The following is a 72089-nucleotide window of genomic DNA, read 5'->3' as shown; positions in this document are numbered from 1 at the left end:
GGGGAAGAGGGAAAGATACGAAAAAGAGGGAAGAGAATAATGCCAATATACAATTGAAGATTGAAAAGTAGCATGTATCAAGAAAAGAAAATTACATAATAAATAGAAAAACTACAACTAGAACTCTAATACAAATTGGGTATATAGCAAAAAGCAGAGAAAATTACAGCTTACGGAGGTTTAACATTTTCAGAACAAGTTAGAATTGCATATGTATTAGCAAGAAAACTGAAATAATTAGTTAGTGACATCCAATATAAGTTCCTATTAACCTGCGGTCTACACACAAAAGAAAAAACAACATATAACCTATGATAATGACAAACATTATTCCACCATTCAACAGAGATATATCAGTAGAACATTTCCAATTTATAGTAATTTGCTGAAAAGCTAGCACCAGCATAAGATCAAATGAACCCTTGCCATGAAACTTTAATGTAACTCTCCTTGATAAACTAGCTAGAAAAATGCAAAGAGGTAGACATAGGACAATGCAACTTAACATTTTTGAAAGTTTAGACCATATTGTTTCCCAAAAAAGTAGAAGTTGGCGGACAGAAAAAAGATGTATTATATCTCCATTAGAATGACCACATGACCAACAGGTCTTATTAGTTCGTTTTGCGAAATTAGCTATAGAGGTTGGAGTATGGCATAAACTACGATACAAAAAGAAAAGGTCTGAGTGGTCGAAGCAGTCAGGTTGGAGTATGGCGTAATCTTTGATACAAAAAGAAAAGGGTCTGAGTGGTCGAAGCAGTCCTCGAAACTTTAAATATTCTGGACCAAATTTTATTCCATAATTTAATAGACCAATCACATCCCAAGTCAATTTCCCATGTACGTTTTATCTTAGTTTTGGCATGAGAAAGGTTGAACTCAAAAATGTTTCTCTAAATAGGGGCAGATTTAGGAACAACTATAAGCCATTTTAGAAGCGAATCGGCAGGCTTTGGAGTGATAGAAGTTGATGTAAAGGAGTAAAGAATATCTAAAATAAGCTCCATAAGAATAAAACAGTTGTACTAAAATGACCACAGACATTTAAAGATAACTGAAATTGAGGAAAAGAACAAGGGTGTAAATCAACAAATAAGTCCTAAACCCTATAATTCCCTTCTATCTCCAAACTGGCAATAAATAGGCCTATAATTGGTAGAAATAAAATGAATAAACTAAAGTGGCAAATGCAAACAAGAGTCATGAGATAAAATCGGAGAATGAAAGTGAGGTTTCAACAAAGAGCATGTGTAGTTTAAGATGTAAACCTGTTTTTTGAGGAAAAAGCTAGGATTTCTTTAGGGGTGCAAGATGAAAGAAGGGAAAGCTCAACATCACCCCACAAACGCCAAAAAGAAGAAGAAAGAGGGAGAAGCCACTTAGAAGCCTGTTTTAAACAAAATGCTTTATGATGTGACACAAAATCTTGAAAATGTGCACAACCATCAGCCTTGAATTTTTTGAGATGGGAAACAGAAATTCTAGATCTTTTGCCGTTCCAGAGAAAATTAGAGAGTCCATTTTTTTGCAATATATAGTTGGAATGCGTATTGGGATCATAGATATAATATATAGTAAAATAAGAGTAATGATCCTTTTAATTGAACCTAGGTGGCCCCACCATGACAATAAAAGGGGATTCCAGGTAGATAGAAGCTTATCAATTCAATGTAAACCTTCTTTCATGTTAAGATTGACTGTATCTGCAATAGAGGTATTAAACAACATACCCAAATATTTATTATTGGACTTATTCCACTGAAAACCTGTGGTTTCAAAAGCATCCTTAACACAACACTTTGCAATGGAAAATACCTCAGTTTTATCAAAATTAATTTTATATCCCAAAACAGCAGAAAAAGCTGACATTTCATGAAGAAGGGCAGGAATGGAAGAATCTGGATTGGAAAGAAAAAGAAGATTATCATCTGCATAAGCAGATCATTTTAAATGCTTATCTCCATGATGAAAACTTGATATAGGAGTGTTCTTGTGCATGCAGTATAAAAAATGTTCAAGAGCTAAAATTAATAAAAGCGGTGATAAAGAACATGCTTGGTGAACCCACTGTTGTAATGGAAAAGAATGAGAAAGACCGCCATTAACTAACACAGGAGCACTTGGGACTGAATAAAGCAAAGAAATCAATGAAATGATATTTGGACCAAAAGCATGTCAAACAAGGGATTTGAATAAAAAAGATTAGTTCACCCTATCAAATGCTTTTTCAGCGTCCATAGACACTGCAGCTAAACGATACGGAAACAAAGGAGCTTTATTTAACACCTTAAAGAAAAGCCTTGCGTTATTCGAAGTCAAGTGACACTTGACAAACCCACATTTTTCCTTGCGTATAAATTTGAGTAAAATATGTTCAAGATGCAAAGCACATACTTTGGCAAACATTATGTAGTCAACGTTTACAAGGGAGATAGGATGATACTTTTTACACTAAAGAGGTTCTGGTGATGATGATTGACGGAGCATCTGAATCAATCAAACACTCACACCCAGTCAACAGATCTGGGCAAAATCCATCACCGTTCTTTAGCCCACTCTGCCACCCAAATTCAGACATGGCCATATGCAAATCAGTCTGACCCTGTGCCTCATGGGAACAGTCCAGCCCGAACTGCCAAGCCATGCCTTCCCTGGACCGAAAACAAGCTTCCTAGGACCGGTTTTTGGCATTACAGCCGTCTTCAGCCAGGCTTGTTTGAATCCAGTGGCAAAGTGAGCAAGGGACTCACTTCTGAGCATACCATGCCAACTTATGGCGAAAAAAGTGGTACAAAAGGGGGTGGTGATGGACGGAGCATCTGAACAAATCAAACACTCACAACCAGTCAACAGATCTGGGTTCAATCCATCACCGTTCTTTGGCCCACTCTGCCACCCCAGTTCAGACATGGCCATATGCAAATCAGTCTGACCCTGTACCCCATGGGAACAGTCCAGCCCAAACTGCCAAGCCATGACTTCCTTGGACCGGACACAAGCTTTCTAGTACCGGTTTCTGGCATTACAACCTTCTTCAGCCAGGCTTGCTTTAATTCAGTGGCAAAGTGAGCAAGGGACTCACTTCTGAGCATACCCTGCCAACTTATGGTGAACAGAGCGGTACAAAAGGGGGTGGTGATGGACTGAGCATGTGAACCAATCAAACACTCAAACTCAGTCAACAGGTCTGGGTTCAATCCATCACCCTTCTTTAGCCCACTCTGCCACCCCAGTTCAGACATGGCCATATGCAAATCAGTCTGAACCTGTGCCTCATGGGAACAGTCCAGCCCGAACTGCCAAGCCATGCCTTCCCTGAACCGGAAACAAGCTTCCTAGGACCAGTTTCCTGCATTACAGCCATCTTCAGCCAGGCTTGTTTGAATCCAGTGGCAAAGTGCGCAAGGTACTCACGTCTGAGCATACCCTGCCAACTTATGGCGAACAAAGCGGTACATAAAGGGGGTGGTGATGGACGGAGCATCTGAACCAATCAAACACTCACACCCAGTCAACAGATCTGGGTTCAATCCATCACTGTTCTTTAGCCCACTCCTCCACCCCAGTTCAGACATGGCCATATGCAAATCAGTCTGACCCTGTGTCTCATGGGAACAGTCCAGCCCAAACTGCCAAGCCATGACTTCCTTGGACCGGACACAAGCTTTCTAGTACCGGTTTCTGGCATTACAACCTTCTTCAGCCAGGCTTGCTTTAATTCAGTGGCAAAGTGAGCAAGGGACTCACTTCTGAGCATACCCTGCCAACTTATGGCGAACAGAGCGGTACAAAAGGGGGTGGTGATGGACTGAGCATGTGAACCAATCAAACACTCAAACCCAGTCAACAGGTCTGGGTTCAATCCATCACCGTTCTTTAGCCCACTCTGCCACCCCAGTTCAGACATGGCCATATGCAAATCAGTCTGAACCTGTGCCTCATGGGAACAGTCCAGCCCGAACTGCCAAGCCATGCCTTCCCTGGACCGGAAACAAGCTTCCTAGGACCAATTTCCTGCATTACAGCCATCTTCAGCCAGGCTTATTTGAATCCAGTGGCAAAGTGAGCAAGGGACTCACGTCTGAGCATACCCTGCCAACTCATGGCGAACAAAGCGGTACAAACGGGGGTGGTGATGGACAGAGCATCTGAACCAATCAAACACTCACCCCCAGTCAACAGATCTGGGTTCAATCCATCACTGTTCTTTAGCCCACTCTGTCACCCCAGTTCAGACATGGCCATATGCAAATCAGTCTGACCCTGTGCCTCATGGGAACAGTCCAGCCTGAACTGCCAAGCTATGCCTTCCCTGGACCCGACACACGCTTCCTAGGACCGGTTTCTGGCATTACAGCCGTCTTCAGCCAGGCTTGCTTGAATCCAGTGGCAAAGTGAGCAAGGGACTCACTTCTGAACATACCCTGCCAACTTATGGCGAACAAAGCGGTACAAAAGGGGGTGGTGATGGACGGAGCATCTGAACCACTCAAACACTCACACCCAATCAACAGATCAGGGTTCAATCCATCACCGTTCTTTAGCCCACTCTGCCACCCCAGTTCAGACATGGCCATATGCAAATCAGTCTGAACCTGTGCCTCATGGGAACAGTCCAGCCCGAACTGCCAAGCCATGCCTTCCCTGGACCGGAAACAAGCTTCCTAGGACCGGTTTCCTGCATTACAACCATCTTTAGCCAGGCTTATTTGAATCCAGTGGCAAAATGAGCAAGGGACTCACGTCTGAGCATACCCTGCCAACTTATGGCGAACAAAGCGGTACAAAAGGGGGTGGTGATGGACGGAGCATCTGAACCAATCAAACACTCACCCCCAGTCAACAGATCTGGGTTCAATCCATCACCGTTCTTTAGCCCACTCTGCCACCCCAGTTCAGACATGGCCATATGCAAATCAGTCTTACCCTGTGCCTCATGGGAACAGTCCAGCCTGAACTGCCAAGCCATGCCTTCCCTGGACCCGAAACAAGCGTCCTAGGACCGGTTTCTGGCATTACAGCCGTCTTCAGCCAGGCTTGCTTGAATCCAGTGGCAAAGTGAGCAAGGGACTCACTTCTGAGCATACCCTGCCAACTTATGGCGAACAAAGCGGTACAAAAGGGGGTGGTGATGGACGGAGCATCTGAACCACTCAAACACTCACACCCAATCAACAGATCTGGGTTCAATCCATCACCGTTCTTTGGCCCACTCTGCCATCCCAGTTCAGACATGGCCATATGCAAATCAGTCTGCCCTGTGCCTCATGGGAACAGTCCAGCTCGAACTGCCAAGCCATGCCTTCCCTGGACTGGAAACAAGCTTCCTAGGACCGGTTTTTGGCATTACAGCTGTCTTCAGCCGGGCTTGCTTGAATCCAGTGGCAAAGTGAGCAAGGGACTCACGTCTGAGCATACCCTGCCAACTTATGGCGAACAAAGCGGTGCAAAGGGGGGTGGTGATGGACGGAGCATCTGAATCAATCAAACACTCACACCCAGTCAATAGATCTGTGCAAAATCCATCACCGTTCTTTAGCCCACTCTGCCACCCCAGTTCAGACATGGCCATATGCAAATCAGTCTGACCCTGTGCCTCATGGGAACAGTCCAGCTCGAACTGCCAAGCCATGCCTTCCCTGGACCGGAAACAAGATTCCTAGAACCGGTTTCTGGCATTGCAGCCGTCTTCAGCCAGGCTTGCTTGAATCCAGTGGCAAAGTGAGCAAGGGACTCACTTCTGAGCATACCCTGCCAACTTATGGCGAACAAAGCGGTACAAAAGGGGTTGGTGATGGACGGAGCATCTGAACCACTCAAACACTCACACCCAATCAACAGATCTGGGTTCAATCCATCACCGTTCTTTAGCCCACTCTGCCATCCCAGTTCAGACATGGCCGTATGCAAATCAGTCTGCCCTGTGCCTCATGGGAACAGTCCAGCTCGAACTGCCAAGCCATGCCTTCCCTGGACTTGAAACAAGCTTCCTAGGACCGGTTTTTGGCATTACAGCTGTCTTCAGCCAGGCTTGCTTGAATCCAGTGGCAAAGTGAGCAAGGGACTCACGTCTGAGCATACCCTGCCAACTTATGACGAACAAAGCGGTACAAAGGGGGGTGGTGATGGACGGAGCATCTGAATCAATCAAACACTCACACCCAGTCAACAGATCTGGGCAAAATCCATCACCGTTCTTTAGCCCACTCTGCCACCCAAATTCAGACATGGCCATATGCAAATCAGTCTGACCCTGTGCCTCATGGGAACAGTCCAGCCCGAACTGCCAAGCCATGCCTTCCCTGGACCGAAAACAAGCTTCCTAGGACCGGTTTTTGGCATTACAGCCGTCTTCAGCCAGGCTTGTTTGAATCCAGTGGCAAAGTGAGCAAGGGACTCACTTCTGAGCATACCATGCCAACTTATGGCGAAAAAAGTGGTACAAAAGGGGGTGGTGATGGACGGAGCATCTGAACAAATCAAACACTCACAACCAGTCAACAGATCTGGGTTCAATCCATCACCGTTCTTTAGCCCACTCTGCCACCCCAGTTCAGACATGGCCATATGCAAATCAGTCTGACCCTGTACCCCATGGGAACAGTCCAGCCCAAACTGCCAAGCCATGACTTCCTTGCACCGGACACAAGCTTTCTAGTACCGGTTTCTGGCATTACAACCTTCTTCAGCCAGGCTTGCTTTAATTCAGTGGCAAAGTGAGCAAGGGACTCACTTCTGAGCATACCCTGCCAACTTATGGTGAACAGAGCGGTACAAAAGGGGGTGGTGATGGACTGAGCATGTGAACCAATCAAACACTCAAACCCAGTCAACAGGTCTGGGTTCAATCCATCACCCTTCTTTAGCCCACTCTGCCACCCCAGTTCAGACATGGCCATATGCAAATCAGTCTGAACCTGTGCCTCATGGGAACAGTCCAGCCCGAACTGCCAAGCCATGCCTTCCCTGGACCGGAAACAAGCTTCCTAGGACCAGTTTCCTGCATTACAGCCATCTTCAGCCAGGCTTGTTTGAATCCAGTGGCAAAGTGCGCAAGGTACTCACGTCTGAGCATACCCTGCCAACTTATGGCGAACAAAGCGGTACAAAAGGGGGTGGTGATGGACGGAGCATCTGAACCAATCAAACACTCACACCCAGTCAACAGATCTGGGTTCAATCCATCACTGTTCTTTAGCCCACTCCTCCACCCCAGTTCAGACATGGCCATATGCAAATCAGTCTGACCCTGTGCCTCATGGGAACAGTCCAGCCTGAACTGCCAAGCTATGCCTTCCCTGGACCCGATACAAGCTTCCTAGGACCGGTTTCTGGCATTACAGCCGTCTTCAGCCAGGCTTGCTTGAATCCAGTGGCAAAGTGAGCAAGGGACTCACTTCTGAGCATACACTGCCAACTTATGGCGAACAAAGCGGTACAAAAGGGGGTGGTGATGGACGGAGCATCTGAACCACTCAAACACTCACACCCAATCAACATATCAGGGTTCAATCCATCACCGTTCTTTAGCCCACTCTGCCACCCCAGTTCAGACATGGCCATATGCAAATCAGTCTGAACCTGTGCCTCATGGGAACACTCCAGCCCAAACTGCCAAGCCATGCCTTCCCTGGACCGGAAACAAGCTTCCTAGGAGCGGTTTCCTGCATTACAGCCATCTTCAGCAAGGCTTATTTGAATCCAGTGGCAAAGTGAGCAAGGGACTCACGTCTGAGCATACCCTGCCAACTCATGGCGAACAAAGCGGAACAAAAGGGGGTGGTGATGGACGGAGCATCTGAACCAATCGAACACTCACCCCCAGTCAACAGATCTGGGTTCAATCCATCACCGTTCTTTAGCCCACTCTGCCACCCCAGTTCAGACATGGCCATATGCAAATCAGTCTTACCCTGTGCCTCATGGGAACAGTCCAGCCTGAACTGCCAAGCCATGCCTTCCCTGGACCCGAAACAAGCTTCCTAGGACCGGTTTCTGGCATTACAGCCGTCTTCAGCCAGGCTTGCTTGAATCCAGTGGCAAAGTGAGCAAGGGACTCACTTCTGAGCATACCCTGCCAACTTATGGCGAACAAAGCGGTACAAAAGGGGGTGGTGATGGACGGAGCATCTGAACCACTCAAACACTCACACCCAATCAACAGATCTGGGTTCAATCCATCACCGTTCTTTGGCCCACTCTGCCATCCCAGTTCAGACATGGCCATATGCAAATCAGTCTGCCCTGTGCCTCATGGGAACAGTCCAGCTCGAACTGCCAAGCCATGCCTTCCCTGGACTGGAAACAAGCTTCCTAGGACCGGTTTTTGGCATTACAGCTGTCTTCAGCCGGGCTTGCTTGAATCCAGTGGCAAAGTGAGCAAGGGACTCACGTCTGAGCATACCCTGCCAACTTATGGCGAACAAATCGGTGCAAAGGGGGGTGGTGATGGACGGAGCATCTGAATCAATCAAACACTCACACACAGTCAACAGATCTGGGCAAAATCCATCACCGTTCTTTAGCCCACTCTGCCACCCCAGTTCAGACATGGCCATATGCAAATCAGTCTGACCCTGTGCCTCATGGGAACAGTCCAGCTCGAACTGCCAAGCCATGCCTTCCCTGGACCGGAAACAAGATTCCTAGAACCGGTTTCTGGCATTACAGCCGTCTTCAGCCAGGCTTGCTTGAATCCAGTGGCAAAGTGAGCAAGGGACTCACTTCTGAGCATACCCTGCTAACTTATGGCGAACAAAGCGGTACAAAAGGGGGTGGTGATGGACGGAGCATCTGAACCACTCAAACACTCACACCCAATCAACAGATCAGGGTTCAATCCATCACCGTTCTTTAGCCCACTCTGCCACCCCAGTTCAGACATGGCCAAATGCTAATCAGTCTTACCCTGTGCCTCATGGGAACAGTCCAGCCTGAACTGCCAAGCCATGCCTTCCCTGGACCCGAAACAAGCTTCCTAGGACCGGTTTCTGGCATTACAGCCGTCTTCAGCCAGGCTTGCTTGAATCCAGTGGCAAAGTGAGCAAGGGACTCACTTCTGGGCATACCCTGCCAACTTATGGCTAACAAAGCGGTACAAAAGGGGGTGGTGATGGACGGAGCATCTGAACCACTCAAAACTCACACCCAATCAACAGATCTGGGTTCAATCCATCACCGTTCTTTAGCCCACTCTGCCATCCCAGTTCAGACATGGCCGTATGCAAATCAGTCTGCCCTGTGCCTCATGGGAACAGTCCAGCTCGAACTGCCAAGCCATGCCTTCCCTGGACTGGAAACAAGCTTCCTAGGACCGGTTTTTGGCATTACAGCTGTCTTCAGCCAGGCTTGCTTGAATCCAGTGGCAAAGTGAGCAAGGGACTCACGTCTGAGCATACCCTGCCAACTTATGACGAACAAAGCGGTACAAAGGGGGGTGGTGATGGACGGAGCATCTGAATCAATCAAACACTCACACCCATTCAACATATCTGGGCAAAATCCATCACCGTTCTTTAGCCCACTCTGCCACCCAAATTCAGACATGGCCATATGCAAATCAGTCTGACCCTGTGCCTCATGGGAACAGTCCAGCCCGAACTGCCAAGCCATGCCTTCCCTGGACCGGAAACAAGCTTCCTAGGACCGGTTTCTGGCATTACAGCCGTCTTCAGCCAGGCTTGCTTGAATCCAGTGGCAAAGAGAGCAAGGGACTCACGTCTGAGCATACCCTGCCAACTTATGGCGAACAAAGCGGTTCAAAAGGGGGTGGTGATGGACGGAGCATCTGAACATATAAAACACTCACACCCAGTCAACAGATCTGGGTTCAATCCATCACCGTTCTTTAGCCCACTCTGCCACCCCAGTTCAGACATGGCCATATGCAAATCAGTCTGACCTTGTGCCTCATGGGAACAGTCCAGCCCGAACTGCCAAGCCATGCCTTCCTTGGAAAGGAAACAAGCTTCCTAGGACCGGTTTCTGGCATTACAGCGGTCTTCAGCCAGGCTTGCTTGAATCCAGTGTCAAAGTGAGCAAGGGACTCACGTCTAAGCATACACTGCCAACTTATGGCGAACAAAGCGGGTGGTGATGGACGGAGCATCTGAACCAATCAAACACTCACACCCAGTCAACAGATCTGGGTTCAATCCATCACAGTTCTTTAGCCCACTCTGCCACCCCAGTTCAGACATGGCCATATGCAAATCAGTCTGACCCTGTGCCTCATGGGAACAGTCCAGCCCGATCTGCCAAACCATGCCTTCCCTGGACCGGAAACAAGCTTCCTAGGACCAGTTTCTGGCATTACAGCCATCTTCAGCCAGGCTTGCTTGAATCCAGTGGCACAGTGAGCAAGAGACTCACGTCTGAGCATACCCTGCCAACTTATGGTGAACAAAACAAATATCTTGACCCTCTAGACGTGCTTAGGGGGTCCAAAAATGATTTTTTTGTTGTTGAAAAAACTGAGAAATGTGCCCAGGGTGCATGGATCCACCGTAAAAAAAATAAAAACGAAGCGCAGGCTCCTTTGTTTGTTTAAAAATTAGCTGCCTGCGGTGGCCAAATCCCTGGGTCTAAAATATTAAATTTGATGGGGGTCCAGAGGGGCTCTGTAGCCCGGGGACCACCTCCCTCTGTGTTACAAAATAAATGTGTGGGGGGGCTCAAAGGTACTTCCCCAGTAAAATTCTTGGGTATGTGGGCTTAAAGGCCCTCTCCAGCCCCAACGACCGCTACTCTTCGGGGCTTTCAAAAAAATGGGTGGGGGGCTCAAAAGTCCCTCTAAGCTCCTGGGATCTCCACCCTGCGGGGCTTTTTAGATTGTGGGAGGAGGGTCGCGTTGCCCCCATTCTGGAGCAGTCGAGGGCCCTGGGGAACACCACTCCCCATGTTCGGCTCCTGTCGTGTCTTGGGGTGCCTAACCCCGGGACACTGCTGTTTGGTATGGCAGGGCGGGAGTCAAGGTTCCCGCTCTGTTATAGCAAACTTGAGGGCATATTAACAAGGGCCATTTGGCCGCATTTTTTGAAAAACTAAACAAAAATGTGGTGAAAATTATATCGCCCTGTTTTTTCTGTTTAGGCGTATATACAACGTTGGGGACCGTAGGTGGAGCCCCAATGTCTCTATGGTCCTAGCCAGCTCCATGCATTCTTTTGAAGCCACCATTACTTTTCCACACGGGGACCTGCCAATATGCAGCTCCCCGCGGGGAAAAGCAATCTGCTTTGCATTTTGAAAGAGTGAGGAGGTTTCCCTGTTCTCTCTTTCAAAATCCAAACCAAGTTTGCTATGGCAGGATAGGAGCTTCGTCTCACACCCTGCCATAGCAAACAGCAGTGTAGAAAAGTTTTTCCGGTAAGACAACAAAGGATTTTCAAGTCCATTATCGCTGTTTTAGCAGCAGTTTACTGTCGCTAAAGCAGCGATAATTTTACCGCCGTCCTTGTAAATATGCCCCTAAGTTTTGGAATGTCGACAATCCCGTCTCCCATTTAAATAGCCACAAAGTATTTAGTGAAGTGCACACTGTGAAATGTAAAGCAGCAGTGTCTGATTGGGATTGATAAAGAATTGCCCATTGTTGAGTACAGAGTAGGCAAATTGTACATGGGGTTTTATGACGCCAGTGGCTATTGCTCGCGCCCTCTCTTGAGGTTAATTAGAAGAGTTGTGTACTTCTTTCGCTACTACTGTACACAGTGTTCTGTCGTCTCTGTTTGCTTTCTCCTCTGTCATGTAGAGGACTTTGGGTGAATATGACGGTTTCTGTACAGCCAGCACCTTTGAACCCTACCCCTAAACTGCTTACTGCCTGTTACCATAGTAACAGTTAATGGAATACTCAATTGAGCACACAGATCACAAGTTCAGCACGCAATGTTGCTAATCCAAACAGCAAGTTTGCTTGACTTGTAAATATTTCCATAGGAACCGTTAATCGCAGCTACAGCCTCTGGTAAAGAGCTGGTAAAGAGTTAGCCCCGGTATTACACTTCTAGTTATAAACATCATTCTTTTCTTAGTAAAACTTTTTGCCTCATCAGTTATTCTAATTAAGGGGTATAATTTTAAGGGTTTCCTTGTAAATATGCCTCCAAGTACTGTGGTAATGTCACATGTGAATTGGGCGTGGAAGGGTACAGAGACGTTTTGTAGTCTAGGAGATGGCCCCCTTCGCGAGAATTATTTACTAATTGTTTGAGGAGTTTGAGGCAACTTAAGTCCGGGAATTGTCATACTCAGGATCTTTATTTTAATATGCAGGGTGTGCCTCTGCAATCTCTGAAGCCTCAGTGATGCTAGGCAGTACCTTATTTGTTTTGTAATCACACGGACAGTACTTATGGTGTTATAAAGTGATACACTCATAGAACTCTTGTAGTTGTACAGTTACTCATGATTTATATGCCTAAGAGTTACTTACATTATTTTTTGTAGGTGCACTGTAATGTTAAATAGTTTTGATTTTAAAATCTTCTCTAAGCAGATGATTATCACACTATATAATAGTCAAATGTTGTCAGAAAAAGAAGACGTATACACTCAGTTATTAATATTATTATTATTTTTTTTAATTATCCTTTATTAAAACAGAAATAAATAAATAGAAATGTAACTTTAATAGAACAGTATAATAAACAAAACGTGAGATGGTCTCCAGTGGTAGCAGCGTAGGTAACCTGCAAAACAAAAATGAAACATAAATCCTTAAAATTAGATCGATGTGATTGAATGAGGTGAGCGATTACATAATTACGGAAGGCAAGATCGCTTTTTCTCACTTGCACACTCAGGGTAGTGCACCCCACCCCTCCCGCAGAATCACCCTCAACAGTCTGTAGGGCAGCGCTGCTCGTAGGCTTAGGCCTATCCCATGGTATAGATGATGTTTAAAATGAGACAGAGATGTGACTAAATGAGGTCAAAGATCACAAATTAGCATAACACTTGGCAATATTGCTTATTCGCACGTATGCAGTGTGCCTGATGCATCCCACCCCTCTCGTAGGCTCGTGTTGAAGATGTGTCTGTAGGTAAGTGCCTGCTGGCTGAGATCTACAGTATGATACAGCAGGTCTTTAAAATGATTCAGAGATGAGAGAGAAGGAGATGAGAGATCATGTCATTATGCAGGACAATATCGTTTGTTCGCACTGCATTTAATTGGAGGCCTTGTGCACCTAGGTCTCTCTGCTTACCTTTTGCAAACACTGCATTTAGCAGAGGTCACAACTTGAATTCTGCTTTGGATCTATACTGCAGACAGTATTAAATTTAGCCTTGATTTATTTATCTGCAGTGTGGACAGCAGGGTTCATAACTTGAAAAGAGAAAGATAAACGGTGTGAGAGAGAGGAAAAGAGAGAAAGACATTGAAAGTGTGAGAGAGAGAAAGTAATAGAATGAGCAGGAGAGGTAGTGTTGATACTGGAGAAAATCTTTGCAGCTCACCTTTTTGCCACCGGTGTGTGTCCAACCACGTGCCGGGTTATAGTGCACCCTCAAGTTTAGTGATCTGAAAGATAGTATTCAATTAGTAATTGCAGAGTACATACAACCGCACACGTATATTTCTGCGATACGCCTTTGCACACCCAGGCTACTGTATTGCATCAACTCCCTCTGCAAGGAGGTGTCTGTGCGCTCTTTTACTCCATGGGTGCTATACCCCATGCACTCCCAATGCATAGCGATGAGTTCTCATTACTGCACACCCAGACTGCTGCACCTCATCCACTCCCAGTGTCCGGAGGTGAGTGCCCTTTCCTGCACACCCAGACTGTTGCAACCTATCCACTCCCACTGCCCAGAGGTGATTGTACATTCCTATGCACTCAAGTTGCTGAACACTATCCACTCTCTCCGCCCACATGTGACTTCTCGTTGCTTTGGAAACAAGCTTCTCTGCTCAGCTTGTGCCACCGGCGTGTTTCAAAGAGGGTCCATCATGTGTCGAAGCAACCTTCTTAGGCGTTGTTACGATAGTCGCGCATCATCGTAGATTCCTCAAACATTGAGCTTTGGAGGTGTTGGGGTTGACGCCAATTTGTGAAACACAACTGGTTAGATAAAAAGGAAGATAAGATTGTGCGTCATTTCTTCATCAAAGGAGAGAGGAAGAGAGAGAGTGAGAGAGTGACTCTGAAAAGAATATTCGCAGCTCACCTTTCTGTCACCGGTGTGTCTTCCACCAAGTGCCGGGACAAAGTTCACCCTGAAGCTCCACATCTAAAAGATAGTAAAAGAAAGATGTTATGTATGTATAGGCATTTATATAGCGCACTACTTACCCGTAGGGTCCCAAGGCGCTTCGACCGCTGCGAAACCCTTCCTGGCTTCCCTGAGAGATGGTCCCTTAATGGGTATCTCCAGGGTGAGACCAGGCATCCTCGGCGGTCTGGTGGGGCCGTTAGTGAAGATGAGGCAAGCTAATGCCCAGAGTTGCCGAGTGTGATCTCTGATCAGAGTGGGCACCGAGGCGAGAGAATTATCGAGTCCGCTGACCCTGGTCCAGAAACCTGCCGCGCCGGGAATCGAACCCTGGTCCCGGGCCGTCCTCTGCTCTCGGGTCTGCCGCCTCTAACCAGTGAGCCACAGTACTTCATGATTGGTTATACTGTTATGATTGGTGATTGCCACTATCTTAATGTGGAGTAGAATAACATTTCCCTTTATGGTTCCAACTTGTTTAATGGGCTTTGATATATGAACAATTAGTAGAGTAGTAATGTTATCCATCCGTTTATAGAAAACAAGTGGTCCGCGCAGACATACACGTGGTTTGAATCATCACGCCTGTGTCTGGGCACAATAATTGAAACTCATGTGCTAGTGGAGTCTATTACGGGCAGCAAGCGTGTAATAGATACCAATAGTCCATGGACGGAGCAATGCGCCCGACTCTGGGCAATTGCGTGCAGTCTTTTAGAATAAGTCGCACGCAAAGGCCAATAGTTTAGCACGGAAGGAAACAGACATGCACAAGCATGTGCGATTTGTAGGTTAGGTTAATATCCCTGTTTTTACATAGAGAATGTCTCGTACCGCGTGAGCAGTGCTGTGCACTCCAACGAAGGCACGAGCTGTACTGCGCACAGTGGCGCAAGTCCTAAAAGAATTGAGAAAGGAAAGGTTGTCAAAATAAGATGGTAAATTTAAGTGTACATAGTATAAAAAAATAAAGACTCGTCTATTTCGCTACGCATGTCGGCCCGACGGACATTTTACCGACTATAAAAATGTTCCTGCTATTGGAAAAAAAATACAAATGCAATAGGGTAGGGTACGTAGGACTGCGTACGCCTAAATCGCTGCTTCGCTTATTTGTATCCAGTCTGCAGTATCGCATCTACTCCCTCCGGTGCGCACCCAGGCCTCACTGCTCACCTTTTTGCGGACAGAGCACCTTCTACATCATGCAGTCCCGCTCTGCCACTAAGAAGTCTCACATTTGGTGCTGAGTCTTGATATAGCTTTGGCAAAGGACATACTCATGCACACATCATCATCGCAGGTTCCTCACCCGCTCAGTCCTTGTGGTAACACTAATTCAGTGACGAAAGAGGCCACGCATGTGGTGGTGGGCCCCCCTGTTCTGAAGTTCGGGCCTACATGAGGCGTCCGAACCACCAGGACGGGCCATCACAGTGCTTGCGATGGGAGAAATTCTAAAATGGCGTAGAGCATGTCCGCCCTGTCTTTTTTATTGGTAGGGTCACGTGTGTTGTGACAACTGTGCTGGATGGGTGTGGTGTGGGTATATACCAGTCATGAGGGAGTGTTTGTGCTATTCTGACAACTAGACCTGGAACTAGCAAATCACTACAATGCAAATCTGGGCCATGTAGCGTTGTTATGTTTTCCTGTAAGCGTAAGCGGAGTGGGCTGGCCTGACGTATGCCAGTGCTGCGGGAGGCTGTGAACAATGTCTCCGGAGCTATGGGTGTGGCTCCATCATGAGCAACATGAGAAATCAATTTATTCCGGTGTCTGTGTTGTAGTGATGCCTTTACCCGGGTCTTAAACGCAAATGTGTCATCATGTCTGTGAAGTCCCACAACATGGCCAACATGGAAGGTACAGGGAATCACTGACCCTACATTCATCCATAGTTCCACACATAAAAGATGGTGGACATGACGCATTTCTGAGAATATGATGTTTGTTGTACATTCAATGAAGTGTTGTAGCTGTATTAATACAGGGCTATGAAAGCTTTAGGTTGCAGTTTTTGGCACATGAAGGGCATCTTATATATAAATGTATGTGGTCATTCATTTATACTGTCGAACTTGGTGCTGGAAATCAGTGTTCGAGCCTCAGAGTCGTGTCCACAACCTGTTACTGTAGACAAATCATGTAATCTACGCGTGCCTGAAAATGTACTGTAAATACGGTGCTCATGTAAATCGCTGACATAGTTTTGGGTCGACTTCGCGCTATATAAATATGCTACAAAAAAAAACTTGAGCAATAGCACACACTTATAAATTTACTATACACTTTGCTTGCAGTATTTAATGATTGAGTTTCTATGTTCGTATTTGTAGAATGAGCGAGAGAAAGTTATATAACCGAAGTTTTTGTTACTGCCAGAGGTAAGATGATTGCATACGCTGTTTACACCACACTATAATGTGGTAGGGCCAGGGAGCAGCATTTTACAAACATAATGAATACACAGACACAGATAGATAGCTGAAGTGGGTACTGGGGAAAATGCGCTCAACTCCATTTTATTACGTTGTGGTTGGTAACAAGTACAATAGTAATTATCATATCATACACAGATATTCCATCATAAACGGTTTATAACTTCGGCTGTACAAAGGTAGGAGGAGTACATGTGAAATAATACACAGAAGATAATATCGTAAAGGGTTCATGAGTTGTGGTGCACTGAGGCAGGGGTGGTTTGTGTGGAGCTAGCGATGATGTGTGGTCCTGGCAGACCGCACTGGTAAGAATGTCTTTTGACTACTGAAATTTGCCTTAATAAGGCCACATGGTGATTATTTATGGTGTACTAAGTAAGGGGTACGTCTGGTGCTCATCGTGTGCTCACCCTGCGATGATGCGTGGTCCGAACGGGCTGCACTGGAAGCATTGTCTATTGCCAACTGGACCGCATCATCTGTAATCATGATTCAAATAAAATACAAAACATGTATAGAATACGTTGTTGAAACATGTAGGTTTCAGGGACATTATAGTTCAAATTGTGACCTGTGCTGTCTGCAGTGTAGACTACCATTCAGTGTTCCTTTGCACTTGCAGGGTGAATTTTGTTATTCAACTTAACCTATAACTGATACTAAAGGGATATTGTGTAGGTTTGAGGGACGTTATACATAGTTTGGTACTGCACTCTGCAAATAATGAATCAAGAGTCTATTTAATTGTGAACTCTGATGACCTCAGTGTAGGCAGGAGGCAGCGGTTAGCAATAGCCCACGGCCAGGTGGCATTGAGTAGAGCTGCACAGTATTGGTAAGTTAGCGTGTCTGCAGCCAGCGATGATAAGTGTTGCACTGAGTTAGTGGCACCTGAAGCATCAATGTTCTGCGGAGCCTGCGATGATGCGTTGTCTGGCCAAGCCGCACTGGTAGCAATGTCTTTTGCCTCCTGAATCCTGCCTTAATGATTTATGGTGCACTGAGTTAGTAGTACCTTTGGCGCTTAGCGTGTATGTACCCTGCGATGATGCATGGTTGGGGGGGCACAGTGATTGTACTAATGTCTTTTGTCTATTGAATTCTGCATCAATTCGATTTAAAAGTGATAGTATGCCTCATTGCTGACATAAAACTGTTCACTCTTCTTTGCGATGATTTATGGTGCACTGAGTTAGTAGTGTCTTTGGCGCTGAGCTTGTACATACCCTGCGATAATGCGTGGTCCAGGGGGGCCGCATTTGGACCAATGTCTTTTGTCTGTTGAATTCTGCCTGAATACGGCCACATGGCGTTATCTTATGGTGCACTGAGTTAGTAGTACCTTTAGCACTGAGTGTGTATGTAACCTGCGATGATGCGTGCTCCGGGGGGGGCGCTCTGGTAGAAATGTTTTTTGCCTAGTGAATTCTGTCTTAATAAGGCCACATGGAGATGATCTGTGGTGCAGTGAGTTAGTGGTACCTGAAGAACTCAGCGTGTGCGTACCCTGTGATGATCGGTGGTTCGGGCGGGTCGCGCTGATACAATGTCTCTTGCCTACTGGAATGCGTCATGTGCAATCGCCATTCCACCTGAATCTTGAGCCCTCACATTGTAGATCGAAGGCAGTAGCCAGCACAGACATTGATGAATGTTTTTTGTTGCATCCTTTAACAAAATCTGAGGACATAGAGTAGAATTGTCTCTGCCTTAAATAAAGCATGGCTGAATTTCATGCTGTCCGTAGTGTAGATCCAAAGCTGAATTCAAGTTGTAAGCCCTGCTGTCCGCAGTGTAGCTTGAAGGCAGTAGTCAACACACACATCGAGGAATGCTTTTTGTAACATCCTTTAACAAAATCTGAGGACATAGAGTACAGTTGTCTCTGCCTTAAATAAAGCAAGGCTGAATTTCATGCTGTCCGTAGTGTAGATCCAAAAGTGAATTCAAGTTGTTAACCCTACTGTCCGCAGTGTACATTGAAGGCAGTAGTCAGCACAGATATCGACGAATGGTTTTTGTCACTTATCTTAACAAACTCTGAAGACATACAGTACAATTGTCTCTGCAATAAATATATCAAGGCTGAATTCCCTAATGTCCGAAGTGTAGATTCAAAGCTGAATTCAAGTTGTGAACCCTGCTGTCCGCAGCATAGATCGAAGGCAGTAGTCGACACAGACATCGAGGAATGCTTTTTGTCACATCCTTTAACAAAATCTGAGGACATCAAGTACAATTGTCTCTGCATTAAATAAATCAAGGCTAGATTAAATGTTGTCTGTAGTGTATATCCAAATCTGAATTCAAGTTGTGAACCCTGCTGTCCGCAGTGTAGATCGAAGGCAATATTCGATACAGACATAAGTCTGCGGTGCTGTGGTGCTGAGTTCGCAATGGGCCTGTATCAAGAAGGCACATAGTCATGGTGGCAGCCACATGGCAGGGTAATAACCTCCACTGTGGCAGAGTCTTTTGTCTTTGCACAAGTGAACCACGCCCAAGGTGTAGCCTATGTATTTATATTCTTACGCTGGAGTTGCTTACGTTGGACCAGCCCACTCCACTTCTGCTTCAAGGGGGGGACAACACAGCTACATGACCGAGATATTCCCCAGTGTCTGAGATAATATGGTTGTGGACCAGGCCACTCCACTTCTGCTTCAAGGTGGGGGGGGACAACACAGCTACATGACCGATATTCCCCAGTGTCTGAGATAATATGCTTGCGTCCACTGTGCAGTACACTACACGTATCAATATTATATCTACACAGGGAAAAGTTTTTGGTTTGTATAGTGAGTTGTGTATAGCATATCACCGGTACTCTTGGCATTATGTAAATTATTGTTGATGTGCGAGTTCCCTCCCTTAAATATAGTTGGTTGCCACATCTCTGACCATTCAGCTAGTGTGCTGTTGCGGGGATATAATATTTTGTGAAAGTTCATTGTCCTGTTTTGTGCTGCCTCTGAGGTAGTAGAGGGGGAGGGGTCAGGAGGGGTGGTTGTAATGGTGGTGGCGCTGGGTGTTGTGATTTATTTGGTTGTTGGAGGTGCATAATTAGTACCTCTATCACATTCGTCTTTAAATATGGGTGTGAGTTGGATGTAATTCACGCAGTACGTATTCGACGTCCTTACATTAGTTAAATGTTGATGTTAATTTAATAGTGGTAAGTGGAACTATCGCATGATTTGGCTTGTTGTTTAAAATATGGGGAAGTGGTGTTTTTTTGGGTTTTTTCTACGGGAACGCCTAGTTTGTATATTATTAACGTTAGTTGTGGTTCTGGTTTGTGGCGATTTTGTTGGAGAAAGGAATCAATTGAAGAGTGGTAATATTTGCAGTTTTTACTAGGTTGAGAATGGGATGATAATTAAAAAAATAGAAAGAAACAGATATGCTTAGTAAATATTATAATTAGGAATTATCATTTTAAAAACCTTAGAAAATCACTGAAAAAACTATAGGTTTCAGGGGTGTTATAGTTAGCTGGACATATCACTCAGACAAGACCATTGAAACTCCTCCGTTATTGTTAGTTGTACTAACTGTAACTCGCGCGCCCGCTATCCACTGCTGATGATGTCACATATTACATCATTCATGACATGGTCAGTGACATCACTGATGACATCACTGATGACATCTCAAATGACCACTGATGACATCACTGATGACATCATCCACGTGACAATCAGATACACCTCATCATACAGTTGTATTACCTTTCATCACTCACTGTAAAATACAGGGTACCATATTTGAATCCATTGACACACCAATATAAGTTTCTAAAAACCCACTCAGTGATTCTTAGATCTACACACACATCTAATCACTTACCAATATAGATTCACTCATACATGCTGTCAATGATCAATAGAACACTATCAAATATACTTATACACCTATATCGTCATTACACACCAGCACACATCCTATTCACTTATGCAGTCATCCTACTCACTTATGCAAACAATGGATCATACTTCCATTTACTCAGCTACACACTTATACAAACACCACTTCATTTATTATTATAGATAGTAACTCATACTTAGTGTGTTATAAAATCGCTATTACAAGTATACAGTTATCCATACAGTCACGCATACAATCACTGAGTCTTATGTATACTTATTTAAATATAGGAAATGTCACATACACTGCCTTTTATTTTTCTAGTTTGTTGGACATGTACCATTGAGAGATGTATTTGCTCATCACCAAACCCATAAAGATATTATTTCACCCAAACAACTGTTATAACATGTAGTCTTAACCTCATATACCTACTGAATCAACTATTCACACATCTTTGGGCAGTCACACACCCCTCACCGAACCACACACACATTCACTCTCCCATACAAATACTCAGTTAACTAATCAATAACTAATATAGACATTCACATAGCTAGTAACCAACTGGTGCAGCAGTTTACACAACAACTGACAAAGTGATACAGATATTCAGACAGTTTAGTCATTATCCAATATATTTAGTAAGACACTATAAATTAGTCAAGTAAACAGTCACTCACACTGCTACTAAATCCTCCATCAGATATTTATATATCCACTCATTCTTCAATGCAGATTGTTATATATATAATACATTTTTAAATAGCGAACCAAACCACATTTGCTGGATGTCATCAGTGATGTCATCCGTGATGTCATTTGAGATGTCATCAGTGATGTCATCAGTGATGTCACTGACCATGTCATGAATGATGTAATATGTGACATCATCAGCAGTGGAATGCAGGCGCGTGAGTTACAGTTAGTACAACTAACTATAACGGAAGAATTTCAATGGGTTTCTATGAGTGAAATGTCCAGCTAACTATAACACCCCTGAAACCTATGGTTTTTTCAGTGAATATATATATATATAAAACATTTTTTAAATGCACAAATTACATATCTATTATAATGTTTAGTATTTTTTTTAAATAAAAACAAATAACAATATAATTAAAATACCACACTATATTTTCACAAGTTTAACAACCGACAGATATAATTGTATTACAATTAAAATTCACAACAGAATCAACACAGGGTCGATTCCGATTTGGGAAAAAACGCTCCGAATAGCTGTTTTTCCCGTACGAATCGTACCCTGCAACGTCCCCCGTACGTACGACAAAGTACGATTCGTACCAGGAGCTGGACTCTGTACAAAGCGTACAGAGACCGTACGAATCAAATCCCCGTACGAATCTCCCTCAAAACCGTCTGTACGCAACATCTGAATGGATCGCAGCTGGTTTTTACGACCCAGCAAGTACGATAAGTGTCTGGTACGCACCGTCTGACCCTTTTTCTATGGGAGCTGAAAACAACCGTAAAAGCAGAGTTTGCCCCAAAACAGGTACAGAATGGCCCCCGGATATGGTGCGTACACCCCATGATCGCGGAGTACAGTGCGTACCCTTGCGATCATGGGGTGTACGCACCGTACCCCATGTTCACTGGGTGTACTGTGCGTACACCCTGCGATCTCAGGGGTACGGTGCGTACACCCCATGATCGCAGGTGTACGGTGCGTACACCCCATGATCGCAGGGGTAAGCATCGTACCCCGTGATCATGGGGTGTACGGACCGTACGGTGTGTATGTGATTGTGTGCTTTTCCGTACGAATCGCCCTCACCTGACGTGGACCGTATGAATCACGTCCTCATACCCCGGTTCGTACAGAGAGGGCTCAGGATACGAATCTTACCGACGTTTTTTTTCCAGGATCGGAATCGACCCCATAGTATAATAAATAACACATTTTTTGAACAATACATAACTATTTTTAGGTTTATTTTTACTTAAATATCTTCCTATCCTTTACCTCTACAAAGTAAACATAACACACCTCAAACTTATCTATTTAATTACACAATGTGCATAATTAATACCAATTAAACAATTAATATTGTTTAAGTGATAATAAAATAGTTATATTTAATTAATTGACCTGATTATCCCTACAAACCTAACAATGCACACCAAATATACATAAAACAAATTATCACATCATTTACATAATTAGTTATCAATCAACAATGAACTGATAACATAATTATATTTAATTAACTTCTCACCCTTTCCTCCCTACAAACACAACCCTCGCCTCTTATATAACTCAAAACATGTCTTAGTTGCACAATTTACATACAACTTATTAATTATAATAATTAATTTCCTTCACACCCTTTACCACTACAAAAACCACAACTCACACAAAAACATTAATTATGCAATTTACATAAATAATGATCAATTAAATAAGTAATGATTAAAAGTTAATTATTAAATAATTATAATTAAATACCTTTTTGTGGTCCCGACTGACTAATTAGGATGCAACGAGCACTGTTCGGTCACATTCCTATACTTTACAATGGGAGCATGTATTCCAGACCGAATGCATGCTCCCACTGTAAAATAGGAGATGCAGTTCATCCCTGCACCCCGTAGCAGGCACCTCAAGGTGTGCAGGGATCAACCGGCCTCCAGCCGCAGGCTGTGCACCCAAAGGGGCCATACTGGGGTCCCCCAAAATTGAGTTCCGACAGCCTTTCTGTGTCGGAAAGGCCGGCACGGAAAGGCTGCCGAAACCCTACATCGTAATCCCACAGGTGGAAAGAGCCGCGATTGGAATTACTGGATGCATTCTGACTGGCGAAAGAGCTCTCCATGCCGGTCAGAAGCCAGTTGGAATGACCATTCAGATTCCTTTCTGACTGCCTCCATTGTAATGAGGCGGGTGGATAGGCATCCGACCAGCATATTACAATGCGGTGGGAAAGGCTCAGACCAATGGTCCTAGCCATTTCAGACCGCATGGTAATAGGGCCTTAAGTGGCGTAGCGTAATGGCATAATCTGATGTATTTGGCGTAATGCAAAATGCCAGAAATAATGCAAGATTATGCCAGCGTAAACAAAATTTTGCCTGAGCCAACATTTTTATCATGTTAGTGCTCTTTTGAATCTCTAAGTGAGCCTCTATATTTTGTAGCAAATGTGATACCTTGATGCTGTTTTGCATTGAAAAGCCAGTTCACAAAAAAAGTAGGAAATTTACTACTGCAAGGTTACTTCTACTTTTGGTGAAAATATCCAACTTCTTCATATTTATTACTACTAGAAAATTGCAGCTGTCCTAGCTCCCTAGGAGTATTCACAAAAGTAAATATTTGCACATTGTGAAATGTAAAACATTTTGAATGGGACAATGTAATACACAAGTGCATTTTTAACCTTTTTTTGCATGTGCATAGAGAAAGGCCATTTTTGCTTATGCTCACCATTTTTTATACTTTTCCCTCAGTTTACTACAATGAACAGCGATTTATTCTGAATATTAAAAGAGAGACTTCTCCAACAATTTTCTAATGGGAAACTACCTGTAACGGTCTCGACAGCACTCAAAAATCATTTATTTTGTGAATTTTAACCAACCTTTGCAACTGTGTCCACTTTGGCATACACAAAACAAGTCAGGGTCTGACAGGTTAATTCGCCTTTAAAAATAACCCTAACAGCTGTAATTTTACATGTAAGTAAATCAATTTGGGAGTGCAAATTCACATTTTGTGAATACTAAAGTTAATTTGTACTCATAAATACTGCTATTTGCACACAAAGAACGGTATTAATAAAGCCCAAAGTACATAATGAGTTCACATTGGACCTCTCTGTAGGCTACTAATATTGTCTATACATCCAACATTATGAGACCTTTAGCAGCATCAGCATTAGCATTCTAAATCAAATTGTCAGGGACAACGAATTTGAAAGCAAACGTTTTCAGACTCTCTAGGCCCTGATACATTTTGAGATTCTGGCATCTTGCTTTCAAGAAGGTGATCCCCAATTTCATTTTACTGTAGGATGGCAACTAGGTGGCTGCAGACTAGCAAACCTGCACAGGTACAAAATGTAAAAACTCATCCAATAAGATGGAAAACCTATCAATCTCCAACTTGAATATTCCTGATCCCTTATGTAGAAGGGGCTGTAGACTTGTCTAGGGCCTACTGGAAGAGCCAGGTTTTTGAGTTTCTTATGGAACTCTAGGATAGAGCTGGTAGCTCTTGTGAGTTAGGGGAGATCATTCCAGTTTTTGGGGGTAAGGTATGAAAAGACCCAGCCTTGTCTCTGAGCTCATATTGTTACATGGGGGAGGAGAATGGTGGCCAAGCGGAGGTGTCTGGCCTTTGTTTGTATGTTGCGGTGCTGTTTAGGTATGCCTGGTCTTTGTTGTGTAGTGCTTAGTTGGTATGTGTGAGGAGTTTTGAAGAGTAAGCGTTTGTTAATTAAAAGTCAGTGTAGTTCCGAGAGGTGTTTGGAAGTGTGGGTTTGGTGTGGTAGTTTGAGCATGAGTTTTGCAGCTGCGTTTGATTTGGAGCCTCTTGCTGAGTCAGAAGTTGATGCAGACATAGAGAACCTTACCATAGTCCAGCCTGCTGGTGATGATAACTTGCATGACAGACCTTTGTGTATCCAGCATGAGGTATTTTAGGACTTTCTTGAATAGCTTGCAGATTTTCAAGCAAGTGGATGTGACTTTGTTGACTTGGTTGGTCATCAATATTTGGTTATAAATCACAATCCCTAGATTCCTGGTTATAGGCCAGTCATAAGTCTGTTGGACACCAGGCCAAAGACCAGAGATAGAACTATTTTCCAAAGAGGACAACTTTAGTTTTATCACTGTAGATTTTTAAGCAATTGATTTTCATCCATTAGGCAACTGCAGATATGCAGCTGATGTACTTTGCTTCGGTGTTTGAGGTGTCTTCTGAGAGGGTGAGGATGAGCTGGGTATAGCTGGTGTATGAGATGATGCTGAGTCTGGGCCTGGGCCGATGAGTGGGGTCATGTAGTTGATGAGTGAGACTCAGAGGGGGCCTTGAAATTGAAACTCAAGGCTAGTAAGGCTGTCATTGCTTTCTTGTGGGTAAAAGGTACGGAAGTTATCACCTTTTCTTTTACTTCCTCAGGCTGAATCAACCCATGATGCTGAGGCATCAAGAGGTACCCTAGGAACTTCAAACAATCATTTGTGACCTTTGTGTTTTTTGGGGTTTACATGGAGAACATGTGACTGTAACTCATTTATTGCTAAAATCAAATGGTTTAGGTGTTGTCCAATATCTAAATAAAGATTATAATATTGTCCAATTCTGCAGATGCCTTAAACTGGTGTGGCTCCATTATCGGATTCATTAATTGTTGAGAGGTAGCCAGGGCACTATGTAACCCAAGGGGTAGCACAATAAAGTGAAACAAACCACATGGAGTAGCAAATATGTTTTTGTTTTGCCTTCTGGTTGTAAAGTAATTTACCAATACTGTTTAATTAACCCAAACTCTCTAGTGGGTGATAACACCAAGACCCAGCCCCCTACAAGATACAACTCTTGCAATTTCACCTTTGGATTAAGGTATGCTTGCAATTGCTCCTGGGCCTTCTCCTGATTCTTCTTTAACATTATATCTGTGAATTCATATAGCTGTTCTTACTTGGTGACATATGCTAAGATAGGTTTGTCTTTTCTATGAGTATCTTCCCATTACTCTCAGGTCATCTCACAAATGACAAGGGGCTTTTGTCCAAGCAAAAACTAGAATGATGAACACCCCAAATTGACTTAGGTCGTATTACATATTACAACAAGATTCAGGGGTAACAATTCATATAATTCCTTTCCTTCATGACTCAGTATTTTCTGTAGGGTGATATTTTGTGCTCAGTTGTTCACAGATTTGTCTGACAAGTCGGACATTCCTTACAATACTTGTTATCTTGTCTAACATGCCAGGCAAACAGAAGTATTGTAATATGCTATGGTACGTTTTTCTATCCCAAAGTGTGTTACCAACGAATGAGAATGTGAATAAAGCAGGACTTGATCTCAAAAGGGTTGGGAATAGGTAGCCGACAAGAAACAGCAAGCCCTTACTTATAGTATAAGGTCCTACCTGAGGAATTGTTCCTTCATCTTCTGGGCCTCGCTCCATGGAAATTGGAATGCAGGGATTTCAAGTTGGGCTGCTCAGAAATTCCTATCTGCTTTCTCAAGATCATTGGCAGGTAGAGTATTTTTGATGGTGAACTTTTTTTTTCTAGCAATGACTCTGCCCTACTCTTTCTTTGATTTGAGATCCATCCAGACTAATTTCTTCCTGAGAGAATGGTGCTTTATTAAGCAAGTTGTTCTTTTACTGTTGGGGTTTCTCATGTAAAGTACTAAAGCTAGGTAATGTTCCCTAGGATCATCTCTTTGAAAAAATAGGTAATGATCCCTACTAAAATGTACATATTCTTCCCAGTGGGGCTTATAACCAGAGTCTGGGACATAGGATGCTATTTATGGTTCCAGTAAACACCCCTCAGAAATTTTCAATTGATCTGTTGCAGTACAACTAAACTACAACTCACAACTGACTCTCTACAACCCCAATCTAACAAAGTGGAATCCCTTGTAATATTCACCTTTAGGGAAACATAGACTGTACCTCCAGGTTCCCTATGTATAATATGTAGACCTCTGGGTCCACCCAATTTCCATGCGGGACTCTTCTCCTTTCATCTTCCTGAAAAACCAAGCAATATGGCTTCAGTAGAGGAGGAGCTACGACGGCAAACAAGATGGCTGCTTAGGCTCCCGGCTCCGCCGACCTCCGTATCCCGCCACAAGATCCTGTACATTATCCTGATTTTACGCCCAGCCCCTGCGTGCATGAACTGTTCCTCATTCCGATGGAGAAATCCAGAACTTTTTATCGGCTGGTTTCACGAAGTTACATCGAGCTGAAGATTGTGGCCTATTCCAGCGGTGAAGCCGGGGCCTCAAGTATTTGCAAGGCCAGGCTGCAGCGCAACAACATCGGCTGAAAGACCTAGGCAGGGTCCGGTCAATCGTAGTGGAGGCCTCTTTTGCGCATGATTTTGGCGCCAATTGTTTTCTTTGCTCAGCATTGATGGAGAGGTGACCTTGCTTGCTACTGACTGTGGGTGGGGGTCCCCGCCCTCCGGACCCGGTGTTGCTTCCCGCCGGGTTTCGGCGGGTCGGGACCCTGGCCTGCGGCGTTAAGCCGTGTGAACGCAGCTGTGGAGAATGACGGGTCACCCTCCACGCTTGCCCTTTAGCGATCCTGTTTGCTCCCCCCGGAGATGCCAGATTCACCCAGGGGTTGGTTGTGATTGGTATCGGGCGTAAGACTATGGATCGAACGGTGTCTGAGCTATCGCTGAGGTCAATATTGGCAGAACTTTGGGCGTTTCACTCACAAGTGGATGTTTTATTGACTAAAATGGATGCAAGCCTATCTGGCATGCTACTTGAGGTACCGGGCCCTGCCCCACTGTTGGAACAGCAATCTGCAGCCGTTCAAGCCGTGGCCATTTTGACTCTGTACGAGAACCCCGTGGGGGAGCGAGTATTGGAACCATCGGATGGTGCCCTAGAAGATGATGTCCCCGAGGTCGTGAGTGTACCACCGCACCTTCCTTCACTATTGACTTTGGAGGTATCAAATGGCATTCCCCCCCCCGGAGACTTGTGTTGTAGACTCTTCTCTCATCTTGTGGTTGTCTCCTCCCTTTTCGGAGATGTTAGGACCCCGTGGCAAGAAACTTCGGGACTGTCCAGCTAGGAGAGAGACTTTCTGTGCCTGAAGTTCTCGTGGACTTACTAGCTACAAGTGGTAACGGATTGACTCTCGATGACTTCCTTCTCCGCTATGACTCGTTTGTGTGCTTTTGGGTCTCGCTGGGGAGGGTTCGGGTGCTGGTTCGAAAGGGTGAAGGTTGAGATCAAATAAATCGGGACGGTTTGGAATGGCTATTATGGACGCTCGATCTGCAATTGTTTGATTTAAGAGGCTGGGCGGTTTATCACGGTGCCCCCTAATTTCTTTTATAAGGGTCGCTCTATATCCATCTTGTTGCTATAGGGGGTGTCTGTTTCTGGCGGGGGGACTAAGGGGCTGGGAGCACATATGAATATGCCCTCCTCCATTCTTCTTTCTCCTTTCTTTAGGGTTTTAGTTACTTTGGGCGACAGGCACGCTGCTAGTGGGGTTAGGCTATAGCCATCGGTAGGGGTGCAGGGTCGGGGGTTGGAGGGGTTTTTTATTTTGCCTTTTTTATTTTCTATGGCCTTTTTCTCCTTTCCTTTTCTTCCTTTAGGATCAGTATGGCTTGTGATTTATTCTGATTTCACTGTGTTCTGGAATTCAGTGCCCATGCTTCTTACGTCTTATTTCCGGGTGGGCAGGCCCTTTGAACTGGCGTTCACAAAAATGTATATCGTATTGCTGTTTACTCTGATTCATAGGTGTGGCGCCAGAGTCCCACATATGGCAGTTTCTAGTGGATATCCTGTTTCTTGGCCTGTCCCCCATATCCTCCAGTTTGATTGTATGGCACCTGATCCGTTTATTCAGATAATATAAAATAAAACCTTTATTATATCCTGTGCCTATTCACGCGTTCTAATACAAGTTCTATCCTGAATCGCTGCCAGACCTCAGGGTTGTCGGCTGATGAGCTGTGTTGTACCGCAATATAATATTGTTCTAATTATGTTTAGCGGCCGGCCCCTGCGTTTGTATGCCCATACTTGTATTTTATGAATGCTCCAATAAAGGTTTTTCAAAAAAAAAATAGATGGCCTCAGTACCCTCAACCAAAGCACTGGGGACTTGGAGAAACACATCAGAACCTCTTCCTTACATCTTGAGTTCCGCAAGAAGCTAAACACCTGACTCCTTTTATGAGCACATTGGAGTCCAAACACCTACATACCTGCCCAAAAGCCTATATACCCTCTCAGGTAATTAGTGCGCTATACCAATCAACATAATATACCTGAGACTAAGGGTGGTACCTCCCTCAGTCTCGAGTACATTATACCTAAGACTTATGCAAGACATGTGGTTCATTTAAACATTTTGCCCACTTGGAGATGTGGTCCTTTTGTTATTTTCACCAGTTCTGTATCCCCTTTACTGGTATGTGCTCGTGGAAAAAGTAGTGGCCATTTCGATGGCTTGATTATTCATGAAATTGAGTTGCTACCATAACCATAATGGTGTCTGCACGAGCAGGACTTCTAAGAATTGTTCCACATATTTTGCATTCATTTGTGGCTTCATGAGGCTTTGCAAAAGAACCAATTGATGGACCGAATGCTGAACAATGCAAACATTCACCCCCAGTCACAAGGATCTGGGTTTCATCCATCATTCTTTTGCTCACAACACAACTCCAGTTTTGACCCAGCCAAATGCAAATCAGTCTTGACCCGGTTCCTTGTGGTAACAGTCAAGCCCGAACTGCCAAGCCCGGTCCTCCCTGGACCGGAAATAAGCATCCTGGGACCGGTTTCAGGGCATCACCCTTCATCAACCAGGCTAGCTTGAATCCATATGGTGTAGTGAGCACGGGACCAAAATCAGGGCATATCCTTCCCACTTAGGGCGAAATATGTAAAAGAAACAATTGATTGATAGAATGCTGGAAAATGCAAACATTCATCCCCAGTCACAAGGATCTGCGTTTAATTCATCATTCTTTTGCTCACCACACCACCCCAGTTTGGACCCAGCCATATGCAAATCAGTCTTGACCCTATTCCTTGTGGGAACAGTCCAGCCCAAACTGCCTAACCAGATCCTCCCTCGACTGGAAACAAGCATTCTGGGACCGGTTTCAGGGCATCACTCTTCATCAGCCAGGCTAGCTTGAATTCAGTGATATAGTGAGCACGGGACCCACATCTGGGCATACCCTTCCACTTAGGATGACATATGCAAACGAAACAATTGATGGAAGCAATGCTGAACAATGCAAACCTTCAGCCCCAGTCACAAGGATCTAGGTTTAATCAATCATTCTTTTGCTCACCACACCACCACAGTTTGGACCCAGATATATGCAAATCAGTCTTGACCCTGTACCTTGTGGGAACAGTCCAGCCCAAACTGTCAAGTCATGTCCTCCCTGGACTGGAAACAAGCATCCTGGGACCGGTTTCAGGGCATTATCCTTTATCAGCCAGGCTAGCTTGAATGCTGTGGTGTAGTGAGGGGAAAACTGGGAAAGGCTTGGGTCCTGTCACTGTCGGCCTGGACCACTACTATGAAATAAACAAAACAATAGCCGGGCAGCTTGAGTCTATGCAGTAGTGCGCAGCCTAGTATAATGAATTGCTAGGTTGGACAACCATTTGTGTTGAATAACTTTTTTGTTTTATAAAATATTTTTAAGAATTTTTTGGCATCAAAAAATACAACACAACATTTACAGAGATACAGAAATGCATTCAATAAATTGAAAAGAACATATCAAACACAGTACTCAAACAAGAAAATTGTCACAAATAATTAACATGGACAACGTGCCGGCACCCCTCCTTTTTAGTCGCAATCTTTGCGCACCCTTGAGGTATGTTTCGGTCTGACTAAGTGTACAAGTGTAGCACAATAGAGACAGTGGAGCATCGTTTCTAACTGAGATCTTTACGCTATTTTGTTCACAGGGAGTGATCCGAACCTCTCACCATTAAGGTACCTTCATTTCTAAAGTGTTTGAGTCTGAGAGAGGAGTTTATGTAAATTAGCCCCTTCACTGACACCATTTTCTTAATTATTTCACAGTGACAATGACCCCCCAGTCCATGTCCTGAGGAGAACCCGTTAAATGTGGTTGGGTTCGAAACGCGTCAACGTTCTTACCTCCAAGATACCAAATAATTAGGGCTTGCTAGGAATCAACTTAACACACTTGTAAATTGCTGATCTGTCCCCGTGTCATTCCTAGCCATAGCACTTTGTGACAAATCTATTGTGTATCTTGTGTAGGTGGTAACAAGTCGGCTACTATTTCAATCTGTCAGTCCACTTGTTCAGTCTATATCCAGGACTGGTGCCTGAAAGATTGATTGACCGGAGGCCTATCACAGTTGTCCATGACAATTTTCTTGTTTGAGTACTGTGTTTGATATGTTCTTTTCAGTTTATTGAATGTATTTCTGTATCTCTGTAAATGTTGTGTTGTATTTTTTGATGCCCAAAAATTCTTAAAAATATTTTATCAAACAAAAAAGTTATTCAACACAAATGGTTGTCCAACCTAGCAATTCATTATACTAGGCTGCGCACTACTGCATAGACTCAAGCTGCCCGGCTATTGTGGTGTAGTGAGCACAGGACCCACGTTTGGGCAAACCCTTCCCACTTAGGGAGACATATGCAAAAGAAACAGTTCGGGCTGGACTGTTCCCATTGGGTGCAGGGTCAAGACTGATTTGCATATGGCTGGGTCAAAACTGGAATGGCATTGTGAGAAAAAATCGATGGATTTAGGCCCAGATCTCTGTACTGAGGTGAATGTATGACATTGTTCTGCATTCTGTCCAATAATTGTTGTATTTGCATTTGTAACCCTGAGTGAGACGGGTATGCCCAGCCGTGGGTCCTGTGTTCTCCATGCCACTGGAGTCAAGCTATCCTAGCTGATGAGGGCTAAAAGCCCGAAACCGGTCCTAGGATGATTGTTTACAGTCCAGGGAGGACCTGGCCTGGCAGTTCAGGCTGGACTGCTCCCATTGGGCGCAGGGTCAAGACTGATTTGCATATGGCTGGGTCCAAACTGGAATGACATGGTGAGCAACAAAATGATGGATTAAGGCCCAGATCTTTGTACTGGGGTGAATGTATGACATTGTTCTGCATTCTGTCCATTAATAGTTGTTTTTGCATTTGTAACCCTGAGTGAGACGGGTATGCCCAGACGTGGGTCCCGTGCTCTCCATGCTACTGGAATCATGCTATCCTGGCTGAGGAGGGCTGACAGCCTGAAACCGGTCCTAGGATGCTTGTTTCCAGTCCAGGGAGGACCTGGCCTGGCAGTACGGGCTGGACTGTTCCCATTGGGCGCAGCGTCAAGACTGATTTGCATATTGCTGGATCCAAACTGGAATGGCATGGTGAGCAAAAAAACTATGGATTTAGGCCCAGATCTCTGTACTGGGGTGAATGTATGACATTGTTCTGCATTCTGTCCATCAATTGTTGTTTTTTCATGAGGCTTTGGCCAGCAGTCAGCTGATTATTTAAATAAAATAATTACTTCTAGGGGTATCTCTACAGTTGTGTCACTCTCATCTAAACCTGAATGCATGTTTCTTCATCTTCCCTGATCTCTCTAATAACACCCTCTAACCTCTTCATAAGGGGTCATGCCTGCAGGATTAGCTGACTGGTAAGTCGTTTGTGTCTTCTAAATAGCGAGGCTACTCAGAAGCCAGTTGCAAGCCTGGGCTGCCCTTTCAAAGTATATAAAAAGTGTTCAAGGACTTCCCCAGGTGTAAATTTCTAGAGGGTAATTGTGGGTCTCAGGGGAGCCTGTTCCCTGTTTTGCAACCTCTAGCATTCTTGGCCGCTGATTCCTCATGAGTGCCTCTCTTTTTGTCTGCCAGCCATCTATATTTTCTCCTCCTCTCCGCTTTCTTCTTGGTTCTTTTCCTGCTGGTGACTAGCAGCAGCCTGGAAGAACACAGAAGTGAGTCTGTTTTCTCTTGTTATTCTCAACTCTGTCCCCTTACTTCTTTGTCCCTTCTCTTCCTTGTCCTCCTCCTGACTTTCGATTTCTTCTTCTTAGGTTGTGCAGTGTCCCTGTTGACATATTGAAGTGAGAACCCCTCCAGCACCACTGGTAAGACCTCCTCGCCTTTACAGCTAGAGTAAAAAATCTCTAGGTTTTTGTGGGCTACAAATTCTCCCTACTTAGAGCCCAATTATGAATCTGATAGTCTGAGGACAGCCAGACTTGTGGTATTGCCAGCAGGTGGCATATCCAGCCACTGCTGTACCAGTGGAACGACTTCCACATTAGGAGTTGGGCAATCAGACTGCCCTGGGACCACCAGCTCGACCAGGGAACCACCATTCCATGGCATTGGAGCTGCAGTCAGATGCCTCAATATGCTTGGCGAGACCGTCCCTGTGCTCTCTCACCAGTGTTGGTAAGCCGCATTGCGTCTCTATTCACTTCATGGACTGGGATGCACTTAGCTGCTGACCTTTTTCTCTTATTCCAGGGTTTACATGGTGGTTCTGCCTCCATGTAAACCTTGGAGGAGAGGAAACAAAGGGAGCCCTACAGGGCCCCCTTATGCGTCAACCGCATGTGGAGGCACAGAGGGGCATAACATGTACCGCCCTGTGTGCATGCATATAGGTTGCTGCACGGCATGGACTCAGAACCTTGTATTGCGATCCCCTTGCAGTGCCTTTTTCAAAGGCACTGCTGCCTTTGAAAAAAGGCACTGCCTTGGTACAGCCACGTCACCCGCCTGCCAGACTACTTAAAAGTCATAATCTGGCGGGCGGCGGTGACCTTTGGTGAAGCGGTGCTTTGGCGGTTTGCACCGCCATGCCACCGATCTGCCAAAAGTGGTAATCTGGGCCTCAGTGTGGTGGAATTGAATGGAAATCCCTTTCAAAAGAGGAGGGACTTTTTCAAATTTTAGGAAGTCATGTTGTTCACCTGGCAAATGTTCCCACTACCAAGCAGAAATTAATGTTGTCACTCCCTTCGGGGTTTCAGCTAAGAATCTTCCCACAGTTGTGAAAAACTACGAGGTCAGCTCCCTCTGATCAAATAGTTATTTGGCGGAGTCACTTGCAATTCTTTCCCACAGTTCCAGCACCCTGTACTCTGCTTCTGCATCCTGAACCATGTATGTTCATGCTCTAAGTCTCAGGACCACTCACAGGGCTTGGCTCTGACTGCTAACAGGTCACACTCAATCTCTACCAGCTTGCTTCTCATTGGGGACTGCACCAGGGTTTTCCTGCAGGCAGTACACTTCACCACAGGACGTACACTATTGTAGAATCTCCTGCTTTGATCTCTCAACACCCAGAGATATAGCAATCGTAGAGGAAGTGTGCCGTTGCCCCAAACTCTGGTCTTTCATCTTCAGCCACTCTCCAGTTTCATACAGGTCTCTCATGTGTGATTTAAAACTCTAGTGAGTGTTCAGTTTGAACCCTTCAAAATGTTACAAATGTTAACAGTAAAGAATGAGATACCTTTCTGGCAGACCTTTTACCTTATTTCCTTTCTATGGAAAAAGAAAGCCTTCTCCACCCAAACTGGGTTAGTGACCCAGGAGCGTATGCATCATGGGAAATCAGGCCTAAACCATATTTCCCTATATTAGTCTTCATTCTGTTCTCCTAGCTTTTCAGGTAAATATTCCTCTACGTATTGTTGGGCCAGAGCAAAACGTTGTCCTTAAATTTCATTCACAATTAACTGAAGTTAATGGACGGCAGCAGGCAAGCCGTATAAAAATAGTAATTAATAAAATCCTTGGTATGCCCCAATATCCCTAATATTCTCCTAAGAAACTGTTACTACATTCACACCTTATAAGATATTTTCCGTTACTCAGTACTTTGCAGCCAAAGAATGTTAGGCTATCTGCCCAAAGGGCTGTCTTTTTAGGTTTCGACTTTTGGCGAGTGGCGAAGCCACTCCCAGTCGAAATCTGTTGTTTTTAGTAGTGAGGTTAGGACAGCCTCTGTTTCCAATTGGCTAGCTCCATAAATGGAGGCTAGCCATTGGGAGGCAGAGGCTGTCAATCGCGCTTTCTCACGAAAACGCGATTCGGGGGCGTTTCTGGTGGTTTTTTAAGCCCCGCCCCTTTGTCCCGGGCCGCGCTGCGATTGGCTGCCGGCCCGGGACCTGACTTGTTAGTTATCCTTGCCTGTCCTTCACATGGGTGGGCGTGCGGATCAGAAGGCACAGCGACCTGCAGATTTTGCATGACTCCAGTATGGATACCAAAGCGACCTGACACCGATTTTGCGCTGTCAACGATGTGAAGGCATATACCGTTGGAGGATCCTAGCTTCAGGCGGATGTAGATTGTGACGTCAAAGATCTCGCGAGCGGCTCGCGCTCCTTCCCTCCGCCCACACACTGTGAGAGGGACGAGATTTTGCTCTCGGCTGCCGGTCTTTCCTTATTACTTAGAGACGAATACTCGAGAAGGTTGGTGCACGCTGTTTGCGAGCACCTCTGCCTGTTCGCAAAGATAAATCCAGGTGCTGGGAATCTGGCATTTTAGGAGAAAGCGCCGCTTTTGAACGCATATTGTTGAACGTGCGGCCAAAACTCCTGAAAGGAACTTGTCACCACAACACTTTTCTCTCTGAGAAGTGTGTGCGAAGGGGTGTAAGGGCGAGCTCTTGAATGTAACTCTCCGATAAAAGAAGAGCAGGGAAACCGACCCCGAGCTGTCACTCAATACGCCCCGGGCAGCAGCGCCTGGAGGGGGAAGCGCGAGCAGGTGGGCGCCGAACCCGGGCGTCCGGCCGCTCACAGGCACCTGGCTGCGGGTGGTGACAGGTGCGGGGCTCTGCTGTCACCCGCAGCTGGAGGTGGAACCAGGGAGAAGGAATCAGAAAAGAGCAGAAACAGACTCGATTCTGCTGCGTTTTACACCTTTTCTCCCTAAAAAAAAAAACAACACACACGTGATGGAAATCTCATGTACCCGGCGGAGCCTGAGATAGCCTCCATTCTCTGTGAGGCAGCCCGGGTTCTGCGCTCAGTGCCACCCGCGAGTACAGACAGAGCGGCACTTGAACTGCGTGCACCATGTCCGTGGTGGGCATCGACGTGGGCTTCCAGAGCTGCTATCTTGCAGTGGCCCGAGCTGGCGGCATCGAGACTGTGGCTAACGAGCACAGAGATCGCTGCACGCTGTGAGTACCCGACCATGTCCTATTGACTCACACAGAACGAATTGGGGCCACGCTAGCTTAGGAGGCCTCAGTGTGAGAGAAAGGAGAGTGTTGCAGCCGTTTCGGTGTCTCTGCCCAGAGTCTCTCAAACTGTCTGCGCCACGGCATTTCAGGTTACAGTGCCAAAACAGGGGCGGCACATTGAGGCCTTCCATGCTTCCCACCGGTATTTATATTCTTACGACAGTATACCCAGTCATCCATCTGCCAGCACGTGCCATGAACGTGCATCAGCACATAGACCAGGGATCACGAGCAGGTTCACTGCCGATCACTGGTGCACAAACTGCTTTGCCAGATATCCGCAGCAGCGCACACTCCTATCACCAGCAGCGCACACTCCTATCACCAGCAGCGCACACACCTATCACCAGCAGCGCACACACCTATCACCAGCAGCGCACACACCTATCACCAGCAGCGCACACACCTATCAGCAGCAGCGCACACACCTATCACCAGCAGCGCACACACCTATCACCAGCAGCGCACACACCTATCGACATTAACACGCTTGCTCTTAACCATTAGCTCGTCAGCTAGAGGCAAGGACCCTTTTTGTGGTGGAAGTGCGCTATATAAATAAAGTCGTAATGAACATATTCAGCACACTGTATACCAGCTCACTCTTCTCAGAACATAGGGTGCTTGCCCACAGACTGATAGACCATCTGTGCCATCTCGGTATTAGATCACCAGCAACAAACTGCCCCTAATCTACTCTTCTCACTGCTGCTGTTATTATATTGTTTTTCAACAAAGAGCCAAATGAGCTTCATGTTTTAACATGGCAGCCGACAACCAACGGTGCACAGATGGTTGGCTCTACGCTCACCACAATCTCGTTATATGGTAGATAAGATGTCTATTGAAAGCAACTAAAAGTTGGCTGTATGTGGCAAGTTGAAGCACAGTCTGTGAAGAAAGCTTTCAGGGAAATAACGCAGCTAAAATTGCTTTTTTAAACTGCATTCTATTCCTTGAATAGCAGCAAAAGCAAACCTGTCAGCACCCGGGAAAAGCTTTGAGTACGCACGGTCTGAGACTTAAGGTGTTTGTAAAACAACTCGCACAGTTTAGAAACTAATTTTCCTGCGTGGGACAAGAAACGTTTTTTACCTTTCAATTTAATGGTGATACGGGGAGCTCAAGTTAAGTGTTTTTAAAATTTAAATATTGCCTATCCCGTTGTCTGTTGAATTCCAACAACCCGACTTCACCCCACCCGTCTCACTGCCCTGATGCTCTTTACCTCTGCAGACTGCCACTTTGCCTGTGTGTGTGTGCGCCTGTGTGTATGAGTCTGTACGTACGCTTGTGTATGCCTGTGTTTGTGTATGTGCTTGTATGTGTATCCGTGTGTGCTTTTGTGTCCCTGTGTCTGCTTGTGTGTGTGCTCCTCTGTGTTTGTGTATGTGCTTGTATGTGTATCCGTGTGTGCTTGTGTGTCCCTGTGTCTGCTTGTGTGTGTGCTCCTCTGTGTTTGTGTATGTGCTTGTATGTGTATCCGTGTGTGCTTGTGTGTCCCTGTGTCTGCTTGTGTGTGTGCTCCTCTGTGTTTGTGTATGTGTATCCGTGTGTGCTTGTGTGTCCCTGTGTCTGCTTGTGTGTGTGCTCCTCTGTGTTTGTGTATGTGCTTGTGTGTGTATCCGTGTGTGCTTGTGTGTGTCCCTGTGTCTGCTTGTGTGTGTGCGCTCCTCTGTTTATGTGTGGGTGTGCTTGTGTTTGTGCCAGTGTATCTGTTCCACATCATTGACTCCATCCTTGACAGGAGTTTGTATTGTTATAGGCGTGCATGGTTTGATTGCTGTATGTGTGTGCTTCGGTGAAGTATTCCTGTAATTGTGTTTTGGGCTCGCACGTCCTTTTGAGTGCGTGTACTTTGAGTGTGCGTGTTTGCGTGAATGTTGGGTGTTCATGCTGGTGTTGTGCTGTTTGAGCGCCTTGCTTCTGTGGCCCTGTTTGTGAGTGCGTGTATGTGGCAGAGAAAGTGACGCGGGAGCAGGGATGAGGTGTGCCTCGGCCCAGGGGCAGCAGAGCTGGCCTTGTTTCTGGCCCTGCAGTCCCCTCGACACCACCCCAGAGCTGACATTACCGCAGGCATTATCTGTGTAATTGGGTTTGCTCGGTCCATCTCAATGGGGTTAAGGAAACGCGATAACAAGGACACAATGGATTGCTTATGGAGTGGACCTGGGAACCTTAAGATTAGGGACAGGGGTAATGGGCATCACGATTTGATTTCATTCCTCTGCAGGCAATGACACTTTGGGAGCTCGTGGTTGACTCCCATGTGGTAATTTGGTTCACACCTCTTATTTTCGCAAAGGAAACAGACCCTACAGCTCACACACAAGATTTGGTTTAGTTTATGTTTGCTTCAGTGAGTATGTTAATGGGAGGCCGAATATGCCAGACCACCTAGCTACAGTGGTGTACGCATTATTCACACATTCAAACTCTAATACACTTGTGCCATCTTCCACAAATGCGCACAGACACACTCTTACATGAGTGCACATGCACGAACACACACGTACATTTTGGATTATGATTGCATAGATGAGCAGGAGAATGAGTTGCTGACATTTGTTGCATATTGACACCAGCCCTTCAAGGCCTTTTGCACACTATCTCTCTCTTTCACACACTTACCCTCACACATGCACGCACCACTTTCAACACATTGCCACAGATACAGACATATGCATTCTGACATTCACTTGCTTTCACTCACACATGCAGTAAACATTGTTTCTGGTCCATGATTGCCTCAGAGGGCATGATGAAAACTCCTTGCAGACCAACGAACTAGAGTGGCACATACATTTTCATGCATATGCACACACACTCACATGCGCTCATTCATACACACTCGTGAACGTTCATTCACACAATGATCATGCACACACACCCGTGCACATGTGCATACTCACGTGCACACACACCTACAAACACACACCTTCACTCAGGGAGCTTCTAATTGAATGTGAGCATTGCATGTCAGCAATACACATGTGCACACACACACACACACACCTACAAAACACACACCATCACTCAGGGAGCTCCTAATTGTCAGCAAGCTCTTTAATGACTGCAATTTAAGGCAGGGTTTTTGGTCCTTTGATAAGAAGGTTAGTTATTAATCATTTTTACTATTTGCGAGAGATTAAGCTATTGGCATTGTAAAGGCAATGCCATTTATTTATCTGTTTTCAAAACCAACACATAAATAAAAAAATTGTCATTTACAATGCCAATAGCTCTAACTTTTACAAAGGCGAAACCGTTGCATTGTAAATGCTTGTTTAAATAATCTATTCAATTAATATATCACGTAATTGGTAAGAAAGTTTAGATAAATTGTTGTGTAATTCTGTCACTAATCTTTTATGAACCCGAGCAGATATGTTAAATTTATGACAAATTTTGTTCAGTGTTGACTGGGCACCAAAATGCACCATTTAGAAATTACAAAATGGATGGGTCATCACTGGCAGGATGGGAGGGAGGGGCTGGGTCAAGCCCCACTTACACAAAAATTGGCTGTGTCCTGTCTCCACACAAAGTGCTGCATGCCCCTGTAGTTAGTCTAGAGCCAGGATAGGGAAGGCAGGGCTATTGTACACATCAAAGGCCTGCCTCTAGAAGCTTCTTCCCACATTAAAGGCACAACTGGGGATGGATACAGTGCCTCAGAAAGCAACTCTTCAGTACACTTCTGAACCACCTGTGGATACTCTGCCAGCAAGAAGGACTGCTGTGCTGCTGAAAGAACTGCTGCTCTGAAGTACTGCTGCACTGCTGCCCTCTTGCCTGGGTGATAAAGACTGAACCTGAATCTTTTGGACCCAGAACCCTAGAGTGACTTTAAGGGCTAGTTGGCTGCCTCCTTATTTGAAGCCCCAGGGACACAACAGGGTTCCCCACATCCTTGTGCCTGCACCTGGACTCTGGAGTCTGTGAGTCTACTTTGACAAGTGGTGCCGCCCTAATCTTGGACCCTTGGAAGTGGGTTTAAGGTGATATGCCAGCCTCTGTGGATCCAGTGGAACCAATGCATCTCTACTGCTGCGTGGCGCAAACCCTAGCAGAGCCATCGAAGAGAACTCCATCCTCGACCCCTTCCAATCCGGCTTCCGCAGCAGCCACAGCACTCAGACCACTCTACTCGCTGCTACAGACGACATCCGCACCCTTCTTGACCAGGGCCACACCGCTGCACTGATCCTACTTGACCTTTCCGCTGCCTTCGACACCGTCTCCCACTGCACACTCGCCGCCAGACTCCAGGACGCCGGCATACAGGGAACTGCCGTCAAATGGCTCTGTTTCTTCCTCACCGGCAGAACCCAAAGAATCAGAGTGCCACCCTTCCTCTCCGAGCCCACAGAGATCAACGGCTGAGTACACCAAGGATCGTCACTCAGCCCAATGCTCTTCAACATCTACATGGCTTCTCTCAATACCATCATCAGACAGCACGGACTTAACATAGTCTCCTATGCAGATGACACCCAGCTCATCATCTCCCTCACCAAGGATCCCATCACCCCCAGACTCAGCTTCCAGGAAGAAATGAAAGACGTCACATCCTGGATGAGTAGCGGAAGCCTGAAGCTCAACTCAGAGAAGAAATAGGTTCTCATCCTCGGACCCTCTCCCACTGCATGGGGCAACACCTGGTGACCCACTGCCCTCGGAACCCCCCAACCTCACAAACCACACCCAGAACCTCAGCATTGTACTCGGCTCCTCCCTCTTCATGGCCCGACAGATCAATGCCATCACCTCCAGCTGTTTCAACACCCTCTGCATTGTTCGCAAGACCTTCAAATGGATCCCTCCTGAATCAAGAGAGACAGTCACCCACGCACTCATATCCAGCAGACTGGACTACAGAAACACCCTCTATGCCGGAATCAACAATTCTCTGCTCTGCAAACCTCAGACCATACAGACCACTGCAGCCAAACTCATCCTCGGCATCCCTAGACAAGAACACAACACCCAACACCTGCAAGACCTCCACTGGCTCCCCGTTGAGAAGAGAGTAACGTCCATGTAAATACCCCCTTCCAGCGCCTTGAGACACTCACGGGTGAATAGTGCACTTGACAAATCCCTGATTGATTGATCACATCACCGCTGCAGCATGGATTTGACACGTTGCACAGACCGTCTCACTGCTGCAGCCCATAACCTCTGTGGAACCACTGCCTGCATGATACATCCATAGCACTTGCTTTCGCATTCCTTGAAAATGGTAGCCTTGGCGAGGAACTCCACATCGCAGTCTTGCAGCTCCTCAGAACAGATGCATCCCTTTGACTGAGCAGTACATCCTTTATGCCGCACTTCATCATAAGGATCCTAGGCAACATGCGGGACCTCGCATTGCAGCCTCCCCGCACCTCAGAACCGAAGTATCACTTTGGCAGCACAATGCATCTTCAATGCGGATCCTCGCAAAGCTCTGCAAACCAGGATTTAAGGTACTTTGTCCAGCGGGCAGAACTTGATCCCCACAGCGGACCCACGCTGCATTATGGTTGACCTGAACTTGTGACCTTGTCCTGGTCTGGTGCAACCAGATATCCACAGTTGATGCGTTGTGCTTTTTGGCACTATTTTCACAGAAATATTTTAAATTGCATATCTCTGGTTCTACTGATTGGATTTCTGTTGTTGTGTAGCTTGTTTTATTTATTAAAGAAAGCTCTGTTTTTATAACTTGGTGTCGGATCCTATTTTTGTGGTGCTTTCAATTTATTACTGTTTGAAGTGTTGCAAAGAATACTTTGCCTGTGTTTTAAGCCTGGATGCTCTGTGCCAAGCTACCAGAGGGTTAAGCACAGGTTAATTTAGGGTTGGCTGGTGCCTCACCAATCAATCAATCAATCAATCATGGGCATTTGTATAGCGCGCTACTCCCCGGAAGGGTCTAAAGATTGTCAAAGATTGTTGTTTATGCTTGATGAGGGCTCAAACCGCAGTCAACTGACAACCCACTTTTTTACACTCCCATATTATTTGGCGTCTACCATGGTTATAGCTAGCAATATAAGAATTAGGCTATAATGGCACAGTCTTTCATTTGTTTTGGCTTCCTGTTGAAGGATTATGGTATTGTTTTTGATGGCAGTTATTAGGAAATTCCTTGAAGGAATACCTTATGGTAAGTAATAGGGAATTAGTTGTGACTCAAACTGTAGAATGGTACGTATGTTGTTGTGAAGACAATTGCACAGCCATTTCTCCTCTCCAATCTTCTCTACCTATGGCATACACTATCTATGGCCTTATTGACTAAATTAAAAGGCAAATGAAAACATTTGGGGTGTGGCAACATTTGAAATGAATATTTGCCTTTTCTTGCATTAGGCCCAGAAGACACCCAGTGTGTGAATTGATTATCAGATGCTGGGAATATTGAACAAATAATCTTTCAAGCAGATTAATTTTAAGGCAAAGAGAACAAAATTATGTACAATCTCTAAATGAGCCCAGCCCTGGGAAAAAATGCTTTTTAAACATAAGGAGACACTGTTGAATGGTAGTAATGACATATACTATTTTTTAGGTCTAGCCTTAGGAAAGACCTTTTGATATTTCTTTAAGCCAGCTCTCTCCAATCATTGGTCTGTTTTGTATCATTCACATATTTCTTGTGCCTGTTGCAGCATAAAGCATGGAGCAATAGGTCCTCCCACTTCAGCCATTGGCTGACTTTATTGTGCATGCTAGCATTGTCCATTCACAGGGAGCACATCCACACACAAAGTAGTTCCCATCAGTGCTAGGGACAGCTATTGCACTGTGTGCTTTTTTTAGACTAAGAAAATGCAGCTCGCCAAATATAAACTTGTACAAAAAATCATGACAAAACAACCATTGCAAGCCATAAGGCTGGTTGCTGCCAATGTTTGTTTTAAATGTGTGTTAGAGTGAAGGGAGTGGTACCAAAAGGCTTGTCACTGAATGTTGCAGTCTTCTCAAAAAGCGAGTGGCAAAATAGAATGAGTTTTAGCACTAGAAATGAGCAGTGCATTTAAATGAGATCAAGCTTTTCACATTCTCCAAAGATTGGTGAGGACACTTAAAGGAATGGTGATGCAATGCCATGAATTCATATCACAAGTAAACACTTATCACATGGGCCCTCATTATGAGTGGCCCCAAAATTCCTAGGGGACCAGTAACAGCATTTACTATCCGATCGGAATTATGAAATCTGTGGAAACACTGCTGATCTCTAAATTGCACCCAGATATTTCGGCAGCTAAAAGCAGGCAAAATCTCTGGGTGAAACTCTAGCCCAAAACGAGGAATTACTGGGGGAATCGGGCCCAAAATTACTGATTTCCTGCTAATTACTTTTTTCTTAGTGGTACCTCAGGGTCAAATTCATAATGGGCCGGATTTTCTCCACCCCTGAGATACTGGTACCTTTAGTACCGGTAACCAGCTCATTTACTGGCCCACTCAGAATTAAGGCCATGGTGTTCTTCTAAAGTAGTGTTGCATGAATTATATTTGCCACTAGCAGTGCCCGTGAATTGTGGGTTACATTCATATTCAGTCTTGAATTACAAATCAACCCTGCATTCTCTAAACAAATGTGCTGACAAACTGTTCAATCAAGAAAAATTGTGACAAAAGGAGATCAAAATGTAAGAAGAGGAAAAAGAGAATGAATTCTAGAAAACAGTGATTAAATAATGCCAAAATTAATTTTCCTTACTGAATAATCGAGTGTTAAAAAAAGAGATAGGTCAAGGAGAATGTTTTAATTCATCCAGTCCTAACCCCAATGCTCAGGGTCGAAAAGGAGGCATCTGGTAAATGCGTTTACCACAAAGCCTTTATTTTGCTGCTTGAAAAAGGAGGTTCTTTTTCAAAGCATAATTTAAAGACAAGCTGTAGTTGTCATAAATTCTGCTGGACTGAAAGACATTAACATGTTTCCTTTTTTTCCTCTCTAATATATGGGAAGAATTCGCTTAGAATCAATAACTCTTCCCTTGTTTCCGCTCAAGCATTCCTCAGGCAGCTAGGAGGCTTCTGCTGGGGACAACAGTGCTTTTGTTTGTTTACATCTGGTTTCAGTTTGAAAAAAGCGAGCACAGGAAGTTCAGATGGAACACAAATATCAGAAATATGTTTCTTGGAAAATTCCAGACATGCAGGATGTTAAACAGATATATTGTCTTCTAAAACAAGGCGCACACACCATGAAGCTGGATATTTCAGCTCATGCACACAGGCATTGATAGTATCTATTTCAATATTTTAGAATCCAGTCACAACAAACTTTTCTGCAATTATTGCTATCACCTATCGGGCTCTTTCACTTTCTAGTTTGTACTCACTCCTGTTCTTCTTCTCTCTTTCTCAGTACCCTCGTCCTAAACCGGTAAATCATACTTTACAATATCGTCGGTATTCATTCTCCTCCTTTGTTTACTCACAAAAGTTTAAGGCTCTTTGTGGTGTACTCTTTGTCTACATATTTTCTCCCTACATAACCACACTCCTTTGCTTCATCCTTACTGTAGATTTCTCATTGCACTTTGCCATTCTCATGTTTATTTAACATTTTTAAGAAATATTATAAAGTGTTGCATGTAGCCTTCAAATACCTCAGAACAGGGATTTGCATTAAAGTGGACCGAGTCCAGTAATTAAAATTGGACATTGAAACGGGTCTCTATAGGGCCCATTTTCATTGTTCTTTTAACCTTAATGGTAAAAACACTGATTGATTTCTGAACAATTAGTGCACAAAAACAAGCGTTAATCAATGACGTAACAGGCGCCACACTAACACTGGACTTTCACTATCTAGTACTGGGGTACACGGACCCATCCATAACATCTGGGAATGACAGGGACCTGATTGACCTCCTGGTCACAGCGGCGGTCAAGATGGTGCTGACCAACTGGAAAGACACAGCAAAGGCAACTTTTAAAGCCTGGTTCAACTGGGTCACTTTCCTACGGGCAGCCGACACCATAACAACCAACAGCCTACAGAACTCAGGAAAAAAAAGCGAGATGTGGATGTCGCTAGACAACTACCTGTCCTCCCATAAGCCTCCCTGAATGTCCAGACTAGGCAACACTGCACAATCCACATGCTTCACCTACTCAGCGACACAATTGCTCTCTGCACTCTCTATATCTCTACACCTCTCCTTTCTCCTTTCTCACCGCGCCCACAGGTGGGTAGGAAGATAATCAGACATCGCCCAAGGGATGTGGGGGTAGCCTAAAGGATTATGAGAAGAAGATGAAGCCAGCGTGAGAACATGGACTATGCTATGAACTTACAGGCACAGGCCAATAGAGACAATGTTTGCATGGCTTCCCCCCCCCCCCCGGGGCGTTTTTTCCTATTTTTCCCACCCCCCATGTGTTTTACTCTGTACCTTGTATATATGTCTTATTTTCAATAAAAAATTACTGAACTAAAAAAAAAGGTACCCACGGCAACGATTTGATGTTCTTGGCGGACCGGGTTGCTCCGTCACAAACATGACAGATATCCTGTTAGCTAAATTACAACTTCTGTAGGTTATAAAGGGATTGTAATTTGGCAGAGGGGATATCGGTCACGTTTGTGACGGAGAAACCCAGTCCACCAAGATCATGATCAGGCCCTTAATCTAGCATTCATTAATACTGGTAGCTATGTCCAGCGTGTGGTTTTTCTGAATTTTTTTTGTGTAGGATATAACTCCTGTATAGCACTTTATCTTAAAGAGCTGACAATCAATGACAAAGCCAATAGTGCAGGATGGTGTTAGATGTATGTCAGTTGTTGTGTTATATATCTGGATGCAATAACAGAAACCTCGTAAAAGCACCAATTACTTTCACTATGGGAATCACAGAAACATTGTTTGCATGTTTAGGCCACATCCTTAATTACACTAAGCGCACCCCTTTTAGAGAACTCCCCAATTTTTCATCTCACTCAAAGCACTGCTTCAGAGCACTTCAAAAAATCTCAGCTTGTTGTTAGGAGGGTAGTTGAATTATATGGGTAGGTGAACTATGCTTGAAAATCTGCGCTCTCGATTCCTTTTCTGTGTTAAATTCAGCCTTAATACATCTGTTTTCGAATGTTCCACAAGAGCTAGCGGTTGTGTTCAGATATCAAGTGTGCGTCTAGGTGTTTGCATGCCCAGGCTCCTCTCTCCTTATTTCATCTTGTTTTGAATGCTGGCTGGTTAATAGGATTGGAGGACTTAGAATGATGGATTCTGTTTGAGGTCCAGTCAAGTGCCAGTGTCTCTATGTGCAGACCTTTACCCAAGTAAGCCTTGTGAAGAACGCACAATGCTTTAAATGTAGGGACCCTCAGTTTTCAAGAGGAATTAATTCCCCGACTTACAATGCACTAGGGGGCGTGTTTGCACACTTGTTATGTCAGGTCCTTCCCCCTCCCTGCACCACTGTGCAAACGCACCCCTGGCGTGTTGTAAGTTGGGGATTAAGTCCCCTTGAATACTGAGGGTCCCTAAATTTAAAGCATTGTGCTAACTAGCCCACCAGGTATCTCTAGTAAGCTCCACAGAGCTGCGTTGCAGAGAGGTGTAAAAAGGAGCATGACCTCGGATCACCTCTCTGCTGCGCAGTTCTGTGGCGCATATTGGAGGTACATGGTGGGCTAGTTGGCCCCCAGGGATCTTCAGTATTTAGGGGAATTAATTCCCCAACTTGCAATGTACCAGGGGGCATGTTTGCAGAGTGGTGGAGAAAGGAGTGTGGCCTCCAACCAAATGCCAGCTTTTTTTTTTTTTACAAGGGGGTCTGTGCGGCCCCCCCTTTTTTTTTACTTTTTTGGGGCCCTGGAGACCCCATCACCAGGGCCTGACCCATTTTTCTGAATTTTTTTTTTTAATAAGTCCGAAAATAGGCCAGTTTGCCCCCCCCCCCCCCCCCCCTGATCTCAGGCTCGGAATACCTCTCTGTGGCACTTACTGGAGGTACCTGGTGAGCTAGTTGGCCCCCAGGGCACCTTAGGATTTGAGGAGACCTAATCCCCCAACTAACAACATGCCAGGGGGCGCATTTGCACACTTGTTATGTCAGGCCCTTCCCCCTCTTTGCACCACTGTGCAAACGCGCCCCCTTGAGTGTTGTAAGTTGGGGGATTAAGTCCCATTGAATCCTGAGGGTCCCAGGGGGGCTAACTAGCCCACCAGGTACCTCTAGTAAGCTCCACAGAGCTGCGTTGCAGAGAGGTGTAAAAAGGGGCGTGGCCTTGGACCACCTCTCTGCAACGTAGCTCCGTGGTGCATATTGGAGGTACCTGGTGGGCTAGTTAGCCCCCAGGGACCCTCAGTATTTAAGGGGAATTAATTCCCCACCTTACAATGCGCCAGGGGGCGCGTTTGCAGAGTGGTGGAGAAAGGGGTGTGGCCTCCGGCGAGATAACAGCTTTTAAAATATTTTTTTTCACAAGGGGGTCTGTGCGGCCTCCCTTTTTTTTTTTTTACTTTTTGGGGCACTGAATTCCCCATCCTTAGGGCCTGACCCCTTTTTCTGAAAAATTATTTTTTTATAAAATCTGGTTATGGGCAAGCGTTGCCTTCCTCCCAAGACTATTTTAGCCCCGGGGACCCCATCCCCCGGGGCATGGGCCGTCTTTTAAAAAAAAAAAATTATACTTTGGAATGGGCCGCATGGCCCCCCTCCTCAGGCCAAATAATGCCCGAGAACCCATCCCCTAGGGCCGGCCTTTCCTTTTTTTCTTTTTATTATTTGCGGGAGAGCCGGGCCGCATGGCCCCCCTCCCGGGCCACTTCTGACCCCCGGGACCCCATCCCCCGGGGACTGGCCTCTGTGATGGGGACCAAAGTGGGAGCCCCAATGCCCCCACAGTCCCGCCGGCTCCCTGCCTCCTGCAGGAGCCAGCATTCCTTTTGCACAAGGGGTCCTGCTGGCATGCAGCTCCCCTTGTGCAAAAGCAATCTGCTTTGGTTTTTAGAAGCTCTCACTTCCAAAAACCAAAGCAAGTTTGCTATGATAGGGTGGGAGCCGTGCTCCCACCCTGTCATAGCAAATGGCAATGTCCCGGGTGGTGCACCCTGGGACATTGTAGGAGCTGGCCCTGGGAGGTGGTGGTCCCCAGGGCCATCGGGTGCTCAAGGAAGAGGGCTGCTGGGCCCCCCTTCCAGCATTTTCAGAGCCATAGGGAAGTAGGGGTCCCCGGATGCGCGCTGGTTGCGCTGGGTGCGCGAATCTGGATGAAAATTTTTAAAAAAGAAGTGAGAGCTTCCGCGCTTTGTTAATTTTAAGCCCCTGGGTGGGCCAGGTCCTGGGGGTATTTAAAAAATATATATTGGGGGCCCCGCGGGGGCCCCCGCGCGCCCAGGGACCACCACCTCCCCGGGGCTCTCTTTTTGAAAAACAAATTACCTGTGTGGGGGGCTCGAGCCCCCCACATGCCCCCGGGACCACCACCTCCCCGGGACACTAACTGTGTAAATGCGGGGGTCCGTTATGGACCCCCAAGGCCCAGGGACCACCACCTCCCCGGGGCTTTGCAAAAGTTGGGAGGGGGGCCATACAGCACCCCTCTTGGAGCCTTTGATGGCCCTGGGGACCACCATCCCCCAGGGCCAGCTCCTGCAATGTCCCAGGTACCCACCCTCAAGACACTGCTGTTTGCTATGGTAGGGCGGGAGCATGTCACCCGCCCTACCATAGCAAACTCTGGTTTGGATTTTGGAAGAGAGAGCATGGAAACCTGCTCTCTCTTCCAAAATCCAAAGCAGATTAATTTTCCACATGGGAAGCTGCATGTCACCAGCTCCCCATGTGGCAAAGCAATGCCGACTCCTGGAAGACGCGAGGAGCCAGCGGAACCATGGGCGCATTGGGGCTTTCCCCACTGTCCCCAACGAAGTGGCCAAGCTCCGGGGGATGGGGTCCCCGGGGTTACAAGTTGCCCACCCCTCCCCTAGAAAAAAAAATAAATAATGGATAAGCATGCCAGGGGTATGGGGTGCCTGGGGAGAATATAAATTAATGTTAGGAGCTGTTTCTTTCCACGTTCCCCTGCTGTGAACATTAGTGGTGCGCGGCTCCCAGCGCAGCCCCTGGTGTGAACGCAAGGATGCATGGCTCCCAGCGTTGCCCCCTGGTGGACTCCAGTTTTTTCTCCCAGAAAAATGTAAAAAAAGATATAGATATTTATTTTAGAAGATACAAAGCATTACACATTTTTAAAAAATAAAAGAAAAAAAATATTAAAGAATATTAGAGTTCAAAAATATTCCCCAAAGAAAAAATACCTCAAAAATACAGTTTTTATAAAAATTAAAATCTGAAATTAACATTTAAAAAAACCTCTGAAATTCACCGAAAAAAACATAGGTTTCAGAGACATTATAGTTACAAATTAACATTCAAAAAACCTTTGAAATTCACTGAAAAAACATAGGTTTTAGGGATGTTATAGTAAGAAATTAGCATTTAAAAAAAACCTTAAAAATTCACTGAAAAAACCAAAGGTTTCAGGGTCATTGTAGCTAGTTGGACGTTTCACTGGTTTTTATTTTTACAGTATATATAACAGTAAAGATGTATTAGTTTACTTACAAACTCATACTTTTGTCGTGAGTTTCCAGTAAAATCGTCTTCAAGCACGATTTTCAGTTTTTCCGAAGACAGCAGAAGTCGCGATGACAACATTAACCGCCACGGTCGGGCCTTTTCCATCAAGTCTAAAAAACATATATCCACACATACTACAGTATTTCACACACTAAGGGTTTCTTGCAATATTCTCTAAAGTCATGTTTTTCTAACAGTATCTATTAAAACCGTCTCGAAAACCTATTTTATGTTTTCGCAGTGACTCAGGAGATCACAATGGCATCGGTAATCATGATTTTCCAGACACATCACGAAAATGAAAACAAAAGCAGACTTTCAATGACCACCAACACATCCAAAAATAATATGTAATAAAAAAACATTCCGGACATTACACTACACATATTAATACATACATGCTTCTGTCAAAGCATGTTTAAACTCATACTTTTCTACTAAGTTTCTATAAAAACCATCTTTAAGACCCATTTTCTGTTTTCACTGTTATTCGGGATGTCGTGGTGATGACATTAACCATGATGATCACTCCATCTCCATAAAGTCTAAAAAACAAATATACACACATATTATAGTATTTTACACCCTAGAGGTTTCTTACAGTATTTTTTAAAGTCATGTTTTTCTAGAGTGTTTCTACAAAAAGCATCTTTAAAATCTATGTAATATTTTTTTTCGGTGAGGCTGGACATTGCGATGACGTTGGTAATAGCCATCCCTGTGGACAAGTCGTGAAAATGGAAAACAAAAGCCGAAATTCAATAGCACCACAACATTCAAAGACTAAAACTATATTATTAATTATAACTAAGCCTGGGCGTAGTTCGCGTAGCCGCACTCCGTGGAGCTACACGAAGATGCACTTGCACTCCGCGAACTACGCATAGCTCCGCGAGCATGCGTAGTAGCTTGCTTGACCCGTTCGCGAGCCATTTTTCGTCTTCGGGAGTGCCGTGGAACTCTGGAACCTGCTCGAGACCACATCTCCAGACGTCGCCTTCCTCATGGAAACATGGATGAACGCCTCCTCAGCGCCCGACATCGCTGTCGCCATCCCGGGCGGATACAAGATCACCCGGAGAGACCGCGTCAACGAGACAGGAGGAGGCATCGCCATCGTCCACAAGAACACCATCCGCATCACGACCAACTCAGACGACACCCTCACAGCCGCTTAACATCTTCACTTCCAGATACACACCGACCCCAAGACCACACTCAGAGGCACCCTCATCTACAGACCCCCAGGACCTCGCACACAATTCAGCGAAGACATCGCAGACTTCATCAGCCCGCACGCCCTCGCCTCCGCTGACTACATCCTCCTAGGGGACCTCAACTTCCCCCTGGAGAACAACAACGACAACACCACCACCACCCTGCTGGACAACCTCGCCAACCTCGGACTCATGCAACTGGTGAACACCCCCACCCACTACGCCGGACACACACTTGACCTAGTCTTCTCCTCCAGCAAGTACCTCTCCTTCAGCCACTCCACCGGACTCCACTGGACAGACCACATCTGCGTCCACTTCAGCTTCAGAAAGACCACGACTCACCACCACCCGCAACAGGTTCCCCACAGGAACTGGAACAAGATCACCACCGACCAGCTCACCACTTCACTGAGCCAGAACCCTCCCGCCAGCTCAACGGACCCCAACCAAGCAGCCAACAACCTCACACAGTGGATCACCAATTGCGCTCGCCCAACCAGCCTTGACCACTCGCAGTCCGGCTTCTGCGCCAACCACAGCACCGAGACCGCCCTCATCACAGCCACTGACGACATCCGAGCCCTGCTCGACAACTGGGAAACAGCGGCCCTCATCCTCCTAGACCTCTCCGCAGCATTCGATACGGTCTGCCACCGCACCCTAGTGCAGCGCCTCAGCAACATCGGAATCCAAGAGAAGGCACTGGAGTGGATCATCTCGTTCCTCACCGGAAGAACCCAGGGAGTCCGCCTCCCCCGTACAGATCCAAGGCCACCGAAGTTATATGCGGCGTACCACAAGGATCATCACTCAGCCGCACCCTCTTCAACGTCTACATGAGCCCCCTCGCAGCCATCGTACGCCAACACAACCTCAACATCATCTCCTACGCCGACGACACCCAGCTGATCCTCTCCCTCACCAACGACCCAGGAACCGCCAGAACCAACCTACACGAAGGGATGAAAGACGTAGTCGAGTGGATGAGGAACAGCCGCCTGAAACTGAATTCAGACAAGACGGAAGTCCTCATCCTTGGATCATCACCCTCCGCCTGGGACGACTCCAGGTGGCCTCCTGCCCTGGGCAGCGCACCCAAACCAACGGACCATGCACGCAACCTGGGCTTCATCCTGGACTCCTCCCTCTCGATGACCAGACAAGTCAACGCCGTCTCATCATCATGCTTCAACATCCTACGCATGCTCCGAAAGATCTTCCGATGGCTCGCCACCGAAACCAGGAAGACGGTCACACAGGCACTCGTCACCAGCCGACTGGACTACGGAAACACACTCTATACCGGAACCACAGCCAAACTCCAGAAAAGAATCTAACACATCCAGAACGCCTCCGCACGACTCATCTTGGACATCCCCCGACACAGCCACATCTCCGGACACCTGAGTGACCTTCACTGGCTCCCCGTCAGCAAGAGAATCACGTTCCAACTCCTCACCCACGCACACAAGGCCCTCCACGACCTGGGCCCCAGGTACCTCAACAACCGCCTGACCTTCTACACTCCCACCCGCCAGCTACGATCGACCAGCCACGCCCTCGCCGCCGTGCCACGCATCCGAAGATCCACCATGGGAGGAAGATCCTTCTCCTACCTGGCAGCCACTGGCAGCCAAGACTTGGAACTCCCTCCCCATCCACCTCCGCCTGACCCAAGACTACCTCTGCTTCAGGAAGCAACTCAAGACATGGCTGTTCGAGCAGTAGCGGACCCCCCTCCCCCAAGCACCTTGAGACCCTCTGGGTGAGTAGCGCGCTATACAAATATCCTGATTGTTTGATTGATTAATTGCCTACATGCTCGGGATGTGTAGCGCGCAACGTTACCCATGAGGTTTGTCCCGCCCGCTCACGTCTCCTTATTTCCGGTCACTACTAACGTGTTCGCGAGTTTTTCTGTGCCAGATTGCAGTTTCTGCGTGTTCGGCAACTCGATCTTACCGACAAGCATCCTCGCGCACGCGAAAATGCTATTGAGCGCGCGAGAACTACGCTACGCAGCAGTTTGCGGAGTATTCGGCAACATCGCGTTCTCCGCGGAGCGCGGAGTTGCCGAAACTCGGCAAACTCCGCGAACGGAGCGTAGTTCTTCGCCCAGGGTTAATTATAACCATCACAGCGGATAACTCACTACATAAATACCTCTATAAAAACATTTATCAGAATCTCAATATTTCTATAACCATGCTCAGTTATTTATTATTTATAAAGTTTTATAGCGGGAACTTGATCCCGAAGGATATCAGAGCGTTTTACAATTTGAGGCAAAGGTAACAAATCAGAACATTAGTCTAACATGATTCACTGATATATTTTCTTATATTTCCACCAATATTTTGCGATGATGTCGGTAGTCGTGATGTCCCAGCGATGGTACATGTGGGAGCACAGTGGTGGTTGTGTCATTGTCGCGAATAGCGCATGCAATTAAAAAACTCCATTTTGGACATATAACCTGTATCACTAACACCTCCATTTCTCAACTCTGGGGTCGGAGTATGTCCACCCTAACCTCTTATGTGAGATATCACACAAATTTTCAGCCCATGAACCATTGTCCATAGATAAACTGGCAGCCACAACTTTCTGTTCAGGTTGCCTTCAGGCAATCAGTGCATTCCTGCTGGTGCATGCATTTGCACTTAATCAAGAAATCACTGCAAAATATCCTCAGCCAGAGATATCACTATAATTTTCAGCTTAAATTGCTAAAAAATTTCTGAACAGATGTACACCAAATGGCAAAAAGGCACTTCCTTGCACCAAAATCTACCTCCCTGCGCAAATTTGGTGTAAGTCGTTCAGCGGTTCACGCAGTAGGTGTGGCTAAAGGTTCCTATATAAATTAACATTACAAACACACCCTTATTTCATGCCCCAAATTCTCAGTCTCCTCTACACAGATCACCCCCAAACTTTCCATGACAAACAGAACCTACCTTGACACTTTCTGAGGAAAATGTCATGAAAATTGGTCAAATGACACCGAATATATGTATATATGCCAGCCTCTTCAGATGTCTGACAATCCAGACAGGTTGTTCCATGCTGCAGCAGCCCCTTTAGCCCTTTCTTTGATACTGATGGTGGGTGATACTAGTGTTCATGAAATTGCTGGGACACTTGTGTTGGAGTTGTTCACCAATGGTTCCTCTTCCTATTTGGTACCTGCAGTACCTCACAATCCCATGCCATAAGAGCAACTTGTTCCTATTTTGTGCCACTGGTGGTGGACCAGGTTGGGCTTTGTGTCAGTGCAGCAACTCAGATTATTGGAATACCCCAGCATTTAATTCTGCCCTCCTTCCTGGCACCTGCAGTGCTTAGGGTACCTGCATATTTATAACATAATCTTGCTTTAAATGCTTAATTTAAAAGAATATGTGCCAGGGCCTAAAGTTTTGCTGAGAAGCCCACAGCCACCACTATCAAAGCTGAGGGTACTGAATACCAAGGCTGCTTTTTCTTGATTCCACCTCATCCTGCTTTAATCCACCGTTAGACACTCCTTCTTCGGGCTCTTTGTCTTTCCTGTTTTCTTTCATTGCCACTGTTTTCCATCTTTCACTTCCTCTTTGTTTCCCCCTTTTTTTTCGCCTGCACAGCGCTTACTCTGTGTTTGTTAAATCTCTTGTATTTACATCTTTAAAGGCTGGGTGTCTTATCAATTCCCATTGCTGAATTACTGTGTTCATTCGCTTTTGTGTGGAACTTTTTTTAACTTCCATTGGCTGCACGCATTTACGATACTTCTACAAATGCTGATCACACTGTTTAAGCCCCATTCACAGTCAAGACAAGATCTCTTCCCACGGAAATGGCAGACAGAGTCTAACAGTATGCTGGAATGCTTGTTCTTTTATTACTTAGTTGTACAAAGCAGACGCTTAAGCCTTAGAACGTTTGTGGCATTTTCTATTCATGCCACAGTACCTTTCTTTGCACTTTGTAGGCATCATTGGCTTGATTTTTTCAGCTTAATCTATTTGGTCATTATGACCAATTTCTAAATGTTGTAATAAACGTGCGTTGAAAATAAAGGTAATATACCAGAGCTATGCTGTATTTTACTATTATATTTACAACAAGGGGTGGTGAGGGACAGAGTCTCTGAATTAAGCAGAAAGCTCTCACCCAGTCAAGAGATCAGGGCTAGATCCAACACCGTTTTTTAGCTCACTGCACCATCCCAGTTTCAGAACCTGGCTGTATGCAAATTAGTCTGTTCCTGTCCCAGTGCATGATGGGAACAGGGCAAACCAAACTACAAAAGCCAATTCTTACACTGGGAAGGAAACAAGCTCCCGGGGACCGGTTTCTGGCATTACAGCCGTCTTCGGCCCGGTTTGCTTGAATCCTGATGGTGCAATGAGCAAGGGTCTCACATCTGAGAATACCCTTCCACGCTTAGGGTGGACAAAAATATTTACAACAAGGGGTGGTGAGGGACAGAGTCTCTGAATTAAGCAGAAAGCTCTCACCCAGTCAAGAGATCAGGGCTAGATCCAACACCGTTTTTTAGCTCACTGCACCATCCCAGTTTCAGAACCTGGCTGTATGCAAATTAGTCTGTTCCTGTCCCAGTGCATGATGGGAACAGGGCAAACCAAACTACAAAAGCCAATTCTTACACTGGGAAGGAAACAAGCTCCCGGGGACCGGTTTCTGGCATTACAGCCGTCTTCGGCCCGGTTTGCTTGAATCCTGATGGTGCAATGAGCAAGGGTCTCACATCTGAGAATACCCTTCCACGCTTAGGGTGGACAAAAATATTTACAACAAGGGGTGGTGAGGGACAGAGTCTCTGAATTAAGCAGAAAGCTCTCACCCAGTCAAGAGATCAGGGCTAGATCCAACACCGTTTTTTAGCTCACTGCACCATCCCAGTTTCAGAACCTGGCTGTATGCAAATTAGTCTGTTCCTGTCCCAGTGCATGATGGGAACAGGGCAAACCAAACTACAAAAGCCAATTCTTACACTGGGAAGGAAACAAGCTCCCGGGGACCGGTTTCTGGCATTACAGCCGTCTTCGGCCCGGTTTGCTTGAATCCTGATGGTGCAATGAGCAAGGGTCTCACATCTGAGAATACCCTTCCACGCTTAGGGTGGACAAAAATATTTACAACAAGGGGTGGTGAGGGACAGAGTCTCTGAATTAAGCAGAAAGCTCTCACCCAGTCAAGAGATCAGGGCTAGATCCAACACCGTTTTTTAGCTCACTGCACCATCCCAGTTTCAGAACCTGGCTGTATGCAAATTAGTCTGTTCCTGTCCCAGTGCATGATGGGAACAGGGCAAACCAAACTACAAAAGCCAATTCTTACACTGGGAAGGAAACAAGCTCCCGGGGACCGGTTTCTGGCATTACAGCCGTCTTCGGCCCGGTTTGCTTGAATCCTGATGGTGCAATGAGCAAGGGTCTCACATCTGAGAATACCCTTCCACGCTTAGGGTGGACAAAAATATTTACAACAAGGGGTGGTGAGGGACAGAGTCTCTGAATTAAGCAGAAAGCTCTCACCCAGTCAAGAGATCAGGGCTAGATCCAACACCGTTTTTTAGCTCACTGCACCATCCCAGTTTCAGAACCTGGCTGTATGCAAATTAGTCTGTTCCTGTCCCAGTGCATGATGGGAACAGGGCAAACCAAACTACAAAAGCCAATTCTTACACTGGGAAGGAAACAAGCTCCCGGGGACCGGTTTCTGGCATTACAGCCGTCTTCGGCCCGGTTTGCTTGAATCCTGATGGTGCAATGAGCAAGGGTCTCACATCTGAGAATACCCTTCCACGCTTAGGGTGGACAAAAATATTTACAACAAGGGGTGGTGAGGGACAGAGTCTCTGAATTAAGCAGAAAGCTCTCACCCAGTCAAGAGATCAGGGCTAGATCCAACACCGTTTTTTAGCTCACTGCACCATCCCAGTTTCAGAACCTGGCTGTATGCAAATTAGTCTGTTCCTGTCCCAGTGCATGATGGGAACAGGGCAAACCAAACTACAAAAGCCAATTCTTACACTGGGAAGGAAACAAGCTCCCGGGGACCGGTTTCTGGCATTACAGCCGTCTTCGGCCCGGTTTGCTTGAATCCTGATGGTGCAATTCAGACACTCTGTTCATCACCACCCCCTTTTGTGAATCGATTTTGGCCACTATAGGTGTGGCAGGGTATACTCAGACATGAGTCCCTTTCTCACTGCTCCATCAGGATTCAAGCAAGCCGGGCCGAAGACGGCTGAAATGCCAGAAACCGGTCCCCGGTAGCTTGTCTCCTTTCTGGTAAAGAATTGGCTTGGTAGTTTAGTCTGCCCTGTTCCCATGATGCACTGGGCCAGGGACAGACTGATTTGCATATAGCCAGGTTCTGAGCTGGGATGGGGCAGTGAGATAAATAACGGTGATGGATCAAGCCCTGATCTTTGGACTGGGTAAGAGTGGTCTGCTCAATTCAGACACTCTGTTCATCACCACCCCCTTTTGTGAATCGATTTTGGCCACTATAGGTGTGGCAGGGTATACTCAGACATGAGTCCCTTTCTCACTGCTCCATCAGGATTCAAGCAAGCCGGGCCGAAGACGGCTGAAATGCCAGAAACCGGTCCCCGGTAGCTTGTCTCCTTTCTGGTAAAGAATTGGCTTGGTAGTTTAGTCTGCCCTGTTCCCATGATGCACTGGGCCAGGGACAGACTGATTTGCATATAGCCAGGTTCTGAGCTGGGATGGGGCAGTGAGATAAATAACGGTGATGGATCAAGCCCTGATCTTTGGACTGGGTAAGAGTGGTCTGCTCAATTCAGACACTCTGTTCATCACCACCCCCCTTTTGTGAATCGATTTTGGCCACTATAGGTGTGGCAGGGTATACTCAGACATGAGTCCCTTTCTCACTGCTCCATCAGGATTCAAGCAAGCCGGGCCGAAGACGGCTGAAATGCCAGAAACTTGTTCCTATTTTGTGCCACTGGTGGTGGACCAGGTTGGGCTTTGTGTCAGTGCAGCAACTCAGATTATTGGAATACCCCAGCATTTAATTCTGCCCTCCTTCCTGGCACCTGCAGTGCTTAGGGTACCTGCATATTTATAACATAATCTTGCTTTAAATGCTTAATTTAAAAGAATATGTGCCAGGGCCTAAAGTTTTGCTGAGAAGCCCACAGCCACCACTATCAAAGCTGAGGGTACTGAATACCAAGGCTGCTTTTTCTTGATTCCACCTCATCCTGCTTTAATCCACCGTTAGACACTCCTTCTTCGGGCTCTTTGTCTTTCCTGTTTTCTTTCATTGCCACTGTTTTCCATCTTTCACTTCCTCTTTGTTTCCCCCTTTTTTTTCGCCTGCACAGCGCTTACTCTGTGTTTGTTAAATCTCTTGTATTTACATCTTTAAAGGCTGGGTGTCTTATCAATTCCCATTGCTGAATTACTGTGTTCATTCGCTTTTGTGTGGAACTTTTTTTAACTTCCATTGGCTGCACGCATTTACGATACTTCTACAAATGCTGATCACACTGTTTAAGCCCCATTCACAGTCAAGACAAGATCTCTTCCCACGGAAATGGCAGACAGAGTCTAACAGTATGCTGGAATGCTTGTTCTTTTATTACTTAGTTGTGCAAAGCAGACGCTTAAGCCTTAGAACGTTTGTGGCATTTTCTATTCATGCCACAGTACCTTTCTTTGCACTTTGTAGGCATCATTGGCTTGATTTTTTCAGCTTAATCTATTTGGTCATTATGACCAATTTCTAAATGTTGTAATAAACGTGCGTTGAAAATAAAGGTAATATACCAGAGCTATGCTGTATTTTACTATTAAACAGGCAGGCACAAGCGCATTTACCTTGGAGACAACAGGGTCATGATATGAATGATGTGGAATGTACTTTTAAGGTTTTAACAAATCAAATACAGTTTTGTTTGACTGACTGAATGATGCAGCAGGTGCAGTAGCAAAGTTGTCAGAACTCCTTTAAAAAAAGAAAAACTCAGTACAGTTGTGTTCAAATAACTCTACACTGAAGAAAAACGATTTTTCTTTTAAAACCCTTGTTTTTCTGCATTGGAGAGTTATTTGAACATAACTGTACTGGGTTTTCCCTTTTTTGGAATTACTTATGTGTAGAGGAGGCCAAACCTAGTGTATCCTCTTACTACCCCCTTCTTTCTTGGTACAGTACTCCTCAACACACAAAGAGGCCAATCACAATGTCGGTCGGAAACTAAACTGCCCAGCTCCTTGTCGGATTCGGTTCCGACAGACTCTGGGTCGTCGGTTCCGCACGACCGATTATGATGCTTTGTACACAGTTTGGAGGGTCTTCCATTGATATCAATCGGAGCCTGTGTTCCGACCAACAACACAGGCACCCATGGGGAAAAGGGGTGTCTGTGGAAAGCCTTGCAGCCTGTTGTGGGCCCCGATGGTGCCTGTCACACTCTGCATGGTTTTACAGGGGGGTCCCTTGGGTACCCCCATGGCCCCCAACTGAAGGCCTTAGGATGAAGAGGGGCCTGCTAGTGGCCCCCAAAGACAGTTTCCGGCAGCCTTTCCGTGTCGGACAAACCCAGGCCCGGCCCATGCAGGGTGTTATACCGGGGCGGTGATGTCAGGCAGGGGAGGGTCAGGGTGGGGGGTTGTAAAATACGGGAAATGGACCATTACAGGTAAGTACCGAGAAAAAAAAACGAATTTCGTTGCCCACACTGCATCGCCAAATGTGATGCAGCGTGGGCAACGAAATTCGTTTTTTATAGCCCCCTGCACGGGCCGGGCCTGGACAAACCAAGTCAGAAAGGACGCCAGAATCCACCATCGTAATCCTCGTTTTCCTAAATGCCGGTCAGAACCGATTCGGAATCTCCGCACAGTTTCCTTTCCGACCGAGAACATTGTAATCAGTTGGTCCGAAATGTTTCCGACTGAGTCAGTCCGAAGGGTTCGGACATGGTCTAGGGGAATCCGACTGTCGGTTGGAGGCTTTCCGACCGACATCGTAATTGGGCCCATAATATTGCAATCTTTGACACAATTGGAGTTACCCTGCAGTTAAAGGGACTTGATTTGAATGGTGCAGCAAGTGCAGTAACACTGGGGCCAAAAGCTCTAAGGACTCCACTAAACCCATATTTTTGCTAAAAATGTCAACCTAAACAGGGAGTCACAAGGGCAGTCACCTTGCAGACAACAGGGTCACAATTTCAATGGTACAGCAGGTGCAGTGACCAGGACCAAAATATCTATGCACCCCACTAAACAACTAAAATTTCTATATTTAAATACTCAACAGGCTGTCACAAGTGCAGTTACCTTGCAGACAATAGGGTCTTGATTTGAATGCTGCAGCAGGTGCAGTGGCAACGGGCCCAAAAGCTGTCAGACCTCCTCTAAACACCTAATATTGCTATATGTCACTACTATACCGACAGACACAATTGCAGGTAAAAGGAGCTTGATTTGAACTGTGCAGCAGGTGCATTAGCACCTGGGCTAAAAGATTTAGGGGTCACACTAAACGAACAATATTGCAAATTTTTACTACTAAACAGGCAGTCACAAATGCAGTTATCTAGTATGCACTAGGGCCATGATTTACATAGTGTTGCAGGTGCAGTGGCACCTGGGTCAACAGTTGTCAGAACTCCACTAAACACCAAATGTTACAATATTTAACTACTAAATAAGCAGCCCCAAGTGCAGTTACCTTGCAAACACTAGGGTCATGATTTCAATGGTGCAGCAGGTGCAGTGACACAGGGACCTAAAGCTCTAAGAACCCCACTAAACACCAAATATTGCAATATTTTACTATTAAACAGGCAGTCACAAGTGCAGTTACCTCACAGGTAATAGGTTCATGATTTGAATGGTGCATCAAGTGCAGTGGCACCAGGCCAAAAGTTGTCATAACTCCTCTAAACACCAAATACTTCTATATTTCACAACTAAATAGGCAGTCACATATGCAGTTATCTTGCAGGCACTAGGGGACGATTTAAATGGTGCAGCAGGTGCAGTGGCACTTGCCCAAAAGTTGTCAGAACTCCTCTAACCACATAATATTGTTATTACATCAATTAATTCTATTTTGTCCCTCTTTCAATTCATGTTTTAAAATGTTGCCATTACTTACCCGCACTATACCACTGGTCACAGCACAATAGTTTGCCTTTTTGTACATAAACAAGTCGTTACACTTAGCTATAACTTACAACTAAAAGCAGTGTATTATTAATTACATGGGGAAAACCTAACACATTCACCAGTGCTTGTTTATTTTCCTCAAACTTGGTCTGGGTCAAAGTATGATGAGGAAAAATAAGTCCTGTGCCCAAAAATGAATACCGATGGGCCCCACCTTCATCCACAAGCTCAAATTAAGCACTGAATATAGTTACATTCTAAATAGTCTATGCAGAATTTTTGACCAAAACTTTACAAATTGCAGAGCATTTCTATGAACCATGACCTACAAAGGAAACCAGCGCTAACTGTTGTCTACAAATTATGGGGCATATTATCAAGACATGCGAGAAAATTATCGCCCTTTTAGCGGCAGAAAACTGCTGCTAAAACGGCGATAATGAGCTTAATAATATGCTCTATGGAATTCCATTTGAAGCCCATGTTAGATGTCCTTCACATTTAACATGGGCTTCAATTGGAATTCCATAGAGCATATTTTCAAGCCCATTATCGCTGTTTTAGAGGCAGTTTTCTGCCGCTAAAACAGCAATAATTTTATTGCCTGTCTTGATAATATGCCCCTATAACTTTGAAGAGCCAGCCTAAAAGTATTAAATAGGAGGTATGCAAAATACCTTGTTGTAAAATTCACAATTTTCACATGGATTTCCTGAAGGGAGAAATTTCACAAACTAAGCAAAACTGCTTAGCTTATGCTAGACTTTCACGAAGGTTGAAACAATACTTTTCACACCGCTATCCAATTGTTAGTCCGAAGAAAGGGAGAAATCTATCGAAATAATAGACCTGTCACAGTGGTTCTGGGAAAAATAGGCTTCAAACATTTACCATATCCTTCTTAGGTTCGGTCCGTGATGGATGTGAAGACTCTTTTCTGTCACTGGTGTCAAACCAGGTTACATAGCTCCCAAAAGTGGACAAAGATTTTTATCGAATTATATTTTCTCCTTTTAAGGCTGCATCATTTTCTTAGAACCTTTTATGCCAAACCCTTATTTTTGCAATCAACAGAACCATTACATTTATCAGGAGCTGAGGGAACCAATGAATTAAGACGTAGGGAAATAGATAGAACCGAGGACAGGTCAACAGAGTCAGGTCTACTCATGTTCTCATTCCTCTTGTAAAGATTATAAGCCATGTATCCCCTGCTTCCCTTGCATATTTCAGGGACATTCCATTTTAACTCTCAAGTGTCTGCCTATTGATGTTCAAAGTTTGCCACATTCATGGCCACATTTTGCACCAGGCACTTCATTGCTGTTATTGGTATTTGGGGCCTCCAGCGCCATAGCGTCTACCAACTTTTTACCCTGAACTCCACAAAGTTCTGGTGAGACAGCATGTTAATGTCAAAAGGTCCAATTTACAAAGGATTTGGGCAGAAAATGACTATGATGCACACATAAATTGGAGAAAGATTTACTAAGCAGTTTAACGGTCTCAAATGATCCAAATCGGTGTTTGTGACAGTTATAATGCTTTTTCTTACGAACTACTCCGTTTTTAGAAGTTCGAAAACGTTTTCCGATTCCAGAAACGGGATTGCGAATGGACATCGATTTGGAATCTGGAAGGGGATTCTCGCAGGCATTCCTTCCAAATTCTGAATCAGTATCTAATGTATAAATATATTGTGACCAAAATCCTGTTACAGAACATTCATATTTTATCAGCACCTCAAAGGAGGCGGTGAAGCATTTGCATGTCAACTTTAAAACAAACAAAAAAGGAAGTAAACTTTTCTTTTTAAATGCAGCCACATTTCCTTTAAGGAGAACAGGGTTCATTAAAAAAAACAGTTTACTTTATTGAAAGGCAACCATAGACATGTGGCCTTCTGGCCCCAACCTGCCACCATTCCTATGAGGGCTTCCAATTGTTGTGAGTTGCAATTTTTGACCTACCTGAGCAATATTCATGCTGTAGCTCAGATTGCGATCCACTATGATGCAGATATTAGTACATAGGCCAACTCTTAAATTTGTTTACTGGTTTCAAAAATACTGGTTACAATGTGCAAACAGTGTTTTGTGACCAGATATTCATAAATCAACCCCTTGATGCTACCTAGAGCTGAACAAGTGTTTTTCAATGGTAGAATTTGGGAAGGCAATACCCCTACACTTAATGGGGTGAAGGGGAAGGAATTTCTCTATAGGGAAATCGGTATGCTTTGCCAAACAACAAAGAAAAAAGTGAAATGTGCAAATGCCCATTTGCCTTAAATTTACACATAAAGAATTTTCCATCTGGTGCAAAATATTCAGACATATATTTAATACATTGAAGTTTGTCATAGATTTCCCAGTTTCCTCGTTGGATCCTTAGCAAATTCTCTGAAAACTTAACATATTGTACAACTATAGAGAAATTTGCCAGGCACAAATGTCTAAGTTGCAATCCCAGAGCTGTGTGAATCAGGATCATACTGATGAGCCTGCTCAATGACATAAGGCAGAGTGATAACAGGGTGCAGATGTGGATGAAGCAATTAATAAATGTGCAAGAGGCCAGGCGGGAGGGGGGAGGGGAGGGGGGGCCTGAGGAGGAATGTGAGAATCCAGAGCGGCTCAGCTTACATTGACATGCTAGCTTTGTAATATGCTTATTTTGTTCGTTAAACAAATGCTTGGTAAAACAAACCAGTCACTTAACTGTAAAGTAAACAACTTTACAGTTTTTTGAGATCTGTTAAATACATCAAGATACATATTGTTTTAAGGTAAATCGTACTGAGGGTTTTGAACTATTTTAGTTTGTTGAAGAGCTTATTTCAAATCCAATATTTGTAAATCAAGAGGGCTATGACAATTTTAAGGGGCCGTGCAAAAAGGGCAAACAATTTTTTACAAAGCCAAAATACCATGTTTTCTTTTCTTTCCAACAAATACTTGCAATTCAAGGGCTGTGTTTTTCCTGGAACCTCTGGATAAAATGCAGGTGTGAGTTACACTTGAACTCTGAATTCTCAATTGACAAAATTTTCTGAATACCCGAGGATCATTGAACCAACAGAATTCAGGAAATAAATACCATTTCATAAAGTAATAAAGAAGCCCACTTCATCCCTGACACTGGAGAATGTCAATGTCAGCTTACCCAAATTGTAAAAAAAAAGAGAGCAGTTGAATATCTGCTGATTGGCTTTGCGCTGACATTGTTTTTACTGGCAGAAGTCTCCAAGTGGCTGACATCCACTGACATGCAGTGCTGACAGGACAATTATAAGATTAACACCCTGTCTTATGTAACTGTGTCAAAACTTCACCCGTACATGTCAGTAGATCTTAGCAGGATGTATGAAAACATTTAGATGGTGATCAAATTCCATATTAAAAAAATTAAATACATATTTTCAAAATAGTTCAAGTGTAACCTTTTGCTGCTTTAATGAAGCTAAAAAGTACAAATGTTGCGTTTTGCACCACATTTTGGGCACCTTAACCATGCAGGACATATTTCTCACAGGGTATGTTGACTTTTGACCCGTGATTTAAAGCAAGGAAATCACATAGTATTGTATGAGCAGGAAACCCGGTCTCTAAATTTAGAGGAAGAAAAACGCTGTTGAGTTTTGGGCCTCTGAGAAACAAGAGCTGTAGTGCTTGCTCGGTAGTTGAGGCGTCTTAACTCCACAAAGCCTTCTCCGATTTGACCTACACTTATGTTTATACACTTCCATGATGTGAATGACATATATGGCCAGATGACCTTCCTATGCAGAGCCAACACTCAATAATGAAGAGCCTTTATGAGTTTGACATTCATGATAAAATTACATGAAGTAATGCAGTGCAAAAAAATCATAGCATGGAGTGTCATTCGTTTTCAGTTATTGCATATAATTACAAAAAATCATCCCAAATTTGATTAAAAGAAATCTTCCTTGTGTTTGAAATTCAGTATGCAAATCATCGGCTGGCAAAGAAAAACATGGTTTTCTTTCTATTTAGTAAGAGTTTTTTTTAAATAATTCATTCCTATCAGGACACATTTTAACAAACCATTGAGAATAGATGCTACTGATGCTGACCAGTGATGAACGAGTTATTCTACATGATCCAAGTTGGCTAAAAAGATATTAAACAATAAAGGGGCCAGGGCATGCCCTTAGTTAATTCCACAGCTCAGGACAATCTTTTGGGTAATTTTATTCTCGCTCATTCCACCACTGATATTCAGGTAATAGTATAAAGTAGATCTGTCATAGCTAAGAGTGGTATTGAGATATTCAGAGTCTTTATTTTTTCCCTAAGATTACCCTGTCTTTCGTGCTGAATGCCATCTTGAGATCAGTAAAGTCACAGTAGAGAGGAGGGTACTCGAATCCTGTGTTAATGTTGTAGGCAGTAACAGAACATGGATTGGTTTGCCCTAAAATATGATTGCGACCAATTTACACAAATATCGTATTTTTAAATACAATGTAGGATTTTTCGAAACCGATATCTGAACTCGTTCCTCTCAATAACTCTTTAGTACTTGATTCATAAATAGACAGGTTTGTAATGAGTGTTCTGTTTCACCATCAGTGTATTATACTACCACAGTGTTTTATGCTGATTTAAGGCTTCGTATGTTGAATTTTATATGACTGGACTGAGATTCCTGACCCTGTATGCTTCTCCCCTTTAAACTAAAGTTTTTCCAAAAGCTATAAATATTGCAGGGCATGGAGGAGTTAGGGATGTTTGAATAAACTGCAGCATATAGTACTGATGTGTGCTAAAATCAAGTGGCTGAATATCTGTAGCAAGTGCCATAATGCCTTTTAGACTGCCTTTTCAAAGGCAGTCATCTTTGGGGATGGCATAAGATCTCATGCTTCAGCTCCTGTTCTTTTTTTTTAAGTTTGAAGTTTATTAAGGTATAAAGAGGAAAAAACAGGGCATGAAGAGACAATCAGAAGTTATAAAAAGCAATAAAACTCTCTTACATCAAAATAATATTTGATCAATAAAGGATGTGAAACAAAAAACAATGGAATTTAAAATTGCAGAAATACTGAGGGTGGGGAAAAAACATGAGAGGCATACATCATAGAAGTGATAACAAAGAAAAAGAAATTAGGATGCATTAATAAATTTACAAATACTAAGATAAAACAATTCACGGTGGTTTTTGAACTTCAACAGAACGCGGTGGAGAAAGGGGGGAAGGCCTGGCAATTCTAGATAAATATTCGGTGAGGGGAAGCCATAAAAGGTCACGTTTAATTGCTAAAGAAATAGGGGAGACAAAATTAGTGTCTAGGCGGTGATTGAAACAAACTGCGTTCCACCATGCAGAGAAAGAAACATCTTTAGCCTGTTTCCAATGTGTTGTAATATGATGGAAAGCGATGGCTATCAGGAGATCAAGTAATTTGTGTTTATGGTGGGATCCAGAAAGGTCAGGGGAAAGGGAGCCTAGGAAAATCTGAAGGACAGAATAGGGGATAGTGAGTTGAAAAAGTTTTTGTATTTGAGACCAAACTAGATGCCAGAAATGGAGAATGGGAGGGCATTCAAAGAGCATGTGTTTCAGATCAGCCAAAGGGCAGGGACAGGACCAACAAGTGGGAGAAGTGTCTGGAGAGAAAGAGGATAAAATTACGGGAGTGTATAATGTACGGTTATAGATAAAAAATAAGGTTTGGGTAGTATTGGCAGCTCTAGATGTGCTCTGAAGTTTAGACCAAACTTTATCCCAAAAACTAGGGAGCCAATTTTGAGACAAATCATCCTCCCATGCCAACTCAACTTTGGATTTAGTGCGATCTATAGGTGTTTGAAGGGATTTATAAAGAAAAGATGCAGAAGGGGATTGGTCGAGAGCATTTGAAATGGAAAAATGAAGTTTAGGAATAGTGTTGGTGGCAGGGAGAGAGGAAAGATACTGGGTAAGGGAGGGAAGAAGAGATAGATATTGTTTGCGAGAAGAGGAAGGTAATGAAAATTGAGTTTGGAGTAAGTGGAAGGAGAGAGGGGAGGAGTCAGAGATGAGTTGAGATATCCATTTTAAACCACGGGAGTGCCAAGATTTCCAGTAGATTGAACGATTATGAATTTTAAGAAGTTTGTTATGCCAAATAGGTTGGGAAGAAGTAGAAGATGCGGAGGGGTAAGTGGATATCAAATATGGCTGAAGAATAGAACGGGTATGAGAAATGATGGGAGATCGAAGAGAAGTGACATCAGAGGAGAAGGAAAGAACTTCATTGAATTCATAAGGGTGAAGGAAAGATGATTCTAATGTCAACCAAAGCGGAGGATAATATGGAGATCCGAAGAAATCCAACGTAGGGCTTGTTTCAAGGAAAAAGCATTATGATATGACTTAAAATTGGGGAATTTAACTCCGCCTAAAGATTTGTCTTTCTTTAAAGCAGAGAGGGCTATTCTGGATTTTTTGTCTTTCCATAAAAACTTCAATAAGATAGAATCTATTGATTTAAAATGATGATTGGGGATGCGAATGGGAATCATAGAAATAGTGTATAGGACCAAAGGGGCTAGCATCATTTTTATGGAATCCAGGCGACCCCACCAGGAAAGAAAGAGAGGGTTCCAACGATTGATGGAAGAAGTAAGCTTAATAGAAAGGGATTCGAAATTAAATTTGAGGGTATCAGAGAGACGAGGGGCGAACCAAACACCTAGGTATTTAATCTTAGAGGGTTGCCAGGAAAACCCGGAGGAATCAAATAGATGTTTAAGACATAAGGGATTCAGGGGTAGTATTTCACATTTGTCCGTGTTAAGCTTATAGCCAGATACATTAGAAAAAACGGAGACTTGGTTTAGGAAGGAAGGTAGGGTTGTTTGAGGGTCTGAGCAGTAAAATAAAATATCGTCAGCGTACACCGATAGTTTAACTTGTTGTTGTTGGGGGCCAAATTGAAAACCGGAAATGTTCTCGTCACGTCTAATTTTGGTTAAAAAGGGTTCTAAAGCTAGAATAAACAAAAGAGGAGATAGAGGGCATCCTTGACGAACTCCCCTTTGGAGGGGAAAATAATCAGAAGTGATGCCGTTGGCAAAGATGGAGGCATGGGGACTAGAGTAAAGTAAAGAGATAAGGGAAATGAATTTAGATGGGAAACCGAACCAACGAAGAGCTTGGAACATAAAATCCCAGTTGATTCTGTCAAAAGCCTTCTCTGCATCAAGAGAAATGGCAGCCAATGGGGAAGTAAGGGAAGAGGCTCTACTTAAAATGTTAAAGAAAACACGAGAATTGTCTGTTGACAGACGTCCTTTAACGAACCCAGATTGTTCCGGACCGATAAGTTCTGGCAATAGAGGATCTAATCTAAGAGCTATGATTTTGGCAAAAATTTTATAATCTGTGTTGACCAGGGAGATAGGGCGATAATTTTTGCATAGAGTATGATCTTTGTCTGGTTTGGGTATTAAACAAATTAAGGCTTCTTGGAAAGTTCCTCGGGAGGAACCAGAATCAACAAATGACTGAAATAACAGGAAAAGTTTAGGGAGGAGAAGGGAAGAGAAATGATTATAGAATTCAATGGTGAAACCGTCGGGACCCGGGGCTTTACCTTTACGTAGGATTGAAACGGCATGAGAGATTTCAGAGGGGGAGATGTCTAGATTTAGTGCTTGAAAATCAACATGTGCAGATTGTGGGGAAGGAATATCTCGAAAATAAGCCAGGAGATCATCAGGATCAGGGATAGATTCAGGAGTGTATAGGTTTTGGTAGAAGGAGACAAATTGAGCTAATATGTCCTTATCTTTGAAGAAGGAAATACCGGTTGGACCTTGTAATGATTCAATCTTTGTTTTTTCTTTGCGTATTTTAAGGTAATTAGCTAACAATTTACCCATTTTGTTCTGTCCCCCGTAATAACGGGAATTACATTTAAGGAGAGTGTTTGATGCCGCATTAGTGGTAAATTTATTGAATTCAATTTTGGCAGAGATAAGTTCGCGAAGTGAGGAGTCAGAGGAAGAGTTATAGTAGGTGTATTCAAGTTTTTTAATTTTATCTAAAAGTTGAGTTGATTTGGTGATTGATTGTTTTTTCTTTTGAGAGACAAAATCAATGATAAAACCTCTAGCAGCTGCTTTGAAGGAATCCCACACCGTAACAAAGGAAGACCCAGGGAGATGATTGAGAGTAAAGAATTCAGAGGTAAAAGCTGTAAATTTAGTGGAGAAAATGGGGTCTAGGAGTAAAGAGTTATTAAACCTCCAAGGTCCTGAGTGAGGAGAGAAGGGAATAAGGTCAATATCAACAAAAACGGGAGCATGGTCTGAGATTAGAATGGAACCGATGTCCGAATGTGTGGCTAATTGTGCTAGGGGTTTGCTAAGGAAAAGGTAATCAATACGGGATTGGGAGTGATGGGTGGGGGAATAGAACGTGTACTCTTTAAGGTCAGGGTTACATAGTCTCCAAATGTCTACTAAAGCATAATTCTGAAGAGAGGCAATAAACTGAGAATGCATCTTAGAGGGAATAAACTTAACCTTGGAATTTCTGTCAAGAAAGGGGTCCAGAACTTGATTGCAATCACCACCAAAAATAACATATTTCTCACTAATTGTAACTAATTTGTCAGAAATAGCAGGCCAAAATAATTTATCAATGCCTGTAGGAGCATAAACATTGAAGATAACAATAGGAATTTTATCAATAAGAAGGTTAGTAATAACCCAACGGCCATTGTCATCATTTTCATGGGAGACAACTGAAACATTTAACTTTTTATGACATAAAATAACAGTACAATTTTTCTTACCCAAAGCAGGAGAATGAAAGACATGTCCTACCCAGCAACGCTTAAGTTTATTAGCCTCCTTATCAGAGAGGTGGGATTCTTGGAGGAGAGCTACATCAGCTTTGAGGCGTGTCAAGTGGGTTAGGACACGTTGACGTTTAATGGGGTTATTTAACCCCTTAACATTCCAAGTAACTACTCGGAATTTGTAACTTCAGTAGAATGGTGTGAAAGAAGATATATTGAAAAGTGAATATGAAAAGAAAGATAACAGTAATAGGTATGTAAGAAACAAGAGGTGGAAGAGAAAGAGAGCAAAAGAGAGGAAAGAGAGTGGAGTAAAGAGATAGAAGAGAAAGAGGTGAATAAGGGGTTAGAGAAAGAGAACAGTAAAGAATAGAGAACAAAGCGTGATGACGACGCCAGAAGAGGACGACATCAACAACGGAGACTCACATCGTCGAACACCTGAGGAACCAGCGAAGGAACGAAATGGAGGGAAATACGAATACACCGGGATGAAGACACACGGGAAAAGGATCTGTAAGAAGGTAAAAAAGAAGAAGAAAATATTAAAAACACACATGGTAAAAGTAATAAAGAGTAACATAAGAATATGGATGAGATAGACAGGGGTGGAGAGCACTCAGTCAGACACGGGGATCAGAAACAATGAGAAAACATGGCAAAAACAGACAAAACAGATCAAAATGGTCAGACGGGTCGTGCAGTGTCCATGCTTTCGGCTTCATGGCGACGCAGGAACTCTTCAAGGACGAGTGGATCTTCAAATGTAGTGGTTCTTTCTTTATAGGTGACCTTGAAGAGGCAAGGATGTAATAGCCCATATCTGGCGCCAAGGGCTCTCAAACGAGGTCTCAAATCCAGGAACTGCTTTCGACGGTCGGCTGTGATCTTAGCAACATCTTGAGAAAGGTATAATCTGCGGCCTTCCCACATAACTTGTTTTTTAGCCTTTACTGCAGAAAGTACTTGGAGGAGATCAGTGTATTGAAGGAACAGCATGATGACACCTCGAGGTTTATCAGAAACTTTCGGGCCAAGTCTGTGCGCACGTTGAATATTTAGAGAGGTGGAAGAAGGAAGGTCTAGGATTTTTGGTAGAAAAGTTTGAAAGAAGACTGTTGGATTAGACCCCTCTGTAAGTTCCGGAAGATTATAAAGGCGTAGGTTGTTCCTCCGGTTGCGATTTTCCAACTCCTCCGACTGTCGCTTTAGGAGAGAGACATCTTTTTCCAAGAGCGAAATTTTTGCACATGAGGTATGAAGAGTCTCTGTCGATTGTTCCACCAAAAGAACCCTTGATTCCAACGTGGACCACTTGTCATGGAGAAATTGTAAGGTTTTAGTAGTTTCGGCCATGAAGGGTTTAAGTGCTCGAAGTTCCTCCAGAATAAGATCCATTGAAGCAGAATGTGATGATGAACCTGTAGATGGAGGATCTTTTTTCAAACGCTTCGTTGAACCAGGTTGTAAAAGCTTACTAGTTGAAGTATTTTTAGGAATAGCGCCGTGAGTAGCGTTAGGTTTGAGAGAAGTGGGATCATCCATATTAGGAGATGTGGAATCAGAATCTGAGGAAAGTTGTGGCTTGTTTTTTGATGCTGTAAGCTTGAGAGTACGGAGTTTCCCCATATAAGGCAGGAGAAGTAAATACAATGTCACCACAATGTGTTGATGAGAAAAATGTTGTAAATAGGAAGCAAAAGGTGGTTTTTATAGTGGAAAGCACCAAAAAGCGTGTATTT

The sequence above is a fragment of the Lissotriton vulgaris genome, chromosome 3_1 (genome assembly GCF_964263255.1).
Source record: "Lissotriton vulgaris chromosome 3_1, aLisVul1.2, whole genome shotgun sequence".
Lineage (NCBI taxonomy): Eukaryota > Metazoa > Chordata > Amphibia > Caudata > Salamandridae > Lissotriton > Lissotriton vulgaris.
This window is presented reverse-complemented; position numbering follows the sequence as displayed.